Source organism: Panthera leo, chromosome C2 (genome assembly GCF_018350215.1).
Source record: "Panthera leo isolate Ple1 chromosome C2, P.leo_Ple1_pat1.1, whole genome shotgun sequence".
NCBI lineage: Eukaryota > Metazoa > Chordata > Mammalia > Carnivora > Felidae > Panthera > Panthera leo.
The window spans coordinates 117,614,472-117,686,560 of NC_056687.1; positions in this window are offsets into that span (position 1 = coordinate 117,614,472).

Genomic DNA, 72,089 nt, shown 5'->3' on the forward strand with positions numbered 1-72,089 from the left:
CCAGGAACACAGTGCCTTAAAACCGAGTCTTAACTAGAACAAAACAGAACACCCCTCCATGTCCTCTACCACAGATCAACAAGGTCAAGTAACAAGTAATACTGAAATATGCTGAGAGGATTCAAGAATATGGAGACAGACCCACTCTAAGGCACACTATAAAGGGAAGACTTAAAGCTGATGGTGGGGAAATTAATGAAAAACCTTCTGGAAAGCCAGCTCTCACCCCCAAGCTATTTCCAGAGAAATTTAAAGCATCTGGCTCACTGAGGGTAACCATATGTACAACAAACCTTCATTTCACATTGACCTCTGACTTGATTAAAGCAACTACCCATTACAGGTGTAGTGGAAAAAAAGGAGTGTTCATTTCTAGGCACATAATCTATTTATCTCAGCCTGTGTCTTTCACAGTGGGTCTTTTTTTTAAAACAAAAATTATGCATAAAAATGGCAAGAAAAAACATATTGCCAAAGAACAAAACAATCAACATATCTATTATGACACAGATATCAAAACTGTCTGACACAGAACCTAAAATAATGTGTGTTCTATTAAAAGCTCTAATGGAAAAGTTAGTATGTAAGATCAAATGTAAATTTTAGCAGAGAGATGTTAGACAAATGGAAATGCTAGATATAAAACACTCAGTAACAGAGATGAAGAATGCCTTTGACTGGTTCATCTGTAGACTCAACACAAATGAAGAAAGAAGCAATTAAGTTGAGTTAAGCCAACAGAAATGACCCTAATGGAAACACACAAAAAGTCAGTAGTTGTAGGAGTTGAAGGTTGGGGGAAGGGTTAACCAGGAAAGGACAGCAGGAGGCAATTTTGTGAATGATGAAACTGTTCTGTGTCAATGACCGTGGATATGGAAACGTGAGTCTATATGTTTGTGAAGATCCTATAGGAAAATATATCCCAAATAGGTTTTCCCTTTGTAAATTAAAAAAAAAAAAAATTGAGAGGAAAAAATAACCTGTATCTCAGAATAATTAAATCAGCATATCTGAGAGTGAGAGCTTGGCTCAACCAGGTAATTTCAATATGGATCTAAAATAGAGAATTTCTGCTCCAGTTTCCATTTCTTGGAGGGTTTATTATAGTATAAGTATTAGTTCCTAAACTTGATTGCCCATTAAGAATCACCTGGGATCTTTAAAAATACTGATGTCTGTCTTTCTGATTTAATGTGTGAGACAAAATACGGCTATCAGGAATTTAAAAGCTTTCCTGATGATACTAAAGGGCAACAAAGTTTGGGAACCGTTGGTCTAGAGCAGTGTTGCCCAAACTTTAGCCCATATCAGAATCATCTGAAAGGCTTGCTAAAATACAGATGATTGGGCCCCAATCCCAGAGGTTTTGCTTTGGTAAATTTGGGATGGAGTCTAAGATTTTGCATTTCTGATAAATTTCTAGGTGATGCTGATGCTGCAGGTCTTTTGACAACTACTGGCCTTAGACTAATACTTCTCAGTTATTACTGTGCACAAAACCACTGAAGTCAAAATTCTAATCAGTTGATCTGGAATAAGGCATAAGATTCTGTATTTCTTTTTTTTTTAATTTTTTTTTTTTTTTACGTTTATTTATTTTTGAGACAGAGACAGAGCATGAATGGGGGAGGGGCAGAGAGAGAGGGAGACACAGAATCGGAAGCAGGCTCCAGGCTCTGAGCCATCAGCCCAAAGCCCGATGCAGGGCTGGAACTCACGGACCGGGACATCGTGACCAGAGCGGAAGTCAGACGCTCAACCGACTGAGCCACCCAGGCGCTCCCAAGATTCTATATTTCTAACAAGCTCCTATACGATGCTGCTGGACGAAACGACTACACGTTGAACAGCAGTTGTATCTAGAGTCTTGCGTGGCTTACTGAGTAGTGCTAGCAGAGGCGTCTGATGACTTCTGTGTATATTTAGAGTTTGAGAAGTACTGCTTTAGAGGTTGGTGGCTGTTAAGCATTGTTTTCTGCAACCTCACTTGTCAGGTTTGTCAGCATAGAAAGCTTTGATCTATCTCGCAAAAGGTAGGCTTGCTTACTTAGGTGCTTGACAATTTATTAATTCACAATGGAAAATTAAGAGTACAGAGGCAGAGTAGTTTATCAGGCCAGCCAATTTCATTGTCGGATAGAACCTTGTGGAAAGTCAACCTATCAGAAGATGCCTTAATGAGTGAGCGATTTGCACAATGAAAGAGTTCAAGTGATTTTATGAAATGCCTCTCAGGATTCTGACTGGGTGTTTTGTTTGCATCTAGTATAATGTGTCCCTTTTGGGTGTACCGCGTCATAGGCCAGTTAATGGCCTGTGAATAACTGACATAGAGGGTCAGCCTCCTCTCTCCCTAGTCCAATCAGTTGTTGTCAAGAGGAAGGTCACCTATGTTGGTGGTTTCCTCCAGAAAGTTGGTGTGGGTGTGGGTAAGCCAGCACCATAGGCTCCTCTTTAGGATAAAAACCCCAGATAAATATAAATAATATTTTCATAAACAGCTTGTGATAAGGTCAAGCTTCTAGAACAATTTACCAAAAGTAAATGAAAGAGTGCTTATTGTTAGCATTTAAAACATCAATTTTTAATTTTTCATGACATAGATAAGGCAAAGAAAAAAAATGACCAGCAAATCTTTCTGTATTTGCATATCCTAATGCATCTTTACTTTCCAAATGAAAAGGAGAGAAAGAGAGCTCTGTTTGATATAGAAATCAGCATTTTTTGACCAGCTTAGAGTTCTATAATTAAACATTTACAAAGTAAGCAGAACTTTTCTTTTTCTTCTTTTGTTGAGAAAATTAGTAGAAGTTTTTCCATGTTTGGGGTCATAGCGACATGGTGTGAGGGAAATGTCTAAGGTAATGAACCAGATTTAGAAAAACTGTGGTAGAGGCGTGCCTAGGTGGCTTGGTCGGTCAAGCTACCCACTCTTGATTTTGGCTCAGGTCTTGATCTCAGAGTTTTGTGAGTTCAAGCCCCATGTCGAGCTCTGCATGCTGACTGTGCCGCTGAAACTGCTTGGGATTCTCTCTCTTTCCCTCTCTCTCTGTCCCCTACTTGCGCTGTCTCTCTGAAAGAGATAAGCTTGGGGGAAAAAAAAAAAAAGAAAAATTGTGGTAGAGCCATTTTAAGAACATTAGCAGGTATTAAGTTTAGGGACATACACAGTAATCTTGGTGATTTGTAGAATTTACTTCTGCACATATATTTAATATGTGTCAGAATCAATTTACATTTTATTTTTATCCTATTCTTCTGTCAAAATAAACACCACCATGAATTGTGATGCTTGATTACCACATAATAAACATGTAAAATTCAGGGTACTGCTTTTTGAACACCCTGATAAGGCTTTTTGGGGGACAAAATAAAAGTGTATTTTAAATCTCATTGAGTCTCATTAAATCATACTATGGAAACAAACCGGAGCCTCCCGGTTTACATATTGGTCACAAATATTGACAAAGATATTCAGCCTGGCTGCACAACATAATGACCAATCTTTGCCCCTACCCCTCACCTCCATTCTCATTTTATTGGTCTGGGTAAAGCTTAGAATTTTATCAGTTGTTTTTGTTTTTGTTTCTATCTTGAAAATGTTCTTTAAATGAGAGGGGAAAAAGGCTCGGAAAATATTTAAAGAACAATTCACTAGTTTATGTGTTTTAATATGCAAAGGATACCCCTGACCTCCCACCCATTGTGATCCAGAAACAATTAGAACTTAAATGTGTCCTTGTAGTTTCATATTGGCATACTTATGAATTTGCAGACACATCCTTAGCAATGCCAAGGGGCCACCATAGTGGGGCACATGCACACATGTAGTAGCAATGTGGCTTCTAGATATTTGGACCTGGAAAGGGCAGCCTGAGGGAACACAGGAAGGAAAGGAGGTGAGATCAATTGTCCCAATCTGTCACACTCGTTGCCCTCTCTTTTTAAGTCTAAAAGTTTTCTTTTGTTTCTAAGAATTAGTGAACTCTGATAATGACTGACATACGAGTATTAATGCAAGGGAACAAATAAGTCCTTAAAATATTTCTTGGCTAATTTCTTTAGATTAAGTAGACCCATTGGAATGACTGGTTTACTGACCATAAATAACTATGGTCCATTGAGGAAAATGTATTGTCTAACTTGTGGCTACTAGGGTTAGAAAAAACTGTTTAAGAGCATTCAGTTCTACAATCGGGAAATGCTCCATAAGGATAAGGTGAGGTTTCGGGGCTCAATTCCATATCACAACATTGCCAATAGGCTAGCATTAAAGAAATGGCAGAATTGCAATTGTCAGTCAAGGAAGTTGCTTTGTTGTTTATTCAGTAGTAAAACTCTCTGCAAGGCCTGTAGAATATGAGTACATAACCAGCTGAACAGGAGCCAGCAGCTACCCACAAACAAACTTCCAATACCTTTCACAGTAATGGAATTGCTGATGTTTCCCTGGAGCACATTTTGCAGATGCAAGATTGTTTCAATGGTGTGATCGACAGTATCTGAGTTACAATAACCAGAAGAGAATAATACTTCACAATGCAATGGCAACCTCCATCTGGTTCCGAGTTCCCCAAAGCCTGGTATAAGCAAGAGAAAAACAGGTGTAGCTCCAATTGAATACATAACAGCTTGTGGACTAAGAATTCTCTTATTTTCCATTGCAAATACAAAGAATGTTTTGCGGTGGGTGTCTTTAATTTTACAGCTCAAAGACTGGTGTCAGTGTCAGAGACAGTAATAGAAATTCTTGGGTAGATGAGTATTTTTTTTCTTTATAGAGTATAAAGAATTCAAAGGATGGTGATGGAAAATGCAGTGAATTCTGAGTATATGGAAGTGTATGTCTGTACATGCTTGTAAAATATAGTTCTTGATGTCAGGGTCAGTACTGTTTTGCGAAAATCCTAGGAGGCACAGGAATGTGTCTGAGGACTCCAGAATCACCATGAAAACAAGGTAATCAAACAACAGCTGTTGTGCGCTCTGGTGGCAAGGGTGGATAAAAGAATTGCAGTGCAGTTGATCTAAAGCACTTCTTTGATTGATGCACCGAATCTATGGGCTACAGAAAAGCACTACACAAAGCTGAGGCTGTGACTGTGTCAGGGAAACTGGGACTCATTCCGAGTCTTTGAGACAAGAATTTCCTGTAAATAATAGCTATGGCTTCAAATGAAAGAATGGAAATCTGCCCAGGTACCCAGTATACACAGGACAATTGTCACGATAGTTTTTCTGCCCTGCTTATACACAGATGTGTCAGCTATATTGACACTATCGAAGGGCAAATCCAGATTTTGTGCAAAGGGAAGCTTCTATGATTTAGGGTGTCTCCTTTTAATTGAAGTATAGTTGACACACCACGTTACATTGATTTCAAGGGTACAACGTAGTAATTTGACAACTCTATAAGTTATGCTATGCTTACCTCAAGTGCAGTTACCATCTGTCACCAGACAATGCTGTTATAATACCATTGGCTATCTTCCCTACACTGTACCTTTTATCCCTGTGACTTATTCATTCCATAACTGGAAGCCTGTGTCTCCCATGCCCCTTCACCCATTTTGTTCATCCCCCACCTCCTCCCCTCTGGCACCCATCACTTCTCTGTATTTATGCATCTTTTTCTGCCTTTTGTTTTTTCATTTGTTTGGTTTTTTAGATTCCACATATAAGTGAAATCATATGGTATTTGTCTTTCTCTGTCTGACGTATCACTTAGCATAATGCCCTCTAGGTCCATCCATGTTGTTCCTTGGGTGTCTTCTTTTTGAAAAAGAACGTAAATGCATAGAACTTTTGAAAATTAAGATATTTACTCCGTGAACATATTCGTAGACCCTCCCAACGGCCTTGGAGGAGCGTATAAAACTGTTGGGCTCTGAAATTTAAGTTTTGCTAGCTTCATGGTGATTCTACTTCTGTTACTAGCACCGTAGAAAATGACTTACCACCTTACACCTTTACTTAAACCAAGTAAACTACCTGAATAAAAAATTAAGCTTCATTATAACAAAGCATGAATATGATAAGATTCATTTAAAAATTATTTAAAATAGAAGTCATTAGTTTCCAGTAGCCTATAGTACTTGGGGAAAGAGACAAAGTGTGTTGAATTTTAGCACAAGATACACAGAGGTGACTTTGAACTAATAACAAACCATTTTTTAGCAATGTTCATGTAGCTGTGTGTTTGCAATAAGTAAGACTTATACAGTGCTACTACATGCAAAGTGCTGCTCTAAGTTCTTTGTGTGTATATACATATATTGTGTGTATATATATATGGTGTATATATATAGTATATATATATAGTGTGTGTGGGTATATATATATATGTATAAATATGTGTGTGTGTGTATATATATGTGTATATATATATATATATATGTATATATATAGTCATTTTCAAGGAACTATTGGTTCAACCCTTCTAATACTTCCTATTTTATAGATGGAAATATAGGGGCACAAAGAACTTAATAAGATACCCATGGTTGGATGGTTACTAAGTGCCAATGTGTGGATTTGAACCCAAGTCATGGGCTTCAGCCTTGGTGCTTTTAACTACTGCCCTCTCTTCTGCCTTTCTCCCTGTGAGCCATGTCAGTTTGGTGTCGCAGAAGGGCAGCACTCACCTGTGTGCTATGATAGGCTAGCCATTTCCCAGTGTATAAGGATGGTCTGGTGTTTATCAGAAGGCTGCTGCTTTCTGTGTGCAGTAATGTTCAATTGCCAGCACTGGCCAAATATCAGATATGGGGGTTGGTGCAGAAGCTATGTACCGTTTAACATACATGAGCCTTTATTTCCTTGTTAGTCATTCAGGGCTTTGGAAATCCTGTTTTTTTAATCTTTATTTGTTTTTTTAGAGAGAGAGACAGCACAAGCAGGGGAGGAACAGAGGGTGGGGCGGGGGGGTGGGGGGGAGACACAGAATCTGAAGCAGGCTCCAGGCTCTGGGCTGTCAGCACAGGGCTGATGTGGGGCTCCAACTCATGAACTGTGAGATCATGACCTGAGCCGAAATCAGAGGCTTAACTGACTGAGCCACCCAGACACCCCCGGAAGTACTATTTAAAAATGTTTTTTAATTTTTATTTTGGAAATATAAGGTCTTTCCGGGCTTATATTCAGACAAAAAATATATATATTCTATTTTTGCTTGTATTTGTGAAGGCCCAACTTGGCATAAATGGCAATAGTCTCAAAGCATTTTAGGCACTGGTGTTTCTAATGGAGTGGACTCTGCCACTTGAATGGATGTGTTCCAACTTACATTTATTAAGAGCACGCTATTCCCATGTAATATTCTAAGTATGTTAAAACTACTAATTCATTTAACCTTACTCTGATCTTATGAGGTAAATACTATTCTCAACCTCATTTGCCAGATAAGGAAACGGACTCATGGAGAAACCAAATACTTTCCTGCAGTGGCCAGTTATAAATGGAGGAGCCAGGGTTCAAACCCAAGCTGTCTGGCTATGGAAGTCGCTTTCCTAATGTCTGTGCTAGGGTGCCAGAGTGTTTATTCAAACAAGTGGCACATTGACACTGAAAGGAGGTTGGAAATGGCTACCAGTTCTGAAAAAGGAGGTGCTGTGAGTGCTGCTGAAAGCTAAGGGTGTTTAAAATTGCTGTCAAGAGGAAAGCCACACCGGCCAGTGCTGTTAGAGGTGCTGCACGAAAACAGTGCTTGAAATGTTCAGTAAAGAATTCGATAATGGATGGCGGAAAACGACTAACAAAGAAATGATAACAATGACTGTTTCTGTGATAGTAATATATAGCATATCTACTTTGAACTTATTATATACTAAGTGTGGTTCTACATGCTTTACATATATGAAACTCCACTTCTTCCTCCCAAACACACTCTAAGGCAGATATGATTCTGTGTCCTTATTTTGCCAGTGAGGAAAGTGAGGTAAAGAGATTAAATAATGCACTTAAGTAGGAGTTTTTAGATTTGAAGAAAATATATTTAAATATATTTCCCATATACCAGTTGCTGTGGGAGGTGCTGTAGATATAGAAATGGAAGTGAAGACATAGAATTCTAGTTAGAAAAACAGGCAAATGTATGATTGGAAGGTATCTAATAAAAATGCACTTTTTTTTTTTTTTTTTTTTTTTTTGGTGGGTGAGCTGAAGAGTTGACAGCATGAGTAGAGGAATAGAGACAAGACTGAACTTACCTTTTTGGGGCTCAGTGAGTGTATGGGTTAGGTTGGGTGGGCTGCCTGGAGTTAAAGCTAAAGACACAAGTAGGGTGTAGCTGATGGAGAGGTTGTGAGCCAACCGTGATAACACCAATGATTTCTAAAGGCTTTGAGGAGCTGTTTAAGGTGGTTTTTTTTTTTTTTGATCAGGGAAAGGCAGTATTCAAGATGAACAATGATGATTCCTAAATAAAGGAGAGGTCTTGAGGAAGAAGATGGGAGGGGAGGGGATCAAAGGATTTTAAGGCGATAGAGCTGAATGGACTTCATGGTAACTTTGATGTGGGATAAAATAAAGGAAGATACAAAGGAGAGCCGTTATCCTGACTGGATGGGGATGCTGTTGGCAGATGTGACGGGGCTGTGGAGGAGACCAGAGGTATTTGGGGGACACCTAAGTGGGAACATCTGCTAGGAAGTTGGCTGTAGAGCTGTGCAGATCAGAATGATTGTTAAGAGCCATCATTCTGTAGGGGAACATGAGAATTGTCAAAGAATTTGCGTAGAGTAAGACATGACAGAGGATGGGGCAAAGAGGGTCCCAGTGATTAAGAGATCATTGGGGGAAAAAAAAAAAGCTGAAAGAAAGGAGTAATAACCTCAAGTGTCAGAGACGGGAGAAAAAGTTGAAACATATCCACTGATTTACTAATTAACTTTATCTGAAGGCTGGAATGTGATTTATATGAATTGTTTAAAAGTTATTATAAGCAGGGACGCCTGGGTGGCTTAGTCGGTTAAGCATCTGACTCTTGGTTTCAACTCAGGTCATGATCTCACTGATTCGTGGCTTTGAGCCCTGCATCAGGCTCTGTGCTGGTAGTGCGGGGCCTGCTTGGGATTCTCTCTCTCTCTCTCTCTCTCTCTCTCTCTCTCTCTCTCTCCCCCTCTCTCTCTCCCCCCCCCCCCGCTCCCTCTCTCTCTCTCTCTCTGTGCCCCTCTCCCACTTGTACTGTCTCTGTCAAAATAAATAAATAAACTTAAAAAATTATAAACAGTACACTAAATTCCCCCATATGATTTGAAGGTAATGGTCCAATGTAATAATTATTCATAACCCATAACCTGTATCTTCAAGGAAATATGAAATAATTTTTGATATATATATTTTTTGCAAAGATAGATAAATATATAATCTACTCCAAATTGGATGAAGGAATTTATTTTGGTCCTTATTAGGTTCACTACATTTAGTGGGTAAGCTAACTTTCCCAAATACCAAGCGTGTGTATGTATGGTTAACAATATTAGTGAGGAGATGCACGCAAACATTTCGTCTTTGGTATAAAACTAATAGGGAATAATACCTTTGGTTACTCTGTTTAAATTGTGAATAGCTAAATGTCTGTGGTTTTGTGGAGACAGTTAAAATAATATAATGCATCTATTGGGTGTTTTCTGCTGTTTCTGTTTATACTGAAGATTTGCCAGCTTTTTGGGCAAGCATAAGAGCCACGTTATTCCTTCATAAAGCCATTTTGGTTATGTCTAAACTCTGGTGTTCAACGAGAAATAGCAGATTATTCCATTCAGTATTTTTCCAGTCATTACACTAAAGCTGACCTATTTAAAATTTTCCTGGTAAGTCCTCCCCTCCCCCTGCTGTTTTTCTACTAAATTGGACTGGATTTGTTTGTGGAAGCAATGATAATGTTAGAGTTCAGTAGTCATAAATGGTTTTTATTGAGTTTGGATAGGAAATATATTAAGCTTAAAACATGCTTGAAAACATTTCTGATCTATTTGAATGAACCTGCACATTCTCCTTCACATCCTTAAATTCTTATCCTCCTCAGTGTAATATTTAAATGCTTCTAGAATTAGGGTGTTAGTCTGGCTCTTAGGAGAAGGTTGACTGAAAAGGTATTGTGGTTTTTTTTTTTTTAATCCAGGTAAATAGCATAGGATTATAATTCACTGTGCATTTAGTGTCTGAACAGGATCATTAGGAAAAAGGCTGGTTTACAGACTTAACACAGGTGGGCAAGAGACATTAAAATAAATATAATTATTTTACCCATAATGGCAGCTCTGAAGAATTCAAGGCAAAAATAGCAAAATGATTTGAAAAGTAGCACTAACAACTGTGTAAGAACGATAATTCTTCATGCTTTTGTTTTGATAGCCATGCAAAAAGAAATTCAAAATTAAAAAAAAAAAGAGGTAAACATTGCCTGGTCTTTGGCTGCCTTGATATTCATTTGGTCTTTTTAATAGCACCCTCAATTTCCCCTTGAGAGGCGACTTCTTCCTTGTTCTGTTGATCAGGACAAACCTAAGGCTCCCTTTCCCTTGCCAAAGGCTGTGCAGGAATATAAGCTGGGTTATTCTTCTTCTTCTGTAAGATTTGAGTCAAGATCCAAGAAACTGAAGCTGAAGTAGTTGGAGATCCGTTGATTCAAGAGATCTGATTTAGTGTTTTTGTATAAGATGCTTCCTGTTTTCTAGCCCCCCAAACCACCTTGTCCTTCGCATTGGTTCTTCAGATTCTCATTGATCATCTGCAAACTCAGTAAACATGCACAAATTTCTATTTTCAAAACTGAACTGCTTTTCTGTTGCTTGTGTCCAAAGATCCCTAACTGATAAAGAATAGTTTTGAATATGATTAAGAAACATGTTCCTTCTGCTTTAAGTAACTGATATATAAATACTATAGTAGTTTTGATTTCCTAAATCAAGTTAATCACTACCTAGTAAATCTTAGCAATGAAATATTCTTATTTCTGTTTAATCACTTTTTTTTGTTTATATATTTGAGAAAGAGAGAGTGAGAGAGAGAGGGAGGGAGAGAGAGGGAGAGAGAGAGAGGAAGAGAGAAAACTCCATGCAGGTTCCACGCTGAGTGTGGAATCTGACACAGGACTCTCTGTCACGACTGTGAGATTATGACCTGAGCCTGTATCATGAGTTAGATGCTTACCTGACTGAACCACCCAGGCACCCGTCTATTAATCACCTATTAGATATGTTATTATCTTCCACTAAATGGAGTAAAATATTTTCAATATTGTAAAATGTTTCAGTTTCCATTCAGTGCAGTCATCTCCTTGAGCTTGGGAGGGTGGAGATAATAGCCTTCCTTCCCCTTTCTGGTGGCACAGAACTCTCTCCTCTTTTAGAGGATTATCTGTTGAGCCCTGGCATTGGCTGGAAGTTGCCAATAACATACTCTGGGGAATTTTCTTATCTATATGAATTATTTTATTAGACTTCACCAAATAGAGGTTTTAAAGATTCTTTATAGCTCTACAGAGCTAACAAAGTTTCATTGTAAATAGGTCATACAGAGAAAGTAGTCCTGCAAAATCTGCCATGGACTTGAACATGGACTAAACCATTAGTCCAATGTTTGGGTACCTGTTATATGGTGCTCAAAGAGATATAATAAAGTATCATCCTCATTTTTTAGTAACTATATCTGAATTTTAAACATAATTTTACAAAAGGAGAAAATTTGGGAAAAAAGGATAGTTTATTAACAAGTGTCTAACAGATTTCAGGCTTATGGCATACTGACAATTGAGAAAACAGTTGTGGTTTATAGCCAGTAGCAGTGGGACTGCTGAGAAAGCGGGGAAGAAAGGATCTTACTGAACATAGAAAGCAGTAATTGTTAGGCATTAATACTTTATAGTATTGTTCTTATATATTAGTTGAAGGAAAACACACATTGAATAAATATAACTTCTGAAGTTCTGTTTTATATTGCTCGATCCTGAGAACAATCCTGAAGTAGATTATAATTGTATTCATTGCTTAGATGAGGACTTTGAGCCCCAGCACATTTAAATGAGTTTGAAAGGTGATTCAGTTAGTAAGTGAATAAGTGGTATTTGAATTCACACTAAGGCTTTTCTGCTCTCAGAACTTGCACTCTTTATTGTGCTCTGAACATACTTCAGGTATATAGTATCCAAACACGAACTTGAAGGATGACTGGGATTTAGACAGGGGTCTAGACCCACAAAAGATTTTCCACTGGCTGGCCCTTAGGAAATGCTCTATAAATAGCTGCTGAATTGAATTAATGCATACTTGTACATCCAAGTATGGCTTGTATTGGGTTCAGCTCAGTATGTCAGCCAAATGTATCAGAACTAGCTTCTGAAGTTTAGGGTCAGAGGAGGGCTCATAGGACATGGTATAGAATAACCAAATATATCTACTGGTTTTATAAAAATTTCACAATTTTATAATAATTGTCACAATTTGAACTATTTGTAATTATTACCGTTTGAACATGCCTCAAGTAATGTATAATTCCTTGCCTTCCATCTGAATATGACAGAAAATCTGCATTCACTGGTCAATGACCACGCATAGGAAACTAATAATTAGGATGTCCGGGAAGAATGTTTACTGGCAAACAGATTTATTTCCCATCAATTTTGACTTTAAACACAATCCCTGGAAAATCTGTAAAATCTTTTTCTTTTACCATCATGGCTTTCTAGAGTGAGGTAAGGAGGAGATATTTTTAAGTATAATTTTATTATCTCTGTATGAGTCAAGGGAAAGTTATATTGAGAGGCTTAACTGTTAGGAAAAGATAAACTTTATGAAGTGCACCTCATAAAAATGGAAAAATTTGTGTTATCTAAAATGAAATGTACATAAAGCTTGGGGTTTCTCCCCTTTACGTTTTCTTGAATATAAACGTGTATGAAGTTAAAGCTTGGAATTCATGAGCAAATATTATGCTTTCCAGCATTACACTTTTCTTCTAAATTTATAAAAGATATATCTCCAAAAATGTTCAGATTTTTTTTTTTTTTTGCCTTAACTAATTATACTTTGGCTATTTTCTCAGTATCCTGCAATTAGTTGTTGCTGTGGAAAACTCTTTAATGCATTAAAACATGTCTCAATCGGGGAAAATAATGATCATTCCTGTGATATCTTCAAGTGGAAAATGGGAAATATCCCCATTCCAAAACATCTCTTACACAATTCCCACAGATTTTTTCGTTCATTCTGATTTAATAAATGACCACACAGCCGTGTGGTTGACTTTTGGCTAAAGGCTTACTAGGTTGAGCAATGGTAATGAAGTACACAATTCATCATCTACTGACTTCTATTGATGCAAAATTATTCTCTTAATCTTTGAGGGAGATTTTTATTTCTGGCAAGAAATTATAAATAAATATAGAAAAGTTTGTTGATTGCATATTACAAATGTATTTTGCTGCTCTATTCCTTTCCTGTGTGCCATTTGCTGCTTGAGGAAGCATAGACATTTTTTTTTTTTTAATATATGAAATTTACTGTCAAATTGGTTTCCATACAACACCCAGTGCTCATCCCAAAAGGTGCCCTCCTCAATACCCATCACCCACCCTCCCCTCCCTCCCACCCCTCATCAACCCTCAGTTTGTTCTCAGTTTTTAAGAGTCTCTTATGCTTTGGCTCTCTCCCACTCTAACCTCTTTTTTTTTTTTTTTCCTTCCCCTCCCCCATGGGTTTCTGTTACGTTTCTCAGGATCCACATAAGAGTGAAACCATATGGTATCTGTCTTTCTCTGTATGGCTTATTTCACTTAGCATCACACTCTCCAGTTCCATCCACGTTGCTACAAAAGGCCATATTTCATTTTTTCTCATTGCCACGTAGTATTCCATTGTGTATATAAACCACAATTTCTTTATCCACTCATCAGTTGATGGACATTTAGGCTCTTTCCATAATTTGGCTATTGTTGAGAGTGCTGCTATAAACATTGGGGTACAAGTGCCCCTATGCATCAGTACTCCTGTATCCCTTGGATAAATTCCTAGCAGTGCTATTGCTGGGTCATAGGGTAGGTCTATTTTTAATTTTCTGAGGAACCTCCACACTGTTTTCCAGAGCGGCTGCACCAGTTTGCATTCCCACCAACAGTGCAAGAGGGTTCCCGTTTCTCCACATCCTCTCCAGCATCTATAGTCTCCTGATTTCTTCATTTTGGCCACTCTGACTGGCGTGAGGTGGTATGTGAGTGTGGTTTTGATTTGTATTTCCCTGGTAAGGAGCGACGTTGAACATCTTTTCATGAAGCATAGACATTTTAAAACAACTATTGAATTCAAGAAAACTTTGTGGCAAATATAATTTTTCTCCAATATAAATTTTTTCCAGTAACTAAAATTTAGTAATAGGGGTTCTGTGTAACCAAAGAGATGCTTACATATGTCATGCAAGAAAACTCAGGTACTATACTCAAAAGAAAAGTCACTTTTTCTCATTAAATACTTTATTTATTCTTATTTATTCATCAGATAAACTTGGTTCTGTAGTTTCTCTTACATAATAAGAATCTGGAAGATTATGATCTGGAGGATCATGATCTAAGGTTTAAAGTGAATCTAGAGTGTTAGTGACCCTGGCACTGGCAGAAAAAAAATTCTTCTGTTTTACAGAGGAGGAAACCAAGACACATGGAATCAATTAACTTAACCAAGATCATACACGAAAATTCTAAACTTGTCTGACCCTAATAATATAGGCTCAAAATATATCAAGCAAAATTGACAAAATTAGAAGATAAAATGCTCAATTCACCTTCGTATCTGACACCTTTTATGTATGATTCAAACTTATCCATAGAATAAAACTTGTTAAGGATGTGATATATTCTGTATAATATGTTTTAATAAGGGTATAATATAATTAATATAAATTATATTATCAATAACATAAATCATTAAACAATAGCCAGCTTAATCTAATGTCAATATTTAGAACAGATATTTACAAATAGCAGTTATAAAAATTGATATCATCATTGTGGGTCTTAACATAAGTCTCAATAAAGTTCAAAGAACAGGTATACAGTTTATCTTTGGGGATTATTATTATTCAGGGGTTTGATGAGAAAATTAGATGAAACACCAAATGTAGGTGCCAGGTAGATATATAATGTTAATTTTCTGTCCTTCCATTTCTGTTTCTGCATTAGAAATATTTAAGGTATATTTTGATAAATTCTTTTTTCTTCTGCTTTATTGAGATATAACTTACCTATAACGTTGTGTAGGTTTAAGGTGTACAACCTGTTGATTTGATACACTTACATATTGTAAAAATGATTCCCTCCATAGAAAAATTAACATCTCTATCATATCACATAATTACCATTTCTCTTTTGTGGTGAGAACATTTAGTATGCACCCTCTTAGCAACTTTGAAGTCTATAATACAGTATTATTATTTTTTTTCAATATATGAAATTTATTGTCAAATTGGTTTCCATACAACACCCAGTGATCATCCCAAAAGATGCCCTCCTCAGTACCCATCACCCACCCTCCCCTCCCTCCCACCGCCCATCAACCCTCAGTTTGTTCTCAGTTTTTAAGAGTCTCTTATGCTTTGGCTCTTTCCAACTCTAACTTCTTTTTTTTTTTTCTTCCTTCCCCTCCCCCATGGGTTTCTGTTAAGTTTCTCAGGAGCCACATAAGAGTGAAAACATACGGTATCTGTCTTTCTCTGTATGGCTTATTTCACTTAGCATCACACTCTCCAGTTCCATCCATGTTGCTACAAACGGCCATATTTCATTCTTTCTTTTCTCATTGCCACGTAGTACTCCATTGTGTATATAAACCACAATTTCTTTATCCATTCATCAGTTGATGGACATTTAGGCTCTTTCCATAATTTGGCTATTGTTGAGAGTGCTGCTATAAACATTGGGGTACAAGTGCCCCTATGCATCAGTACTCCTGTAATACAGTATTATTAACTATAATCACCATGCTGCACATTAGATCCCCAGAACTTACTCAACTTATAACTAGAAGTTCGTACCCTTTGACCAACATCTCTGCAGAACCCCCGTCTTTGACTACTCCCCAGCTCCTGGTAACCACCACCCTACTCTTTGTTTCTATGAGTTCTGCTTTTTTTAGATTCCACATATATGTTCTATCATACATATGTCTGTCTGATTTATTTGTCTTTCTCTGATTTATTTCAGTTGGCGTAATATTCTCCAGGTGCATCCATGTTGTTGCAATGGCCAGATTCCCTTTTTCTCATGGCTGAATAATATTCCATTCTATAGCAATAGCTATGTCTATATATCACATTTTCTTTATATCTGTTGACAGCCATGTGGGTTGTTTCTGTATCTTGACTATTGTGAATAATGCTGCAACAAACATGGGAGTACAGATACCTTTTTGAGACAGTGATTTTATTTCCTTTGGATAAATACTCAGAAATCGAATTGCTGGATCATATGGTAATTCTATTTTTAATTTTTTGAGGAAACTGCGTCAGTGGCTGTACCAATCTACATTCTCACCAACAGTGCACAAAATTTCCCTTTTCTCCACATTCTCACCAACACTTGTCAGCTCTTGTCTTTTTGAGGACAGTCACTAAACAGGTCTGAAGTGGTATCTCATTGTGGTCTTGATTTGCATTTCCCTGATGATTAGTAATGCCAAGCATCTTTTCATGTGCCTATTGGCCATTTATACATCTTCTTTGGCAAAAATGTCTTTGGATTTTTGCCCATTTTTAAAATGGACCTTTTTTTTCCCCCATCAAGTCGTCTGAATTCTTTATACATTTTGGATATATGATTTGCAAATATTTTCTCTCATTTCATAGATTGCCTTTTCATTTTGTTAATTGTTTCTTTTGCTATGCATGATAAATTCTTCTTTGTTGTCTTATCTGGAAATCACATTTTGTAGCATAATTAGAAATTAAAAACTGAAAGCATTTCAAAATGGGGACAAATAATATAGACATCTTGATATGGTTACCTCTTTAGCAGTTGTTTCCTAGAATAGAATATAAAAGCACAAGGATTTTTCCTACTGTACTTCCAGCGCTTGGAACAGTGCCTGGAATGCATAGCTACCCTAGATCAGAAGGGTATTGCTGAACTGAAAAAGAGTGCTTCCTCCCTGTATATGGTTATGTGACTTTTAGGCTTCCATCTTTATTCATATCTCCGTCGACTCCCATATTTTTCGTAGTTCTTGGGCTGAGAGTTGAAAATTTCTTTCCAATCCATTGATACATAATTTCTCCCCCCACCCCTTTATTTCACATATTCCCATCAAAAATTACAAGCATGTTTCTGTAGAATCTTTCCTGAAATATAGGAAGGATAATTGGCAAAATGTAGCCTTTTAAGTCCAAACTCCCTTTAGAGTTGGGTCTCTTTCTTTAGCTTTAGATTTTCAGGAAAACTGAAAGAGGCATCGGATATATTTAGTCACGAAAGCAGTGCAATTGGTCAGAGTGCACCAAATATGACCTATCATCATTTTCCTTCTGGAAATCACTCCTTCTCTTTATGTTACCTGGTTTGTCTGCTAAGACAGAGAAATGAAACTTCTATACCCAAAGGAAAATGGAAAGAATGCTGAGGCATTCATAGGAAGTAAATGAGACCTTAGACAAAATTGGAAAGGAGGAAATAAAAAAAATGCAAAACTATTGGCATGAGGTAGACGAAAAGTTAAAATACGCTCATCATAAGTTGCTCTGCTTTGACAAGAGCACAAGTACAAATGTGACCATATAATTAGAAAACAGACTTTGTAGTCAGTCTTTATATTTAGTTTCAAGCAGCACCAATCCCACCTGGGAAGGTACAGCTTTCCATTTGTCATCTGTTTGCACAGACAGCAGCTTTAGGAGTTAGGATCAGCAAAAGTTGATTACTAAGGAAGAGAATGTCGGGGTGAGAGAAAAGGGATAGTACGTAATGGGTCCCAGGTGTTTGGCAGGGAGAAAGGTCAATATCTGAGATGTGTGGAGGAGGTCCAGAAAATGGAGGGGATGATGTATTAATGTGGGAAATGTACCTTCCTTGCTAAGTACTGAGCTCTGTGTCAGCAGGAACCATTTTCTGCTTTGTTGAAAGAATATTGCCAGAAGCATTTTAGGTATTCAATAAATATTTATTGAAAGAATAAATGGTTATAAGTTTCTGTTGGATATTTTGTCCTAAGGTATTAAGTGATTTAACTGAGGTTAAATGATGGTGATGAATTTCAAATATCGACTAGTTTTCCTATTAAGATTTCTCAGTATTTTTTAAAAATTTTATTTCACACATATTACACTCCATGTCCTTTAGAAGATTCTTCAGCTAAGGGCACATGTCTTTCCCCAAGCCTTCTGGTTTGAGAAAATAATTAGGATGACGGATTTTTCTCTACATAGCATTGAGGATGGGGGAGATAATGTTCACATTCTAGCCTGGATCCATTTTGTTGGGAATGAGTTCTCTGAGGGCTGAAGCTGCACAGAGCCATTCTAATCAATTTGTAGAAGGAAAAGTGGGTGAGGGGTTGGAAAGAGGGTTTGGTCGATTGTGTTTGAGCCTTATGGAGGCTGTTAGCACCTCTCTGGGAGTTTCACATTCTCTGATATCCCAATGCTTGTATTTTTATCTTTGTGCCATGGTAATACCAAGGCATACTTTACTATTTGTAGGAATGAGGAAGGATCTCAAAATTTGGATGCTACAGTGCAAGTTGCACCACCAACTGTTTTTGTAAGCAAAGAAAAATAAAGCCCTTCATGAAAAACTAATGAAGAAATTTCCTTTCCAAGTTATGAGAAAATGAATGCATATATTCCTTCCCTAAGGAAAGAAAGAAGATGACTTTATTTATATCATACCTTGTTCCATAAAGGATTAAGACAGCATTATAATGACTTTAAAAGGATCTTTCTATCAAGCCTTTAGTATTAGCTGTTGGAAGCCATTTTTGTCAATATTACCAGTGTTCCTTCGCTGCAGCCAGATGCAGGTCTGCAGTGATGAATTAACTAAAGGAGCTTCTAAGAATGGAAACCTGAAATTCCAAGTGACTGAGGTGAGGGGAGGCAAAACTGAATTGGGATGTAAACTATAGTGATTTGAGTGTGAAACTCTCACTTTCCAGTATACCTTATTTGGTTCATACTATTTAGACCCTTGTAATGTATCTGGTAATTTATATCTGAATTAAAAGAAGTGAAAGAAATATCAAATAGATTAAAAAATATCTGAGTTTTTTTAGAGTAGAAATGGGGACATATAAGTGGAATGAAATATTCAAAGGCATTACATGTGTCTATGATCGTAAAAAGTATTTTGTGTGGTGTATTTGCCAAAACCTATTCATTCTGATGGTCTTTCTGCTCTGCACAATTAAAGAAATTATACATGGGATATGGGCAATAGGTTGTTTAATGATGGCAAGGAAACAAACACCTGATATTCGTCTTGTTTAAAAAGGTATATTATACATGTGTATTCTGGAAATTATTGAAAACAAAATTTTCACACTGACTGGGATTCAAATTGTGACACTTATCTTGAAAACTTTATATTCTTCTCCCCACTAGCTTAATACAGAGATTAAAAGATCATCTAGGGAGTGCCTGGGTGGCTCAGTGGGTTAAGCATCCGACTTCAGCTCAGGTCATAATCTTGTGGTCTGTGAGTTCGAGCCCTGCATTGGGCTTTGTGCTGACAGCTCAGAGCCTGGAGATTGCTTCGGATCCTGTGTCTCCCTCTCTCTCTCTGCCCCTCCCTGTGCGCGCTCTCTCTCTCCCTCTCTCTCTCTCTCAAAAATAAATACAACATTAAAAAATAAAAAAAGATCATCTGTTTATGTTCATCTTTTCAATAATTAAATATATTTATTAAAGAAAACTAGTGATGGTATCATGGGAATTACAATGAATTATTCAAAATCTTACCACACAATGTGTTACATTTATACAAATGTTTATAAAATATAAAAATGCCTGTAATGAAAAAGTAATGGCCAATAAGAGCTGGAAAGTGAGATTAAGTGTCTTATAGAAGATTAGTACTTTTTATAAACTCTGAAGGGTAGATAGGTGTGTAATCTGTGGATAGCATTTGAGTGGCAGAAGGAGAGAATGAGGAAGGGCAAAACACTGGAAAAGGAGAAGTATCTTTTAGAAATGAAAAATGGACATGTTTCAGCTGGAGTCTTCAAATAAGGAGCCGGGGAAGAATTTTGAAAACATTGTTCTAGGCTTTGTAAATCAGTTATGATTTGTATTTTAGAAATATAGCATATGGTGGCAGAAGCTTACTCAATTAAGACAGTATTTTGGGGAGATGAATCCAACTCAGTATTCAGGATAGATTTGGACCAAGTTGGAAAAAGATGCAGGAGGAGTGAGGAGGATGGTAGTGGCAGTAATGACAGTGAGATGGAAAAGGTCTGACAGCCTATGTATGGGGTGGCTATTAAATTAGGGGGCAAAAAAGGGAGGCCAACCGCTTGAAATTATTTTTTTAAAACAACTTTTTTTATGAAAGTTTTATCATAGTGCTTATGAGGAACGATTGTGGAGTATTTTGCTTTGTTTTTGTTTTTCACATGAAGACAAGTACTTCTGGAAGTTTGTTTTCAGAAATGAAGGATTTGTGTAAATACATATCTATTATATCCAGGGAACATCTGTTCCCCTTTAGAAAATTAAAGATGGCAATGTCAAAAAACTCATCTCATTTCCAGAGAAACCAAGCATCTGACAAAGGCTGACTTTTGATTCCCAAAATGAATAATTTCACAGAATGTCAGTTTTTAATTAAAAAAAAGTTAAGTCTACTTAGAAGAGCAGTGAGAAGAAACAGTGACACCAAGCAAATGATGTTGCAAGGGCCTGGGTGAATTATAACTACATTCCTGTAGATTTTGGCTTTTTTTTTTTTAATTGAAGTTGCTTCTCCATTTTAAACACATTGGAATATTTGTATTAATATATCTATTCAGTTCAACTAATTCAGTCCTTTTTCAACATAATAAATAAATTGAGAATGATGCTGAATATTATAAATCTGTGCCACCAGATGTGTTAAATACATAGATATCTTTTGGACAAAAATTGAGAGAAAATAAATGAAATCAAGTCATACTAAATTAACACTAAAAACCCCATAATTATTTCACTGAAATATGTATTGGCCTCAGAAACACAGGTAGCCATTTTATTTACATTCGTGCTGTAATTTTGTTAGCTTCCTGTTCTTCCTATTGCCTGTAGCTTGATTTCTAACCCATGGAATCCTGATGTCAGGAAGAGTAATGGTTTTATTAAAAGAAGGCCACAAATCTGCAAGCTCATCAAGCATTGTCTATATATTAAAGAAATAATATGCCTGATACATATTTGCAAGATTTCATCACAAATATAGGCAGAGTCGACTATGTAATGGCCAGATTTAGGCTTAACCCTTAGCTTTAGGTCCCTCTCTTGCCTTCTTTGAGCTCTGCTTTTCTTTGTTCATTGGCTTCCCTCTTTTTTAGTGCAGACTTTCTTCATACAGCTGGGAAGATGGCTGCAACGGGCTCCAGCTTGCATTGTCCTTATGGCTTCTAATTGCAAAGAATTAGTTTTTTTTCTCCCAGTTGCTCCAGCAAGAAAAGGGGGTGGGGGGAGGCTCAGAGAGGCTTCTGATTGGCTTCCCTGCTTATTCATGGAATTATTGTGAGGGAGTTTGGGTTGGGGTATGTGGCTGGGAAGAATGTCAGTCTCATCTTTCCAATGGAAAGCAGGGAGCTGAGTTTCCCAAAGGAGCAGAAGCTGTGCAATAATATAAGGACACAGCTTACAGTGATTTCTGATATTAAAAAAGATTCCCTAGTTGTGGAAATTTTGAGAACCGAAGTTTATAGGAAAAAGTCCAAACTTCTTCGTATGGTAGCCATATGAACCTGATTAATGTTTGTACTCTTCTGTTTTTTCCTTCCTTTTCTGTTTCTTCTCACCCCTTTGTGGTCTTATGAACCATTCATACTGCTGTTTTTTGCTGATGTCTGGATTTATGCTCACTAATTTCATTTTCCTGTAATACCTTTCCCTCTTTTATAGATGCTCAATCCACCTCACTGTCCTGAGATATCTTTCCACCTCCTCAAGCAAAATCCGTTGTTCTATTCTGCAGAGGATCTTGTATACAGATATCTCAAGGAAAAGTCTGTGGGGAGGACAAAGCTGGCACCTTACTTTCATGGTATAAAGAAGTTCAAAATCATTTGTAGTTAGAAAAAAACCCCAATCTGACATCTTTATGCCCAATTGATATGAAGAAAATCCATGTTTCCTACATTGTTTACATGTGACTCTGGGATGTAGGGTCTTGTAGCAGGAAAAAGCATGGGTTGAGGGTTCACATCCCAGTTCTGGCACTCATTAGCTGAGCAATCTGGTGCAGTAGATTCTATAAGCCACAATTTTTTCCCCATCTAATTAATAGGGATGTAAATAATAGAATCTCCTTCAGATTATGATGTGGAACAATGATCATTAGATTAAACTGTCTCATCATGTTATTCAAATCTTCTATATCCTTACTGATTTTTATATCTGTTGGCTTTATGAGCAAATGAAAGAGGTGTATTAAAATATCCTGCTGTTTTAGCTCTGTAAGTTCTTGCTTCATAAGGGATTATATGATTATGTTCATACAACGTTAGCAGTGTTGTATGTTTTGTTCTCTTTTTTGTCTGACTCTAAAATTGTCTGTCATTTTTTTAGTCCTATTCTACAAAATGTGTCTACTGTGCATCTGTGATATTTCTAGTTTATTGTATTTTCTAAATCTTTAGCTTGATAACGGTGTTGACCATTCCATACCTTAAATTCTGTCTGTAATTCTTGATTCTAACATTGGAAAATCTAGAAAAACAATAGAAATAGAAACAAATGAACAGGATATCCAGATAATCAAAGATTTTTAAATAACTATATTAATATGTGTGTAAAAATCTATGACAAGACTGGGGCGTTTGAGAAGGAAATGAACCTTATTTTAAAATATTGGGATTTTAGGGGGTGGGGGAGAGGGGAAAGTGGGTGATTGGCACTGAGGAGGGCACCTGTTAGGGTGAACACTGGGTGTTGTGTGGAAACCAATTTGACAATAAATTATATATATAAAAATAAAACAAAATATTGGGATTTCAAGAACTGACAACACAATAACTGATATGAAGGATGGATTGATTAATAGCAGATTAGAAACAAATGTAAGATGAAATACTGAGAGATCAAAGATTGGCAAGTACGGGAAAAAATGAAAGAAGCAATGAATAAACAGGGATAACATACATATAATCCAACTTCCAGAAGTAGTGGACAAAGCTCACTTACTTGATTTTCTCCTCCCAAAGGCAGCCAGACTTCCCACATGTCATTAATTAAGTTACACAGTGGTGTAAAGAGTAGTCTTCAGTCCTTCCCAGAATCCGTTTCTTCCTTTTACTCCTTGTTCCTAAGGGAGATCTAGTTTTACCTGGCTTTCTCTTACTCAAGCCTGACCTCAAGTCCAGTTCTCATTTTCCCAGGCAGGTGACCTGCTGAAACTCCTCAGTTTTTCAGCCTCTCTACTAGAATGCCAGATGCCATAATAGAGGAGCTGGTCCCAGATCTGGGTTCATTGCTGTAGGTTATCCTTTTCTCTTGGTCTTAATTCTGCAGTTCTTCCTCTTGTTAACAATTCAGTACAAATATTTCTTTTCATTTTTTCATCTTTTCTGTTATTCAACATGTCTAGCCCATTTTTTTTGGAAATGGAACTATTTCTGATTGATTTTCAAGTTAGTTAGAACAAACTGTCCAAAATAATTTTTAGAGGGATGTATGGATACTATATCGGTTTCTGGCACATAAAGACTCTCTGTTAAAAACTACAGCCTCTTCTCTTACTCTGGCCTGGCTTCTAAGAGATATCTTTGCTCTTCTTCTGTGACTTATTTCTCCTTTCTTAGACCATGTTGGTTGCCTGATCTTCTTTGTAGTTTTGATGAAAGTAAAAATAAAATAGCACCTATATTTTAATTCCTTCATATAAGCCGTTTTACTGGTTTTAACCCAAATTACTTCAAATTGTAACACAAATACCTTCTTGCTTAAAGATAAGGTAATCCTGTATCTCTGACATCTGGACTAAAATTAGGACAGGGAAATTAGAGGCTAGGGCTCTAATAGTTAAGGGGCATAAAGATATCCCATACTCCTTTTCCCCAGTGACCCAGTCCAGCTTCTTTTATCAGTCAGTTTTATCAGTACAGACAAAATAGTTTGGAAGCTCACAGGGCTCCTGACTGCTAACTCTAGTTTTTATCTGCACTTCTGGACAGACTTGATAACGCAACAATCTTCTTGGACCATTGCCTTTGGGAGAAGGAGATAGTCAAATGCATGGGCTTAGGTTTCCATTTTAATCCTAGAACTTTATTTCCTGGTTTAATCCAAGTTTCTCAAGAAATGATTCACACTGCCAATTGTTTCACAAGCCCAATAGATTTGGAGGCTTGACTTTAACTATGAAACATGGAAAAGAGATTTACTTGGAAGATGAATATATTGAAAGATACAAGAAAGATACTAAAAAACTCAAGGCATGTCTGAGTTGGCATTTTATTTTTGCTCACATTTGTATTTCTGTCTGTGATAGAACTATCTGCAGAAGGTATATTGTTGATGGTTAAGAGAGTGTCACCACTTTTTAATAAAACCAAAATTTTTCCAAGTGAAATATTGTCAAAAAAGTAAAATTTCTATCTACCAAAGAAAGACTAAAATAATTGATAAGTAACATGTTTAGTCCTATTAATATATAACTTATTACTAAAATAGATGCCTTTTCCCCCAGGAAATTCTAGTTGTTAATTGGCTGTTCAAATGTGTGTGTAAAATGTCTGATTCCATCACTGATTTTCTCTGTCTACGAAAACTGCGTCTACACATTTGATTGTGATTTGTTAACTCAAGGCTAATAATTTTCTTTTCTTTTCTTTTTTTTTTTTTTTTTGAGAATTTCCCTGGGACTCACTGGCTGTGGACAATCCTACTGATATCCACATTTTGCTGTTATGCTGTCCACTTCTGCATCCCTGTAGGGTCCCCACGAAAGGCCTGGACAATTATTTCTGGGAGACTACTGTGCCTGGATGTGATCATTTAGAGTTCCCTTCATGCTTACACTGAGGTTGCCTTTTCTGCTGTCTAGAAATTATTTTGGGTGGAAGGTGTGTCCCATCTCGATCATTGGAGCTTCTTTTCCCTCTAAGAATGTTGTCTCTCTCTCTTAAAAACTGAGAACAAACTGAGGGTTGATGGGGGTTGGGAGGGAGGGGGGGTAGGTGACGGGTATTGAAGAGGGCATCTTTTGGGGTGAGCACTGGGTGTTGTATGGAAACCAATTTGACAATAAATTTCATATATTAAAAAAAAAAGAATGTTCTCTCTCTATGTAGGTTTCAGGGTTTTTGTTTTTGAGGTTTTTATTTTTTGAAATTCTATAGCACAGGAACTGTGAGGTCACATTTAGAAGTGTGTTCTTTTATATCATCACTATTTTGAAGCCAGGTTATATTCCTTGCAAAAACTGGAAAAAAACACTCCACTAATCTGCAGGTGACTCGGTCCACAGCAGCTCCACTTGCCTCTCAGCCTGTCTCATAATGTCCCAAATGTATACAGCTTTCTCAAATTTTAAAACACTGATATCAACCTAGTGCTTAAACCGAATCCATGGGATTAGGCTAGGGAAGTCTCTCCTTTCATTATCTCTTTCCTCTCATCCCTGACCCATTGCCTCATTTGGCAGGTACAAAACAAAAACAAAGGCCCCATAATAAGCTTACGCCTGATGAGCCCCTTTATTCCTATAAACTCATATTCCATATAAACTCATACAAAGAGGCACTTCAGATGGTGAAGTGGGGCTCCAACCCGCCAGTTCATCAGACAGACATAGTGAAACTTTGAATTTAGATTCAAACATGTACAGAATCTTGACAACTTCCCAATATATTTAATCTTCATAGAAGGAAAAAAGTTACAAATTATACTTTTATCAATAATCACCATCTACTTGTTGGAAACTAAACATTTGGCCAGCTGTTTGGAGTATGAAATGTGGCTATGGTAAGAACATATAGCTTTGTTGATGCTCTAATTTTCTATGATTCTAGATTGTTCCTCTTAAGGAAATGAAGACTAAATTGTTGAGGGTATTTGAGGGGGAAGGAGAAAAAGAAAGCAGAATGTGGTGTTAATTTCCTATCATGTTGGCCCAACTATAATCTTTATATAAAAGCATAACCATTAAATGAAATGTTTCTTATACATTATTTAAGATTACTTAATGATACAATTGGAGAAATATCTCCAAGAATCATTTTATTGGATCATTTTCAATATTAATATTGAAATATCAATATGAATGTTTAAAGGTCACTCAAGGGCAATTGTATTACTTCTTTGGATGGCCTGTCCATGATTGTTGTCATTCTACCTTATGTCTGAAACATCACCCAACAATCCAAATCTTCTTTTTCTTTTCTATCATGAAACTAGGGCATGGGAAGAAGGTAGCTAGCAACTCATATTATGTGTGCAAATATTGTGTGTGTGTGTGTGTGTGTATAATACATATGTGTTTACATATGCATATGATCAAAAAAGAATTGCAATCATTTGTACGGAAAGAAAGGAAATAAGGAAATATAATATGAAAAACTTTGAGTAAAGAAAAACACCTGCTCTAGAACATAGGAATTTGAGAATGAACGATCACATGCCATCTAACTTTAAGTTACCACTGAGTATTAATGTTAGGATTTTGTTGGGCTCTAAGGGGAGCTAAGCTTCTTTAAAGAAATGAACCATTTCTTTATATGCTTTTATACGAGGCCTTTGAAATGGGTTCTATGGAAGACAATGAGAAAATTTCATTTAGCAAATTATAATTCTACTATGCTTAATGAAAGAGACGTGTCCTGAAAGTATCCTGAAGGATAGTGTCCTTAATAGAACCTAGCTCACTCACCTCACTCGGAGGTTTTCCAAGTGAACAAACATATTTGGGTTTTTAAACCCAGGGTTACAGTTCCCTCCTTCCCTCCCTCCCGCTCTCGCACTCTCCCACACACTCTCTCTTCCTCTCTTCCTTTCCTCCCTCCTTATTAAATTAAGCCAGATGCAAATATTTTTGGTCCAATTTTGACACTGGACCAAATTATTTAGGAACTCAGTGGTATTTATATTTTTATCTTGCCATTCGTTTGCTTTTTCTTAGTTATCTCTTTGCTTTTTAGAGCATTAAGCTTTTTTCCTTTGTCAAATTAGGTTGTTCTTAACTACTTTATTAGATTCATGTTAGACAAAACAGTTTTGAGCAGCACGTGGAGGGTACTTTGTTAAACTATTATATTCAAATTCTGCATGGAACTTGTTTAGTGGATAGTAGTAGTTTTTTTTTTTTTTTTTCCCAAAGTTCTCTTGGAAATAACATTACAATTTAAATTTATTATTTAAAGTTTTCTTTTAAAGGCTGGGTTACAGTGAATCCTATGTACTTGGTTTATGGTACGGATAGCAGAAATATTTGATTTAAAAAACGAGTTTTACAGATTTAATCAGTTCCTGTGAAGCCATTTCATCCACTTTCATGCTCTGAACCATACATTTCATGCTTCTTTTTTGTGTGCTAAAACTACATTGCCTCCCAAACACTTCGATTTTTTTTCCAAGATGTTTCTTTGGTCTCTTTTAGATTCTAATGATACTTGTTACATTCAAAAACTATATTCTTAACAGTAAACTATATGTTTCCACCATAAGTTTATGGCTGACCACTTTCCCTGGATGATAGCTCAGGACCCATCTTTAGCTGTAGTTTTATGAGGTCAGCTGTTTTTCTCTCCAGTGCTGTCTGTTAAACTAATTCCCTATTCCATGGTTTTCCTGCTCCACCCAACATTCTCTCTAAGGAAAGTGCCACACTGGGGAAGTGTTTTCCTTTCTCAGTGGTAAATCTATCTGTCTATGTCTATGTCTGTGTCTGTGTCTATATCTATATATCTATACACATATATGTATATATACATATGTACACTTACGTGTGTGTGTGTGTGTGTGTGTGTATATATATATATATATATATCCATTTTATATATTTATCCATTCATCAGTTGACGAACATTGGGCTCTCTCCATAGTTTGGCTATTGTTGATAATGTTGCTGTAAATATTGAGGTACAGATACCCCTTCAAATCTGTATTTTTGTATCTTTTGGGTAAATACCTAATAGTGTAATTGCTAGACCATAGGGTAGTTCTATTTTTAGTTGTTTGAAGGACCTCCATATTGTTCTCCAGAGTTGCTGCACCAGCTTGCATTCTCACCAACAGTGCAAGATGGTTCCTCTTTCTTTGCATCCTTGCCAACACTTGTTTTTCTTGTGTTGTTAATTTTAGCCATTCTGACTGGTGTGAAGTGGTATCTCATTGTGGTTTTGATTTGTGTTTCCTTAATGATGAGTGACGTTGAGCATCTTTTCATGTGTCTGTTAGCCATCTGGATGTCTTCTTTGGAAAAGTGTCTATTCATGTCTTCTGCTCATTTCTTAACTGGGTTGTTTGTTTTTTGGGTGTTAAGTTTGATAAGTTCTTTACAGATTTTGGACACTAACCCTTTATCAGATGTGTCATTTGCAAATATCTTCTCCCATTTCATAGTCTGCCTTTTAATTTTGTTGATTGTTTCCTTTGCTGTGCAGAAGCCTTTTATCTTGATGAGGTCCCAATAATTCATGTTTGTTTTCATTTCCCTTGCCTTTTATGACATGTCTAGTAAGAAGTTGCTGCACCCAAGGTCAAAGGAGTTGGTGTCTGTTTTCTTATGTAGGATTTTGATGGTTTCCTGTTTCACGTTTATGTCTTTCATCCATTTTGAGTTTGTTTATGTGTATGGTGTAAAAAAGTGGTCCAGTTTTCCCAACAGCATTTGTTGACGAGTTTGTGTTTTTTCCATTGGATATTCTTTCCTGTTTTGTTGAAGATGAGTTGACCATATAGTTAAGGGCCTATTTCTGGGTTTTCTGTTCTGTTCCATTGATCTATGTGTCTGTTTTTGTTCCAGTACCATACTGTCTTGATACTACAGCTTTGTAATATAGATTGAAATCTGGAATCGTGTCTCCAGTTTTGTTCTTCTGTTTCAGGACTGTTTGGGCTCTTCAGGGTCTTTTGTGATTCCATACAAATTTTAGTATTGTTTGATCTACCTCTGCAAAGAATGCTTGTGGTATTTTGATAGGGATTGCATTAAATGTGTAGATTGTTTTGGGTAATATGGACATTTTAACAATGTTTGTTCTTCCAATCCATGAGCATGCAATACTTTTCCACTTCTTTGTTTCGTCTTTAATATCTTTCATAAGTCTTCTATAGTTTTCAGAGTACAGTTCTTTTACCACTTATTTAGGTTTATTCCTAGGTATCAACTGTAAATAGGATTGATTCCTTGCTTTATTTTTCTGCTGCTTCATTATTGGTGTATAGATATGCAACAGATTTCTGCACATTGATTTTATATCTGTAACTTTGCTGAATTCATGTGTTAGTTCTAGCAATTTTTTGGTGGAGTCTTTAAGGGTTTCTACAGGGTATCATGTTATCTGCAAATAGTGAAAGTTTGACTTCTTCCTTACTGATTTGTATTCCCTTTACTTCTGTTGGTTGTCTGATTGCTGAGTCTAAGGCTTCTATACTTAAATACTATTGAATTAAATACTATTTAATATAACTATATTAAATAGTAATGGTGAGAGTGGGCATCCTTGTCTTGTTCCTGACTGTAGGAGAGAGGATATCAGTTTTTCCCCGTTGAGCATGATATTAGCTGTGGGTTTTTCATATATGGCCTTTATGATGTTGAGGTATGTTCCATGTATCCCTACTTTCTTGAGGGTTTTTATAAAAATGGATGCTGTGTTTTGTCAAATGATTTTTCTACGTCTATTGAGAGGATCATATTACCCTTTCTTTTATTAATGTGCTATATCACATTGATTGACTTGCAAATATTGAACCAGCCCAGGAATAAATCCCACTTTATCTTGATGAATAATTCTCTTAATGTACTGTTGAATTCAACTTGCAGTATCTTGTTGAGAATTTTTGCCTCCAGGATCATCAGGGATATAGGCCTATAATTCTCCTTTTTAGTGGGTTTTTTGTCTGGTTTTGGAATCAAGGTAATGTTGGCTTCATAGAATGAGTTTAGAAGCTTTCCTTCCATTTCTATTTTTTGGAATAGTTTGAGAAGAATAGATATTAACTTTCCTTTAAATGTCTGGTAGAATTCTCTTGGGAACCCATCTAGCCCAGGACTCTTGTTTTTTGGGGAGATTTTTGGTAACTGATTCAATTTCTTTGCTGGTTATGGGTATGTTCAAATTTTCTATTTCTTCCTAGTTCATTGTTGGTAGTTTGTATGTTTCTAGGAATTTGTCTATTTCTTCCAGATTGCCCAGTTTGCTGGCATGTAATTTTTCATATATTCTCTTATAATTGTCTTCCTGTGTTGTTGGTTCTGATCTTTCCTCTTTCATTCATGATTTTATTTATTTGAGTCTTTTCTCTTTTCTTTTTGATAAGTCTGGCTGGGAGGCTATCAATTATGTTTTTTTTTCCCCCTGAAAAGCTAGCTCTTACTTCTGTTGGCTATTCTATTGTTTTATTATTTCTATATCATTTATTTCTTCTCTAATCTTTATTATTTCCCTTATTCTGCTAGATTTAGGTTTTATTTGCTGTTCCTTTTCTAGCTCCTTTAGGTGTAAGGTTAGATTGTGTATTGGGGACCTTTCCTCCTTCTTGAGATAGGCCTGAATTGCAATATAATTTCTTCTTAGGACTATCTTTGATACATTCCAAAGTGTTTGGACTGTGGTGTTTTCATTTTCATTGGCTCCCATGTATTTTATTATTTCTTCTTTAATTTCTTGGTTACCCATTCATTCTTTAGTAGGATTTTTTTTAACTTCCATGTATTTGGGGGCTTTCCAAATTTTTTTGTGGTTGACTTCAAGTTTCATAGCATTGTGATCTGAAAATATCATGGTATTATCTCTTTTTATACCTATTGAGGGATTATTTGTGACCCAGTTTTATTTTGGAGAATATTCTATGTGTACTTGAGACGAATGTATATTCTCCTGCTTTAGGATGAAATTTTGCAAATATATCTGTTAAAGTCCATCTGGTCCAGTGTGTCATTCATAGCCATTGTTTCCTTGATTTTTTGCTTAGATGATCTGTACATTGCTGTATTTAGGGTATTAAAATCCCCTACTATTATTGTATTATTATCAATGATTTTCTTTATGTTTGTTATTAATTGGTTTATATATTTGGGTATTTTCAAGTTGGGGGGATAAATATTTATAATTATTGACTCTTCTTGATGGATAGACCCATTAATTATGATATAATGCCCTTCTTTATCTCTTATTGGAGTCTTTGTTTTAATGTTTATTTATTTTTGGGAGAGAGAGAGAGAGAGAGCGAGCACAAGTGGGTGAGGAGCAGAGAGAGAGGGATACATAGAATTTGAGCTGTCAGCACAGAGCCTGATACAGGGCTCAACCTCACAATCTGTGAGATCATGACCTGACCTGAAGTCAGATGCTTAACTGACTGAGCCACCTAGGCACCCCTAGAGTATTTGTTTTAAATCCAGTTTGTCTGATATAAGTATGGCTACTCCGACTTTCTTTTGACATCCATTAGCATGACAGATGGTTCTCTATCCCCTCACTTTCAATCTTCAGGTGACTTTATGCCTAAAATGAGTCTCTCATAGGCAGCATATTGATGGATCTTGTTTTTTATCCATTCTGATACTCTATGTCTTTTGATTGGAGTGTTTCATCCATTTATATACAGAGTGATTATTGAAAGATATGAATTTAGAGCCATTGTGTTACTTGCAAAGTTGGTGTTTCTGGTGATATTCTCTACTCCTTTGTAGTCTTTGTTGCTTTAGTATTTTAAAAATTTTTTAAAAAAAAATTTCCTCCACTCAAAGAGTCCCCCTTAAAATTCTTTGCAGGCTGTTTTAGTGGTTATGAACTTTAGTTTTTGTTTGGGAAACTTTTTATCTCTCTTTCTATTCTGAATGACAGCCTTGCTGAATGAAGAATATACTTGGCTGCATATTTTTCCCATTCAGCATATTGAATATTTCCTACCACAACCTTCTGGCCTACTAAGTTTCAGTGGACATGTCTCCTGATAACCTTATGTGTCTACCCTTGGTTAAGGGTAGGTTAAGGACCTTTTGTCCCTAGCTGCTTCCATAGTTTTCTCTATATCTTTGTATTTTGCAAGCTTCACTATGATATGTTGTGGTGTTGATCTGTCTTTCTTGATTTTGAGGGGAGTTTTCTGGGCCTCTTGTACTTGAATGTGTGTTTTCTTCCCCAGATCCAGGGAAGTTCTCAGCTATTATTTGTTCAAATAAACCTTCTGCCCTTTTCCCCCCTCTCTTCTTCTTTTGGGACTCCTATGATATGGATATTGTTTCATTTTATGGGGTCACTAAATTCCCTAAGTCTCCCCTTGTGATCTAACAGTGTCCTTTCTGTCTTATTTTCAGATTCATTATTTTCCATAGTTTTATCTGCTATATCACCTATTCTGTCCTCTGCTTCTTCAATCCTAGTTGTGACTATATCCAGTCTGTTTTGCATCTCATTTATAATAACATTTTTTATTTCAGCCTGAATAGTTTTCAGTATGACTAGCTTTTAGGTCTTTGGTCTCTGTAGCAAGGGTTTCTTTGGTGTATTCTATGTTTTTTTTTTCCAAGCCCAGTTAGTAGTCTTATGAGTGATGTTCTAAATTCTTGTTCAGATATATTACTTATATCTGTTTTGAGCAAGTCCCTGGTGGTGATTTCTTCTTGACCTTTCTTTTGGGGAGAATTTCTCCATCTTGCTATGTTGGCTGTTTCTGTTTTTATGTGTTTCAAAAGCTTGTTTGTTAGGTTTCCTGTAGCTGAGAGACCTGCTATATTAACAAAGGGTTATACACTGTCCCAGGCCTGGTACTTCAGGAAGTGTTTCTGGTGTGTGCTGCGTGCAGTCTGCTCTTGCATTTTGGCTGCTCTTTCCCACTGGTTAGTCCTCTGCAGAGCCCCTCCTTGTTTGCAGTGGGGAGTGTTTGGACCTTTAGCTAGGTGTGCTTTGACTTGTTTGTTAAAAGAAGCCTGGGGGAAAAAAAGGGGAGGGAGGAAGCCTGATTCCAAAAAAAAGAGAAAAAGGGAATGAAAAAGACCCAGAGAATAAAAAAAAACTATAAGGCTGATCTGGAGAAAAAGACAGGAAAAAGAAAAAGAAAAAGAAATGAAAAATTGAAGCCTCATCCCTCCCCCCCAAAAAAGAAAAAAAGAAAAAAAAAAAAGGAAATGAAACAAACACATGGGAAATGATGAGCCTGATTCCAAAAGAAAAAAAAAAAAGAAAGAAAAGAGAAAGAAGAAAAAAAAAATTAAACCTGGTCCTATCTTCACCAGAACTGTGGTTTTGTTTTGAAGCACTCAATTTTTAGTATACGTTATACATGCAGGGTACTGCCTGTTCTGGCCTTGTGGAGGAGAGGGCCAATAGGGTAGCTCAGAGTCAGTCTTGCCCCAATTTTAAGCAGTTGCCAGTCACAGGGGGGCTGGGTTTGGTGTAAACAGGTCCTGCCTCCACTGGGGCTGCTGTGCTGCTCTCTGAAGTCACACCGTGTTGGTGTTGGGGGGGAAAATGGCGCCACCCCAATCTCTCATCCCCGGACAGGGGATCTCACCAACCTCACTGTTCTAGCAGCCCTCACAGAATAGTGAGGGCAGTCAGCTCACTCTGTGCCACAACTCTTGCGTTTTTTTCTTTGTCATGTGGCTGGGTATCAAAACTCAAAGTCTTAAAGGATCTGGCACCGGGCAGGCCTACTCCACTTGCTCTGGAGCAGAGCCTCTCTGCACTGTGTCTGAAGTCGTCTGTCTTGGAAAAACAGTCCCACGCCTGTGCAGTGCATGGAATCTATGGTGTAACACCACTAAAATCAGCAAAGGTTGTATTCCCTCTGAGCGTGCCTCTGTCCCCTGCTGACAAAAGGCCTCTTATTGGTGCCTGCAGCATCTTTTGTTCTTGGGGAGGCAGTATACCTCTTCCAGAAATACTCCAGGAAGGGGAATGTTCTCTCCCAGTGTGCCCTGGAGATCTCTATACCATGCTATGCCCTCTGGGGCCAGCTCTCTCCTCCCTAGGAGCGCATGCCATAGCTCTGCTCCAGAGAAAGTTGCACACTTCCAAAACCTCAGAATCTGAGCTCCAAAGACTCTTTGCAAAAAACCCTGCAACACTCAGTACTTCTAGCTTCCCAGTCCATGATCTAGAGAGGTTCTACTCTGTGTGAACCCAGTGTTGCACTCTCTCAACACCCCCCTGTATGTTGTCCCTCCACAGAAAGGGTTCCTGCCCCTCTGTGGAACTGCCATTTTTCTCTACCCCAGTTCACTTCCATGCACCTAGTCCTGCCACGCTGTCTCCCTCCAACCATGGAGATTCTTCTGCCAGTCCTCAGATTGATTTCCTGGGTGTTCCATGTGATCTGATCTCAATAGATACCTGTGTTTGAGGGATGAAGGAAGCCTGGTCCCCCTACTTCTCTGCCACCTTAACTTCTCTCCGCAAACTACTACTTTTTATTAGTTGTATTTTGAGAAACACTTGTTTGAAAAAAAAATCACAAAAGCATTCAATAATGGATTCAAATGTGATTGCATATTGTTAACTTTAAGGGGGAGGGTCTATGCTCAAAAAGCATTTTGTACATATGTATGCATGACTTTCTTTTTTGGAGGGTTGTGTATATGACTTAAAGCATTTCCATCCATAGTGCCCCAGACTTAGTGTTTGTTAAAGTTGGGTACTGTTTGCCTATGCTGGTTTTTCATCTTCCTTGAGATATCTACTCCCATAATACTAACTAGATATTTATGTTGATATTCTGGAACCTTACATCAGTATGTTTTTTTGTCTTTAAATTCTATGACTCTTTTGTATGACCAGATAAAAATATTGGTTGATTAATTAGAAATTTTTCTTTTCTGGTTTATTAAAATTTTTCTTTTCTGGTTTAATATCTTTATTCCTAACTCTCTTTTACTATTCTTAGCAAATCCTAAGCTTATGACTTTTACTTTATCATGGGTGGTATAAATCAGCACTGATATTTTGAAGCTTGGAACTTGGGAGAAAATAAAATGAGCTTATTGTCTGCTAACATTTTACTTTGCAAAAGAGATAATATTGTGGACTAAAATTTATCTCCCCCCAAATTTATATATTGAAGCCCTAACCCTCCATATGACTATTCAGAGAAAGGGCTTTAAAGAGGTAATTATTGAGGTCATGAGGACTGATGTCCTTAGGGACAGCAGGACCGGTGTTCTAGAGACGCCAGGAGTGCATGTTCATAGAGGAGAGGCTACGTGAGAACAAAGAAGATGGTCATCTGTATGCCCCATAGAACAGTCTCAGGAGAAACCAAATCTGTCAACACCTTGATGTTGGACTTACAGCCTCCAGAGGTATAAAAAGTTAAATTTCTGTTTAAGCCTGGGGCTTAAGTCTGTGTTTTTTTGTTAAGACAGCCCTAGTGGTTTATTAATTATATAATCAGCATTAGGTATAGTAAAGCACTGGTCTGACTTGGTGTTTAAAATTTTATTAATTTAGCCTTATTTTTTAACTTCAGTAGGAGTATTTGAGTTGAATCCAAAGATATAGTTGATTTCAAGTGTAGCCACACTATCGTCATTTATCACTGAACATGAGGTTTTAAGGTAAAAGGTCCATAAACTCATCCACTGTTTCATATTTCCAAGCTTTGAAACTTGCAAATGGTGATGAAGTACCTGTTAAAGCTAGTTCTAGATTTCTAAGAATGAATTTGGAAACTGGAATAGTGCTGTAGATGTTGGCTCTGTTGTATAATATACACTATCTTGTTGGGTGAAGTTGTGTTGGGAAAATCTGCACATTAGGTATATTCACCATAAATTGTAATAAAACAATATTCTTAGGAGTTTGATAGAGGCTGTCTCTCTCTCTGCTGTATAATGCTTATAAGTTGGCAGAAGTCTTTTACTATTCATCAGTATGCTAATGTGATTACTTTTAGACAAGACAGATGCTTGGATCTTCTAGGATTTCAGAAATGCTTATTTGGCATCAAAGGGATCATAAATCTATTGTATGTGATTAAAATAAAGTCTCAAGTGGACTGATATATAGACTTGTGACTTGGCCATTCAAAGCAGAATCTAAGGATTTGCCTATAAGCTGTCAATTTAGTCATGTAAGTTTCAAAATGACAATTTAACGAAAAACGTCAGGTGTGCTACTTGGTGATATAAAAAGCAAGATAATATTTGGTTAGATAAATTGTTGGTTTTCATTTTCTTTTTAATTTTGGTCATATTTTCTGAGCTATTATATGTATTTTTTTTTCATTGCCTGATTAGGACTTAAGCTGAGATTTGCCAGAAATGTTCAAGGAAGGAAGACTGCAGCAAAATTATCAAGACATTAGCATTTTAAGCATATTTATAACATTTTGGAATAAATGAAAAGCAACATTAACAAAAAACAAGATAACAAACACTTCTTTAGTAATAATAAGAGGAGTGCTATCTGCTAGGTACTGTATTAAATTGTTAATATATACGTATCAAATTTAGTCCTTCAAACAACCCTATGAGGTAGATATTATTTTATATGTGAGTAAACTGAGTCACAGGGGGTTAAGGAAAGCAGTCAAGCTGCAGAACTAATAAGGGATTTGAGCTAGGGCTGTCCAGCTCTAGGGCCTGTGTTCTGACCTCATTAACTTCACGGTGCCTTCATGCGCTAGTAAATACATATTAGGTATTAGGTGATTTGTTGAGTAATGGGTTAAAAGCGTTTGCAGATGCTACCACAACTTTGATGAGAATATAACTTTTGTTAATAGCATGTAATTTTTGAGATAAGTTTATTAAATCGCATTCTAATTTGTCAATGGTTGATAAGATCACAAACAGCTGGGAAGAAGAGTCTGGTTTTTATTCTAAGCTCTTGTTTATTTTTAATGAAAGTAAATACAACAACAATCACATGGTCTTTTGAATTTCACATAAGGATTTGATTCTTTTCAATTTATTTAAACCCTGAAATAATTGTTTTTGATAGGGCATCTGTTAATATTATTTCTTTTTACAGATCAGGCAAAGGAAACTGATTTCAAGTGACATGCTACAGATTTTATGGTGAATAAATTAGAGTTATTTGTTTATTTGTTTTCTCTTTGCTTTTTTCACTAAAATTCTTATGTTCTTGAAAAATGCTATAAATTCACTGAGGATTCCTAGAGTTTGTGAGAAAATATTTTCAAAGTAAAGAATCTTACATTTGAATAATTCATAAGCCTAATTGATAAACTGGTTTAATGTATATATACACACATGTATATATATATGTATTATACTCATATAGTTTATATATATGGTATATGTGATATATGTGCATATGTATATTATGTGTACATAATACACATATATTTATGAACTGCTTTGAGAGTGCTCTCCTTCAGTCTGTCTGTTTCTCTCTATATACATACACACACATGCACACATTTATGTGTATACATACGGATCTTTCAAAGCAAATCTTAGTGGTATAGACACTTGAACTTGAAAACATTTTAGTGATGGGGACATTGGAATCATATTATTTGCTAGTTTCACTTAATTACTTTTAGCAATGTTTTGGGGGTCCTAACATGATTATTCACTTTTTCATCTTTCTTTCTTCATTGTTACAAATTGAAAAATTGACCCAAGCAGCAAAATGAGGCAAGTTAATGTATCAGATTTTATTGCTGGTAAAGTTGGATGGTAGAATGTGGTGGGTGACCCAAGGCTCTCTTTTAAGACAATAAGCCTATAGAGTGGGGCTCACCCTGTTCTTCGTGGAGTGTCAGACACAGAAGACGAAACAGAGTGAGACCCGGTTGGGCCTACTGGGAGAGATGCATTTTGTTTGCCCAGTATCTGGGAACTTGTGTGAACAAGTTCAACTATGCTGGGGCTCAGAGGGCCATAAGCAAGAGATAGGCTGAGTAGAGTTGACGTCACTTCCGCAGAATTCACTGGTCACAGGAGCCAGTCATTATTCACTGTCTTGGGGAGGAGTGACTTATAGGATGAAGAAGAATATAGACACTTTTCTCTAGAATGTGGAATTGTTGAGTAAAAATTTCCTGTTCGGCATCACAGTGGAAATGTAGCAAGAAGATCTGGGTCCTCCTGTATCCCCATTGCTGTGTCCTCTTAACCCATTGCAGCATAGAATCTGAGCCCCAAATTCTTTCTCTATTCTATTTTTCACGTTAAATTATGCTCAGCTATACGCTCCAAAATAGCTTACGAGAGACTGTGCAGGTGACCCATGATGACATAAGTACCACAAATACAACGCCAGCAACATAAAAATCAGTATGAATCCCTTCTTGTTATTAAATTTCTGGGTATAAATTAAAGCCCACAAATAAATAGTCTAAATATTAAATAGTCAATCCTTTTTGGCACTCCTTCCCCAATATTCTTATATAATAAAGTTATTCTCAATAACAGAAGCCTGAGATCTTGAGGCTGTTTTTTCTGTGTCTGCTTTATGACAGACAAGAGAGTACAGCCTCAGTAGGGCATCTCCTCTCCAAGTATGGATAATGCTTTCAGGAATAGCCAATTGTGACAGGTTTGCAAGCAAGTACCTGTGTCAGTCCTTTTATAGTCTGTTCCTCCCCAGATGGCCGGTGGTTTACAACTTGAAGAAAGCATCTCTGAAACATTTGTACCAAAGAAGTCACTCCCTTCACTACTTGCAGGAATTTCTATAACTCTTCTTCCCTATTTAAGTGAGGAATCAATCCATACTAGGAACTTCTCAGCAATTTTAAAAACCTACATGTCTGTGTCTTACTTCAGATTAATTAAGTCAGAATCTCTAGGGGGGGACACAGGCATAAGTATATTTTAAAGTACCTTGAGTTAAAATCCACTAAGAGAATGGAAGATGAGCATTTCATAATAGAATCTCTGTTCCTCACCTCAGGGAGGTGGCCTATGTTTTCATTCATTCTTGGTTGATTTATAGTCAGTCTCCATGTTGCTCAACAATGACCTTATATTCAGGATCAGAGGACCTGCAGAACTTGACAGTCCCAGATATATTGTTGGCACAGGCTTCAGAATCTTCCTCATATCTTGGTCATGCTTTGCACAACTGATAATTTTATTTTTAATCTCATTATTTCCCAAACCGGCAGATTGTATATGTTTGGATCGATTTTCTCATTTGAACATCAGTATCCTTAGGAAGCATTCTCCAGAGCATTAATCATTACATTCTTGACAAGATCCCCAGGCACCCCAATCCAAGCCTACTGTGTCCCAAGGGTTTTTGTATAAGGCCCGTTCCATATCATTTGGCATACTTCTGTCTCGACATTCTGGGAATCTTAATGCTATCCCTGCTGGAATCTGATAGAAAGGTAAATGTGTGTGGCCCCAGATTATTGTGTGAAGTATGTATGATGCTGATGAATATCTCTGCTTAGGCTTCTAGCAGTTCAGCATATACAGCATCATAGGCCATCTCTTTTCTGCAACTACTGAAGCTACCTTATCATCTGAGTTCAAGAATTTGTGTTTGAAAACTAGGTAAACATCTATATAATTTTTTAGGCCGCTGATGGGTAGGATCAAGCAAATAGATAGTAATAAGTGGAATTTCTCTTCCTAAACCCTCTATGTCAACAGAAGCATCCGTAGAGTAGGGCACGTGATGGAGAGTGAGGGAACATGGGTCTGAACAGACAAGTTTATGTCTCAGTTTAAACAGATTTGCTAAAGATTAGCCTTGTCCTCTTAGTAATAAAACCTTCCTGGTTTGTAATCACAGGGGAAGGTAAAAGATAAATATTATGCAGGACAGAGCACAGACTGAAGCAGACAGAGAAATAATGAGGGCTCAGAATTAGTTTCTTACTCTTCACTTAGAATGAATAGAAAAAATCCAAGAGAATAATACTAAAACATGATCTAAATTTGTATTTTATTTGCATCAGTCATAAAATAATTGATATTTTAGTCCCATCTAGATGGGTGAATAGCAATAGCCACTTGCAAGTTTTTCCTAATTCCTCTTTTGATTTCATATTTTTAAAATTCTTCCTTTCTTCTGCATGCCGCATGTACATATTTTAAAATATGTATGTGTCTTTTTGCAGTAATTGTGATTTGATATTTAATGACTATAATAAATTAAACAGCATCTATCTAATAATAAAAACTACATTACATTCATAGTCTACAAACCTTTATAATCGGGTTTGAAATTTCTAGGAAAAGTGAAAAGAAACCGAGTTGGAGCTCTGATCATGTTGCATTAGGTTATCACTGTACTCTCTCTCTTTTTTTTAATGTTTATTTATTTTTGAAGTAGAGAGAGACAGAGTGTGAGTGGGGGGCGGGGGGGTGGGCAGAGAGAGAGGGAGACCCAGAATCCGAAGAGGCTCCAGGCTCTGGGCTGTCAGCACAGAGCCCGACGTGGGGCTCAAACCCACAAACCGCGAGATCATGACCCCAGCCGAAGTCGGACGCTCAACCGACTGAGCCACCCAGGCGCCCCACTGTGCTCTTCATATTCAAAACAGGGTCTGCATATGTGACAAGAAGCTAGAATGTCTCCTGTAGATCACATCAGAGAAGTGTTACATCCTCTGCTCACTTAAAACTAATAAAATTTCTCTTTATGTAACGTTCTTTGTATTAGCGCCTACTGCATCTATTTTCAGGTATAGCCTCATTACTGAAAAAAACCCAGGGAGGAAAAATCCTTGGTGAAATACCACAATGAAATGAGTTCATTTTTAGAAAATTTTTAAGGATGACTGAAAATGTAGGACAATTAATCACATTGTCTTATGTGGACAGTAAAGGTGAAATATGGGGTATTGTAATAAATCTCTCATGGATTTGTGATAGTCCAATTAGGGTAGGCTAATCAGATATTTGGAAAGTAATGTACTACCCATTGATTTTCTTTGCTAGAGGAATGGGATCTCACCATTCATATCTCCCAAACCTTGACACCTAATTACTATCAATTTTGTTTATTTGATCCATATTTTTCTATTCCTTTTACTACAGCAAAGTCTGCTGAAATATTGAATACCGGTGATGGCCTTTAAGCTTGAATTTGAGACATCTCCTTGTTTCCTGGAGCGGCTCAATGCAGTGGTCTGAAGGGTGAATGTGAATCATAGATCAAGGGGGATTATGTGAGTCTGGCTGGAACTTTATCAGCTGTCAGATTTTTTTTTTTTTAATATATGAATTTTATTGTCAAACTGGTTTCCATACAACACCCAGTGCTCATCCCAAAAGGTGCCCTCCTCAATACCCATTCAGCTGTCAGATTTAAAGTGCATGCATGAAGTTGTAGGTAGAAGACAAGGTCAGAAATATGGGGCATGGAATTCCAAACAGATTGGGAAAGGGAAAATGAAGATGGTTCAGGAAGAAGCTTAAATGTTAACTTCTTGGCCTAACTAGATAGGGTGGGCTTAATGGGTAAGGCCAGGCAGGACTCACACAAATTACAGCAGAGTGGATTAACTATAGTAGTGAATCTCAGGAAATGTTCTTGTCCCCTCTCTCCATTTTGGCTACAGCAGCCCCGATGAGTGACACTTGGCTTCCTCTTTCTTTTCTGTTTAAAAAGAATAGTCTCTCTACTCTCATCTTTCTTCAACCCCTGCCCAATTCCCAATCCCCACCGAGGGAGGACAAGTCTGTTTAGTATGCCTGCTGTAGTCATAGCGCCACTGTCCCTAAATTGTCAAGTACATCAGAATAGTAGGTGATAAAATGTGAATGACTACAAAACATTTGTAATACTGTTCAGTGGTCAGAAGGAATGATATAGATCTGCATATTATAATGTAAACAGAGGGGCACGTGGGCGGCTCAGTCAGTTGAGCATCCAACTTCGGCTCAGGTCATGATCTCACCGTGTGTGAGTTCGAGCCCCACATCGAATTGCACTTTCAGGACAGAGCCTGCTTGGAATTCTCTCTCTCTCTCCCTCTCTCTCTGCCCCACCCCTACTCATGCTCTCTCACTCTCAAAATAAATAAATAAACTTTAAAAAATTAAAATAAATAAAGATCTAAATATTATGTTGAAAAAGGCAGAGCAATCATTTTGTGTAAATTATAAGCATTTAAATTATAAGTATTACAGGCATACATACAGGTAAGTTAATTTACAGAAGATAGCTTAGAGGGACATACATTAAATGTGTCAGTGTGGGGGGCGCCTGGGTGGCTCGTTTAGTTAAACGTTGGACTCTTGATTTCGGCTCAGGTCATGATTTCACGGTTTGTGGAGTGAAGCCTTGTGTTGGGCTCTGTGCTGCGTCAGCACGGAGCCTGCTTGGAATTCTCTCTCCCTTTCTCTCCGCCTCTCCCCTGTTCATGTGTACACGCGCTCTCTCTCTCAAAATAAATAAACTTAAAAAAAGACGTGTCAGTTTGGGTGCCTGTGAGGGAAGAGGAGTGATATTTAGGATGGAGGATGAAGGGAAAATGAGGAAACAGGAACAGGTGGCTGGGTACAGACCAATCATAATAAAGTGCCATAGAATAAGAAGTGAAAATCAAATCACTTTGTTACGCCTCCTGTCCAAACTGAACACATGAATAAATGAATGAATGAATAACATTAAAATCAATTAATGAATGTCTGAAATCTCATCCTATTTTTCTCACCCTATAATTTGACTAATCACTGAATTTTATGAAGAGAAACCATTTTTGTTTGCTAAGTTTAAAATTGTTGCTCAAATTTATCCAGTAGGATATCAAGGAGAATTCAGATAACACTTTGGATTTGGAATGTCTTTAGAACTGTTTTGAGAGATTCCTCCCTAACATATCCATGGGAGGACACTGAGGCTAGAAACTGGGATTTGCACAAGCTAAAGCCATTGGCACAGAAAGGGACTTCCCAACATGTTGTTCACACTACTGGGTAAATAGCTGGTCATGGGATGCCTGGGTGGCTCAGTTGGTTAAGCATCTTACTCTTGATTTCAGTTCAGGTCATGATCTCAGGGTTTGCGAGTTTGAGCCCTGCCTTGGGCTCCATGCTGACAGCTCTGTCTCAAAAATAAATAGATTAATTAAAAAAACAAAACAAAACAAAACAAAAAAACTAGTCATAGCATGCACAGTTGCTCGCTTTCTGGCTTGCTGTTTGGCATAGAGAGAGAAACATAGTTCCAAGAAGTGAGAAAATATGGATCAGGCATCTGTGGAGTGAGACTTCTCGATATCTTAAACCACTGGCAAAAAATTGACAGTGTTTTATTAGCCTCTGTTAAGAACTAAAGACTACTTATCCATTTATTTATGTGGCAATGAAGGTGAAATTTTGGCAAGTTAATTGATGACCGTAAATAATGTAATTACAAGTGTAAAACTAAAGGGGAGAGAAGCAGTGGATCTGAGAGGTTCTGAGGAGCTGTTGAAAGCAGTTGAATTAGAAACTTGAGGGATTTGGTACTAATCCCCACTCTCTATGACTGAGTCCCTTCCTCAGTAAGGTGGATGTGATAATATCTTCAGAAGAAGACCCTGAAGGACTATAAGGTCCTAGTTGTTAGGATCAAGTTTCCACATGGACACCATGTTCTCTTAGTAGGAAATTGTTTGTGATCTTAGTTTACAGTAAGGGATAAAGGCATATCTCTGAGCGCACGTGAAAAAACATGACTTGCAAATTAACATCTATCAGGTGGGCAAACCTTTCATAAAACATAATTTCAGGGCTGCCTGGGTGGCTCAGTTGCTTAAGCAGTCGACTCTTGATTTAGGCTCAGGTCGTGATCTCATGGTTGTGCAACAGAGCATGGTTGAGGCTCCTTACTGGGTAGGGAGCCTGCTTGGGATTCTCTCTCTCCCTCTGCCCTTCCCCCACTCATGCACACATATGCACTCTCTCAAAAAAAAATTAGAAACAAAAGTTTCATAAATTATAATGGCTATATTATTTAGATACCATGCTTGATCTTAGCCAAAAGGCCGAGAAGTGATTATACTATTTAGATAATTATGGCTTTAAAGATTCTTTAATGAAGCTGGAGAAAAAAAAACATTCATGGAAATATCAGATAGCTATTTTATTACTAGAGCCAGCAATAATGTTACTATTATAAATCTCCATTTAATTTATCTGATGTTTCTTTATGTCCCATTATTTTAACCTTACAAGAATTTTCTGAGGGAAGAGGTTTGATATGATTCCATTTAGAATGGAAGAGACTGAGGTTCTGTGTGATTCCTTTTAACAGGCCATACCATTTGAAGTGTTTGAAGAACACTGAGAGGGATTTTTTTTCTAGCTCTGACATGGGTCTGAATTTCTTGCATTATAGAATAATAGGTAACAGCTCAGCTCCACCCTAGTATAAAACTCTGTCATATCCACTCTTGTTCTGAAATGTAAAAATATTGGGTCCTATGACACCTAGTACAAACCATAGATAGGGTGTGATTTAGGATACGGTGGTCAATATCTGATTTTGACTGTGAGTACTAGAATAATAAGATTTTAAGTCTTCTCTTACAGTATCATACAAATGTGTACCTCCAGAGAATGGGCACTGAAGTATAAAATTGCAAGGACTGTTAATGCACATATACGAATGGAGATGACATTATCATATCATATAAAGCTGGAATGAGAATCTCTTGTTTAAATATGTAAACAAGTCAAGCCACTCACTGTGTATGATGTAGGCAATTTGCGAAATTATGCAAAGTGTTTAAGGTTACCAAGACATGTTAATACACTGAGGCACAATTTAATGCTTGGTGTGTTTTCCAAATGTGCATAATTTACTCCTTGGTACTGTTTTTTATGATGTGTGACAAATATCCCCAATGCCAAGTGATTAATTTTCAAGTAATAGGGAGCTTTTTTCCCCATCTTGCTTTGGTAAACTTTTGGACGAACCCAGACTGACAGGCTTTTGCCATGGCTCTGAGCAGGCCACCTTGGTCTTGGCCTTGGCCATCTGGACAGAGGCGATGGTATCAGACATCCCTCAGCTACTATGTGCATCTGAACTTTGAGAGAATGTAGTACATTTGGCTGTTTAATGTCCTGTATCGATATTATGCTCCACTGTCTGTTTGCATAGACTCAAGACTTTCTCTGTTCAAGAATGTCTGGGGCGCCTGGGTGGCTCAGTCAGTTGAGGGCCTGACTTCAACTAAGGTCACAATCTCATGGTTCATGGGTTTGAGCCCTGTATCAAGCTCTGTGCTAACAGCTTGGAGCCTGGAACCTGCTTCCGATTCTGTGTCTTTCTCTCTGCCCCCTGCTCGCACTCTGTCTCTGTCTGTCTCAAAAATAAATAAATATTAAAAAAAAAAAAAGAAGGGAATTTCTGGATGGCCTCTAGAACTTGACCAGGTCCTCTGTGAATATCCCTATCTTTGTCTCCATGGGAATTTTGATTACGGTTCTCAAATTTCAAAATAAAGCTAACTAATCATTTCTGTACATGATGATCAATTCACATTCTCTTTTAAAATTTTCTTAGCCATCTTTAAAAGATGTACCTCTCAGAGGTGAATTGGAATAGCATGTGTTGACAGAAACAGAAAAAGGAAGAAAATAAATGGCGTAAGCAAAATATACTGCAGCACAGAGATAAGAAGAGATGTATACAAAACAGTCTGTCATTCATTAAAAAAAAAATCCCATAGCCTTTAGGCTGAGATCTACAGGGAAAAAAATGGCAGCAGAAAAAAGGAGTCTACCTGCCAAATATATGGTAGTGTTCATTACTAAATTGAAAGCCCTTGTAGGGTTATGATATAAATGTTACTGTGTCAGCTGAGTCAAAGTTCTGTTGAGTGTGTACTGTTGAGAGCCTGCAACCTCACCACTGTATCCACTGCAAGGTCCCCCCTACATTCTGACCCTGGGGGAGGCTCCAGACCATGTAGCAAACTCCATGTGCTACGCCAGACCTAGAACTTGTCTTAATTACTACAGTATCGACTTGGGAGTGGAGCAGAATTGCTGGAGTGCTGTTCGAAGACAACAAAATAAGTGGGCAGTAATAGTGGCAGATCAGAAGAATTGGTTCAGACCAAGTATTTGAGGCTCACCTTCAACGGCGAAGGTAAAAGAAACTTGGCGGTAGGTTTTCTGTTTGCCAGCCCTGTGACAGGATCGTGATGTGCCTAGTTCTGATGAGCAAACAATGACCTTTTAGATTTGGGGAGAGTTGGCACATATGAGATATGATTACATCCTTACCACTAAGTGAATATACACCTGACAAAGGGGAACATACTCTCTTGTCATGCACAAAATAACAATGATAATAACTAAAATTTATTGAGTGTTTTACTATGTGGCAGGCATTATTCTGAGACTCCTTTCTATGCTACTTAATTTTGACACAAACCTAACATGCCAGATGCAAATTCTCAACCCTTAATCATTCATGCTACTGATCACTGTAAACTTACTTAAGTATTTAAATACTCTGATCCATGAGATAAAAAGCAATGAACTAATTAAAAATGAAAGTAGGAAACAAGCATTTGGATTAGGCTTTCTAGGAGCATTCCAGAGTTTTGAGAATAGTTAGACATGCATTTGGACATAAATTTTCAAGAAAAATATTTTTTCATTTATGAAAATAGGAGGCCACGTGATTCTCTGTGGAAATTTTAGGTAAAGAAAAAATTCAAAGCTATGAAATTTTAAATGGAATAGAGGAGTGTTCTCAACCTTAGCCGCACATTGGACTCACTTGGGGAACTTTAAAAACTTAAAAATGTCTGAGTTCCACTCCAGATATTCTTACTGAATTGGTGCCATTTGTGGGTTTCTGGAAGCTGGCCAGGTGGCATCCACTGAAAAATCTCAAGACTTGACTTGAGGGTAGCTTCTGGTAAAGCCTAAGCACTCAGGAGGGAATCAGGGTGACCTGGGTTGGAAATCACAAATCCTCATGTATGAATTGTTTGATTTTGGAAGATGAACTTTTACCTTCTGAGATTCAGTCTTCCCATGTATACTATGGGGATAATAATAGCACTTTGAATTTGCAGAATGCGCACGAATCTCTTGGCAATGCATACATGTCTTTTAGCGTAGTGCTTGGCATTTCATCACTCAAAAACACTGCAGGCGGATAATAGGTGAGAGTTTCCCCCCAAATTATGAGACAGTGACATGGAAAATCAGTAAGGCAGAGCTATTCCTTACTGAGTTTAATGCTTGAATTGATGATCTCTATGCATGTTAAATGATATATATTTACCTATTTATCTATAAGCTATCTTTCCATTCGTCTATCAATTATTAGCTAACTAGCAAACTAATAGCTTTTGTAGAGCAGGGATTCCTCCTCATTTGCTTGGTACTAACTTAGATTCCAAGGCACATTAGAGAGTCAGACGACATGAAAATGTAAATAAGGCAGCTTTACAGAATTATTTTCCTATCTTCCCTCCCACCCCAAGAATCTTCGCAATCCCCAATGTCTCAGTCTTCTGGGATCTCTCTCTGCCTTACCTCAGTCTTGCTTACTGAAATGTCCATTAGGAAATCCAAGACCTCTTTTTGACTACCCTGGAGAAGGCAATTAATTTGTTAACATGTTAGTCACATTGGCCATTGTTCTAAGAGGCCCAGAACCATGAGTCATTCCATCTTTCTGTGAGGTCTTGTACTGACTCCTGACTAAGAGTCAACATCTGCTTTTCTGATTCTGCTTAATTCCCTATTTCCTGGTTCATAACCATGACCATGTGGAAGTTTCAGGTTTTTGACTGCCATAAGCTACTGTTCCCAAGTAATGGCAGATGAGCAAGTGCTTTAGGACGTGACATCACTCAAGAATACATGCTTATGAGTTACTGCCAATGTCTTGGCTATTAACCTTCTTCATTGGGCCAGATATATTTTAAAATGTCTCACTTTTCCATTGTATCAGAGTTAAGGGAGTCTGATTAAAGTGGGCATATGTCCTTTTTTAATTAATTAATATGAAAACACAGCAGTAAAGACACTTGCTAATAATAAAGGAACCATTTTTTAAAAGTCTAACATATACTTATTTAAACAATTCATAATTGTTCTTTAAAGAAATATTTTTTTAATGTTGTTTTATCTGGCCACATTCCATTCATTCTACATGTGTTAGTTTAAGCATCATAACAAACTTGTGAAATTGATGCTATTACTATGTCTAGTTTACAGCTAAAAAACCAAGGACATCTAATTAGAAACTGATGGAGAAAAAAATTAAATGTAAGCAATCTGGTTCCCAAAAATGGATTCTTTAACATTATGCCCTCTTATCAACAGCAAAGGTTTACCAACACAGTAATGCCCTAACAGCATGCAAAAAATTCCTTTTTATTTTTTCTGGCATTTAATCATGGTCAAGTGATAATACTGGGTTCATTGTTCCTTTCTTTATTTAACTCTGTTAAGCGATGCCTTGTAGGGAGGTCCCTGATCATGAAGTTATCAATAATGAAAGTTTTCTTTCTAGTGTTCAAAATACGCAACCTGAAGCAATGGTCCTCTGATACAACATTTTTCTTTTGCAGCTCCACTTTCCTTCTGAAAGTCATTTCCCTTGGGCAGATTTTTCCAATTAGATCATTGTCTCTCAGGTAAAACTCGGCTTCTAGCTTTTTCAGCGGTTACTCAAAATCTGACATTTTTTTTTCTGATTGCCTTTTAAAAGCTAAAATCCTGAGTTTTTATAAATTTTTCTTGCATAAACTGTTTAAATTGGACCTAGTGATAACTTCATTTATGAGAAGTTTTTAAAGGCTCCAACTAATTTTCATACAGAAATATCCTAGATAGAGTAACTCCTCCTCAACTTGGAACCCTCTTTGTCGGTAGGTAATTATTACCTAAATATCACCAGTCCTAAACTATATATGGACACAAAGGAAATCACATTAATCTTCATAGCTCAAATGTCTAGTCTTACCAACTGCATATGCAGAAATTCCACACAGTTCCCTCTGGTGTTTCTCCTGGACCACAGGGGTGCCCTTGTGGGAATTCACACACCTGTCTTTCGCATTACCAGATGGCGTCCATCAACTCCATTCCTTCCTGTTCTGACTTCTCTGTGAAGCTCCTAGAAGTGTAGCACCAATATGGTTGGTGGCAAAGTGCATAATGGGAATATTATAAGAACACCAATGAGCACATGAAGGACACTGTCCAAGTCTGTGTCTCACGCCGCCCATCCCGTAGGGCTGGAGATGTGCTAAATTCTGCGCAGATGAGGAGGAATTACACTCTCCAAGTCTGCATTGCCCTGTGTCACCTCAGTCCAGGAACAGCAATATTTCTACCCAGCATCTCTTAAAAAATAGCAACCTATTTTCTGGCCCTGAACCATTTTTCATAAAGGGCTTAAAACTTGTCCAAGTGATTGGGCAGGGAACAGCTGCCCTAAAATAATAACCATTTCTTTCCATCGGTTTTCTCTCCCCTGGGCCCCTTTATGAAAACTAATGTCAAAGTTCCTTTCTCAACCTTCTGTGTAATGTGTACCTCTTGTCCCTGTGCAGAGACTGGAGTGTAAGTTACATAATTCCACTCAGCAGACACACTTATTCCAGGATTTACTTCTATTTACTTTTCTGTGGCTAAGACCATTTTGATTCAACCAAATCATGACTCATTTCTGTTGGGGAACAATTAGAAAAAGAGGAAGAAAAACCTGGAAATAGCAATGAGAAATGAAGGAGACAACAGAGTTTAAGAATAGAGGATCTGCAATTAAGTCTCGGGGCTATAAAGGTCAGCCAGAGTGTTAGACCTGCACTCGTGAGATTATTAGAAAAATGGAATTTAGGTGTGTTCTGTGGAAAAACAAATACAAACCTTTTAGTGTGATGTCATCTTCACCTGAGCTAAGATTCTATAACCCCAAATGTTGGGGAAGCCTGTTGAAAAATACCTTTTTAGCATAAATGAGTGCATTACATAAAGATACCTTCCATTCTTCCGTCTCCAACAAAGTATTCATTTTCAGGACTGTAGGGAGATTACAGAGGATATTAATAACTCTAAACCGTGTATCAAACACCCATTAACATTTGTGTGGAATCTCAGATCCTAGAAAATGAAAACACTTCTAGGCATGTGTTTTTTCTGCAACCAAGACAAAAAATTTAAAAAAATCTGGATGAAGGTGTTGGTAAGAGAAAATCTAAGGCTGTTATCTAGTGAACAAAGGGACAGTAAATGGAAATGAATTTTAATGTCTCATTATTAGTAATTTGGGATGTGCAAAACACCTTTTATGTTTTACTCTAGTAAAATCTTTTCATTTTAGTGATTGTAAAAGTCCCTTTTGCATGTAACTTTGATCTTCTGAATCCTGTTTTCCCCAGAGGATCTTATGCTTCTCGATGAGTAAGACAGGGTCTGCTTTTTTCTCTTTACAACTCATCTTCATAAGGTGAATGGCCGGCTAGGAGGTGTCATAGAATTTCAAATAATTCATCCTTTTGGATTACGAAGAATTATATTTTTGTGAGTTTAATGAAAATTCCATTATCATCAAGGACATGCTTTATTCTTTTAGCAGGACCTATGTTTGTTTTTGAAAAATCTGTAATATTGGTCTCCACCATGTTTGTGTGTGTCATCAGAGAGCAGTAATAAAGGAGGCACTGTGTATCAGGGTCACGTACCACAGGATCAGCTGAAAACCTCACCATCTGCTTGTTAGAGAGTGTGTGATTTGAGAGTGACAGAGCATCCTCTCAGATCTCTCCACTCATTCCTGATGGCTGAGAGGATGAGATCCTTTCACCTAGGGTACTGGTTTAGATGTTAACAGGAGCATATCTCTTTTTCATGTGAACTTCATTAGCTCAAAGAAAGAGTGGGAAGCTTGAATTTGTAAGACAAAAGAGAAGGGGGAAATTTTCTAAGGAAGGGGTTTGGGAAAGGAGATTAGTAGGTAGAAGAGGGAAGAAGAGGAGGGAGAATTATAAAGGGGAGAGAAATTGAGTGGGAAGAGGAAGGAAGGAGGAAAGGAAAAAGATCTTTATGAGCCAATTGCCAAGATCTATAGCCAACCTTTCTGTGGTACATGACGAAAAATTAAGTTAAGGTTAAAATTCCTGCCCTTTGTTCTACTGCTCTGTGAAGATCCACCAGATTCTTCCTATTCTCCTATTGTATTTCAGGCGTGTGTTTGATATGGAGAAACTAGCAGGTAAAATGCCCTTAGGAAAAGGGATGGTAACTGTTCAACTTCCAAGGATTCCATGGAGATAGGGTTGTGTGCCATCCCCAGTCCCTCTTAGAAAACAAATTAGTCATCCCTCGTTTCCTACCTGGCAAGCACGGGAAGCTGTGAACTAGAACTCCTGAATAGCAAGGACTATTTCTACAAGATTAAAGGGAAGGGGACCGATTACTGATGGCAGTCAAGGTAGGAAACAGGAACACTAACAATGAATGCTCACAGGTGACTAAAATCAGTCAAAGTGATGGCTGAAAACTCACCAAAAGTAGCTGTTTTCAGAGAGAATTTACTAGATGTTGAAAGGACTAAAGTTTAGAGGCTGGTGAAGTAATTCCATATTTTATGAGGTCAAAGGTGGACATAGACCCCTTGGAGATCACAAGGAGATCCAGGTACCATCTGAAGACATCTATGGGCATTTTCTCAGATTTCCGGTAACAGGCAGAATGAAACTTACCTCATCGTTATTAAAAGGCAGTGAGAACAGAGCTGGTCTGAGGAAGGTCTCCCATCATGCCTTCTGTGGCCCATGGCCACCCACAACTATTTGAAAGAAGGGTGTTAGTCCTGAAAGAGTGAGTGTAGTTATTTGGCATATTTAGGATTTAAAGCAGCATTCCTGACATTCAACCCCTCCCTCCTTTGTCCCTAGGCAGTTCCCTCCTGTGAAAATAAAAAACCCTTAGGCTTTCCTGCTGGGACAGTAAAGAGAAGAATGTCAACTTATAGACAGAGTATAGCAAACCCTGAAAGGGATCTTAATGGATTTCTAATCCAACTGTCTTAGAGAAAATGTTAACCCAGAAAAGTTTTTTATACATCGTTACAGTTAAGGAGTCAGGGTGAGAACTCATTTCTTATTCCATTTGCAGGATAATATCCTCTACCCCTTGTTGTAAAAGTTACAAAGTGGAGTGGAAAAACCCTGAACAAAAATGTTTTTAGATTCCTTGTTATTTGAATTATTTCTTCTTGTTAAAATCCCCATGGGGTATACGTATTGTGTAACTTTTGCACTAAATCCACACTGTATACTGAGAAACAAATATTGTTCCATTAAAAAAAAAAAAAGGAAATGAATGTACTAGAAGTATGTTGATTCTCTAATCAGCTGACCAGAAACTCAATATATCAGAGGGTTTAGTTGTGAAAATTGATTTTCTAGGTCTAAATATTTTATAGGTGATTTTACCTGATACTATTTCCAGAGATACCTATTAGAGATATGTAGGCAGTTTGCTAAAAAGTTACTAGTTGAGAATGGAAGTCTGTGTGGTCCCCTGACCACTTACATGAACTGATGTATGTGATTGCATGGTCCTGAATGAGGCAGTGTATTGTGTAATTTTATGTTACTACATATGCTATTCTTAGACCTCCTATTACACTGAGGTTCTCTATAATAATGACAGATGTATGATTCATCAGGTTGTCATAAAAAAGATGAAAGACTTTAGGAAGCAAAAAGAATGTGGTAAACACTAAAGAATACATGTGAATGCAATAAGGAGGCCTCAGGATTTTGTTTAAAAATTTAAGAATTTAAGAAAACATTGAGCCTTTTAACCTTTTATTCCACAAATAGTTTTAAGTGCTTATTATGTGAATATGCATTTAATTTATATTTAAACTTAGAGTTGACTAATGTCGCATTTTATTGAATGGTGACTGCACCAGTCAGTGTTCCAGCCTGAAACAATTCCAGTCAGATGGCTCAACTGAAGACTTTACTGAAAGGACTGATTTACAGAGGTGTGGGCAAAGACAAGAAAGTCAGAAAGTGAGATGCAGGAGACCAAGATAATCAGCAGTGGGAAGCTGTTACTACCCCTTAGGGAGTAATGAACTTTTAAAGCCTAATAAGGAGAGCCATGGGTAAAGCGCCAACTCTTAGGGGCCATAGTCATGAAGGCATACAAGCAATGCCAGAAAACATGGACTTAGCATGTGTGTGTGTTGGGGGAGGTCAGAGGCTAGGAATGTGGTTGTAGGGAAAGGAGAAAATTACCCCAATATCCCTTTTCTCCTCCCAGTCTTTGATCTCTTGCCCATGCCTTCCTTTAGCCAAACCCACTGGAAATGAGAAAACAAGAAATGTGGGTAATACATCCTCTAAGGGTCTACTGCATAGGGCACACAGCAAGGCAGAAAGAGGTGGAGAATGGGTCTGAAAACAGAGAGACAAAGAGAATGACCACTGTGATCTCAGATGTTAAGAATCACATTGCTCTTTCTATGGATCCAGGCCAGCAGGGAGATGATGGGTGAAAACATGCTGATCTAATGTAGAAGGAGGGCAGTGAAGGAGTCCACCACTGATAGAGTCAGAAATGTGTTCACAACACAGCATGACAATATGAGTATGGAATAATTGCTTCTGGTGTCCTCTTTATTACCTGGGAGTAGATGGGAAAGACTGATGTGAAGGAAGTCCCTTAATAACACAAAAGTCAAAGATGTGTTCCTGGGGAGAAAGCATGTTTATTAAGAAGACCATTGGACAGACAGTCTAGATGCTTTATACTCGGCGCTAGCTGGATTGTATAGTCTTACAATAGGAAAAGATAGGATAAAATAGAGAGGGAAAGGATAGGACCTTAGGTCCCTAGGTGGGGAAAAACACATATTTTGGAACAATGCTGGGAGCTTCTGACCACAGGAAATTCCTGGGGTGTAAGGTTCCTCCTAAGAATGTAACAGACACCACCTACCCCCCTTAGGTTCCCCTTAGGAATTTGACAAAAGACGTAACTAAAAATAAGTCGTAGACCATAAAACGTATGACCCACAAGGAATGATGTGGCCATAGCCACCCCTCATACAATGGAATAGAGCCAGTCGGGAATGGACAGCCCAGCACCTAGAGCTATCCAGCCAATAAGGGTAGGACCTGAGAAGGAACAAGGGGAAGAGAAATGAATGCTGACCAGAACCTTATAAAACAGAGTCCCTTGCCTATGGTTGGGGGTATTCACCTTCCAATGCCCCCTCTCTGTACTTCATACTACTCTTACTTTCTAATCTTCTACTCTAGTAAACTTGTGCCTGCTGCTCACTTGTGTTCACCTCTTCATTCTTGGAAGTGGCAAGACAAAGAACCCTGGGTACTGAGGTAAAAAAAATCCTGCAACAATCGGGCTACCTAATTTCTCTGAAAATCAGTTAACATGCTGTGAAATGAAGAGGCTGGATCCTGAGAACCTCTGGATTTAGATGTTGACTTCTTTTATTAGTCTCCCTAAAAATGTTGTCTTCTTTCATTATTGGAAGATTAACCTCCCAGAACATTAAAGTGATGTCACATTAGTTTTGCTTGAATTTTCCTAGGCCTTGATGTCATGTTAGATTCTTCCATCACATTTTCTAGTGTTTATCACCAAATTCTCAATTTTCTTTCTCTGACGTTTTACTCAGATTTGCTCTTTCTCCTCCATTCTGATTTGATCCAGGCCCTGCCACTTTGCAGCTGGAGCTCTATAGCAACCTTCTTAGGACCTGAATAATCCAGCCTTCTTATGCTGTTGTTATAAAAAAGGGAAAATGGTTAATGGACTCTTCATAGTAAGATCTCGAAAGTAGACACATAGAAATGAACTAAAATACCCATATTTTGATTTAAATCCAGCAAATCTTTATCAAGTACCTTCTATTGTAATCAGTTTTCTATCACTTACAGGGTTGTAAAACAGCTCAAAGATGAAAGGGTGCAGATCACCATAGACTGGGGTACCCCCAAAGGGTACGGTGGACACTACAAGATGCTCAGTTAACCCCCACCCTGATTTCTTTAGTCATTTCAACATCTTTCACGATTTAATCAAAGTCAGAAAAATTGTTTAATAAATCACTCATAAGTTATTCATTTGAAATAAATTCCCATGTTGAAATATTTGTCCTTTTTTGGTTTCTAGTCCTCAGCATTTCTATTGTAACAGTTTTCTTGCTGCAAGGTTTTAGCAAGAAAATGAATTTGCCAGGGTGCCTGCCAAGGTGGCTCAGTCGGTTACGCGACCGACTTCAGCTCAGGTCCTGATCTCGCGGTTTGTGGCTTCAAGCCGCCCGTTGGCCTCTGTGCTGTCCGCTCAGAGCCTGGAGCCTGCTTCAGATTCTGTGTCTCCCTCTCTCTCTGCCCCTCCCCGGCTCACGCTCTGTCTCTATCTCAAAAATAAATAAATATTTAAAAAGAAAAGAAAATGCATTTGCTTATCTCTTTGCCCTGATATGCAGTGGCACCCTATACCCCAACCACATACTGTCCATGTTTCTTTGCAATCTTCTTTATGTTTGTGTCTTACCCTCCAACTTTATCTCTTGCTTATCCTCAACAATCTTCAATCTTCTAAGGAATGATGGCCCTTAAGGAAAACTCAATCATTCCATGCTGGATGCTGGGTTCTCAGAATTTGCTCCCTCTTCCTCCCATCTATCTAGGTATGATTCAGTCTTCAGGGTAACTGGCTAGTCCTCTCTTTTCCATTTGACTACTAAATGCTCCAGTTTATTCTCGGGTCTTGAATTTTAGTCTGCTACTGAATTGGGCCTTTCACTGTTTTCTGATCAGTCCATATGTTTTCATTTTATATATTTAACCATATGTGGGCTACTCTCTGACAGGCCACAACTATGAGTTTGCCAGCACAACCAATTTAAAATGGAATTTGAACACCTCTAAAGGAACATACCCTCTCCTCCCTTTCCCTGAACTTCCTCTGTATACTACCATTATACATCCAGGCATACATACTGTTGTGCTCTCTTTCTAGACCCAAAGGCACTTGACTTTGGTTCCTTGTTACAGAGAGTGACGAATAAAAGCTACTTGTTGTCAGGAGTTTTGTTTTATATTGCACTTATTTCCTTTTCGCAGTCCTTGGCTTAGCTGTGTGAGTATGTGTGTGTTTACATACGGATTGATTCTTTTTATAAGTCAATCAGGAATACGCCTTTGGTAAAGATCTAATAAAATAGTGTTAGATTGAAGTGTTTGGGTATTTTAAGATTAAGAAATAGCCTGTTCAATTATGGGGAAAAAAAAAAAAAGAAAAAAGGAATATGCCCTTTGGCTGTGTGAAAAGCCACTGATAATAACATGAATTCACATTTGCGTATTCTGGAGCTTGCAAGTATTAGTAAATACATTTCCCATTAAATTCTCATAATTATCTGGTTGTCTCTATTTTACAGATGGGCACACTGAGTCCTAGGTAAATTAAAGGCCTTGCTAAAACTCGCAACTAATCAGCAACAGGTCTCCTTGTTTTTACATCATGCATGCAAAGAAATTCAAGTAAAGGAAATTCATGCACATGCTTTTGTTTCTAATGGAAAGGAAAATCGCATTTAAAAAGTGCTGCAGGCATTTTAGTTGGGTGTTTTGCTAAGGAGCACTGAGAAAATGAAAGTAGGAAAATCTTTAGTTTTGCAGATGACCTGAAAGCATTTTATCTGTAAACATACTATTTGGTCTGTGAAATGAGCATCACCTCTACCCACATTTATTAATTCTATCCTATTTCCCGATTTCTTTCACCCCTCTTCCACTGTTCTTTTCTCACAAGGTTAAAAAGAACACACGCAGCTATCTACCCAGAGCAGACTCACACACAAACAGGAATTTAATTTTAAAAAGGCCAAGAAATGATAAATAAGAGAAGCAGCTAAATATGTTAGATTTTTCATTAGCTCCACTCTTAGAATTCATTAGATACATGAGGGATTACTTTTAAGACCATCCTTATTTCTGTAAGATACCAAAGTCGACACAGAGTACTTATTTTTCATAACTGATTTAATCTAAACTTGAAGTAGTTCCTAATGATATTGACATAGATTACATTAAAACTTTGTGCACCCTTTCCAAAGATTAGGAACAAATAAACAAGTTGACTGCTGAATTTATTAGAAATGTAAATGAATTGAGGAAATGGAGGTTCTGAAAAGCATGGAAATACATGAAGCTTTCTGTGGGTATGAGTCGATTCATGCACAAAAGGTTTCTTATTTAGAAATACACTCAGTTTAGTCAGCATCACAGGGAAGAAACTGTTTCACCAAAACTGAATTTTCTTAATAACTGAAACTTTCTATTTAGAGGACCAACACTTTAGTTTTTATTCTGCATAACAGGATTTCCCAAATATGTCATACTCTTTTATGAATTCTTAACTAGGGAGCACTTTATACATCATTATAAAATGGTTCATGATTATGAAATTGATGAGAATACTCTGTTATAAACACAGCTTCAGAAACTATTAAAATGTGAAGGGTTATTTACTCTCCCACCCACCCTCAAACTGCTAAGATGTTTGAATGTTTCCATTTGCTTTTTTAAAATTCCTTCCCTGCCCCCTAAATTTTTAAGGAAAAAAAATATTATTTATTTATTTATTTTTGGTAACTCTTAACAAAAAAAAAAAATTTTAATGTTTATTTATTTTCGAGAGAGAGATGGAGAGAGAGGGAGAGAGCCTGAGTGAGGGAGGGGCAGAGAGAGAGGGCGACACAGAATCTGAAGCAGACTCCAGGCTCTGAGCTGTCAGCACAGAGCCCGATGTGCGGCTAGAACTCACAAACCGTGAGATCATGACCTGAGCTGAAGTAGGACATGTAACCAACTGAGCCACCCAGGCGCCCCAGAAAAAATTTTAAGCATACAAAAATGTTGAAAGAATTTTGCAGTGAACATCCATACACTCAAAGCCTAGATTTTATTATTGACATTGTACTATACAATGTGCTCACTTTATCACATATCTGTACATCTATGCATCCCTCTCTTCATTCATCCATCCACCTGATTTTTTAAATTCATTTCACAGTAATTGCAACTGTTAGTATGCTTCTCTCTGAATAATTAAGCATGCAATTCATTCATTAGAGTTCAGTATTTGATAATGTTTCTTCTGAGATAAAATTTGTGTAACGATGATATACAAATCTTAGGTGTACAATTGCTGAGTTTCGACAGGTATGTATACCCACACAACCTAAACCTTATCAAAAGTTCATTTTGTATTTTTTTATTTTGGTTTTTAAAAAAATTGCAGTAAAATACACACAATATAAAATATACCATCTTAACCATTTTTTAAGTGTACAGTTCTGTGGTATTAAATGCATTCATAATATTGTACAGCTATAAGCACCACCCATCTCCAGAACTTTTATATCTTGTAAAACTGAAAATCTGTACCCATTAAACAATAACTCCCCATTCACCTTCCTCTCATCCCCTGGAGGCCACTGTTCTACTTTCTGTCTCTATGATTTTGACTTTCATTACCTCCTTTAAGTGGAATCACACAGTACTTATCTTTTTGTGACTTATTTACTTTTATTTCACTTAGTGGAATGTCCTAAAGGTTCATCCATGTTGTGCTTATCTTAGAATGTCCTTCCTTTCTGGAGCACCTGGGTGGCTCAGTGGGTTGTCTGATTTCAGCTCAGGTCATGATCTCAAGGTTTGTGAGTTCCAGCCCTGTGTCAGGCTCTGTGCTGACAGCTCAGAGACTAGAGAATGCTTCAGATTCTGTGTCTCTCTCTCTCTCTGTTCCTCCCCTGCTCGCACTCTGTCTCTCTCTCAAAACTTAACATTAAAAAAAAAAAAAAAAAAAGAATGTCCTTCCCTTTTAAGTCTGAATAAATTCTATCATATTCTTTCAAAGCATATTTTGTTTATTCATCTGTCAATGGCTATTTGGTTGCTTCTATATTTTAGTTACTAGGAATAATGGTGCTGTGAACATGAATGTATGAATATCTCTTTGAGATTCTGCTTTCAATTCTTTTGGGTATATATTCAGAAGTGGAATTGCTAGATCATATGGAAATTTTATTCTTAATTTTTTGAGAAATTACCATATTGTTTTCCACTCCTCTGAACCATTTTATATTCCCATCAGTAGAGCACAATAGATTCAGTTATTCTACATCCTCACCTAGACTTGTTATTTTCTGATTTCTTGATAGTAGTATTATAGTATAGTAGTAGTAACTAGTCGTAGTATAGATAGTATTTTTTATTGGTCATTTGTATATCTTCTTTGGAGAATATCTATTGGAGTCTTTTGCTCATTTTTGATCGGGGTTTTGGTTGTTTGAGTTTTAGGAATTCTCTATATATTTTGGATATGAATCTCTTATCAGATATATGGTTTGCAAGTATTTTATCCCATTCTATGGATTGCCTTTTTTCTGTTGATAGTGGCTTTTGATGCACAAAGTTTTAAATTTTTCTGGAAATCCAGTTTATCTATTTTTCTTTTGTTGCCTGTGTCATTGGTGCCATATCCAAGAAATCGATGCCAAAATCCAATGCCATAAGATTTTTCCCTATATTTTCTTTTAAAAATTTTAGGGTCTTGAGTCTTACATTTGGGTCTTTGATGTGTTTTGAGTAAATTTTTGTATATGTGTTAGGTAAGTGTTCAAATTCATTCTTTTGCATATGGATATCCAGTTTTCCCACCATCATGTATTGAAAAGACTGTCCTTCCCCCATTGGATGATCTTGACACTCGTGTCAAAAATCACTTGACCATATGTGAAGATCTTTTCTGTACTCTCTTTTCTATTCCATTGATCTATATGTCTGGTTTTATTCTAGTATGACACAATCTTGATTACGGTAGCTTTGTGGTAAGCAAAGTTTGTTCTACTTTGAAATCAGGAAGTGTGTGTCCTTTAAATTGACCTTAAATTTTAAGATTATTTGTGCTTTCCAGGGTTTCTTGAGAATCTATATGAATTTTGGATTTCTATACAAATTGTCATTGGGGTTTGATAGAAACTGCACTGAATCTGTACATCACTTTGTGTATTACCGAATATTAGCAATATTACATCTTCTAATCCATGGACATAGGATGCGTTTCCATTTATTATGTCTTCTTTAATTTCTTTCAACAATATTTTGTAGTTTTCATTGTGTAAGATTTTCATCTTCTTGGTTAATTCCTAAGTGTTTTGCTCATTATTTGTCTATTCAGATTTTCCATTTCTTCGTGATTTAATCTTGTTGGTTTTGTGTTTCTAGGAATTTGTCTATTTCATGTAGGTTATCCAGTTTGTTGACAAACTATTGGTCATAGTACTTTCTTATAATTATTTTCATTGCTGTAGAATCAATAGTAATGTCCCCACTTTCATTTCTGTTTTAGTAATTTGAGTTTTTATTTTTTCTTAGTTAACCTAGCTAAAGTTTTGTCTATTTTGTTGATCATTTCAAAAAACAACTTTTGGTTTTATTGATTTTTCTCTATTGTTTTTCTATTTTGTATTTTATTTATTTATGCTCTAATCTTTATTGTTTCCTTCCTTCTGTTAGTTTTGGGTTTAGTTTGTTCTTTTTCTAGTTCCTAAGTTGTGAAGTTAGTTTGATGTAAGATCTTTCTTGTTTTTTAACATAAGCAGTAAATAAATAGCTATCAATTTCCCTCTTAGTACTGCTTTTGCTGCATTCCATATGTTGTGTTTTTGTTTTAATTTGTTGGTAAGTATGTTTTAATTTCCTTAGGGATTTCTTCTTTGATCAATTGGTTATTTGCATGTGTTACTTAATTTCTAGAAACTTGTGAATATTCTGCTTTTCCTAACTTGATCTAAGTGTAGATCTAAGTGTCTACAGAGATGATACTTTGTATGATATCTATCTTTTATAATATATTGAGTCTTAGTTTGTGGCCTAACATATTGCTTAACCTGGAAAATGTTTCCCATGTGCATTTAAGAAGAATGTGAATGATGTTATCAGGTAGAATGTTCTATGTATGTTTGTTAGATAAAGTTGGCTTATTGTGTTAAGTTCTTTACTTCCTTATCTTCAATTTCATTGTTCTATCCATTAGTGGGAATGTGGAATTGAAGTTACCAACTATTATTATAGAATTATCTACTTTTCTGTTCAATTCTAACAGTTTTTGCTTCATATATTTTAATGGTCTATTCTTAGGTGTTTAAATGTTTACAATATTTTTTCTGTATTGAATCTTTTATTAATATATAATGTCCTTCTTTGTCTCATAATATTTTTTTATTTAAAGTGTATCTTATCTAATATTAATATAACCACCCTTGCTTTCTTTTGGTTACTATTTGCCTGAAATATTTATTTTTATCTTTTCATTTTCAATCTGTTTGTGACATTGCACCTAAAGTGAGTCTCTTATAGGCAGCATATATTTGGATCATTCTTTTTACCCATTCTACCAATCTTCCTGTTTTCATTGAGGAGTTTAATCCATTTACATTTAAAGTAATTACTGATAAGGAGGGACTTCTGTCCTTTTACAGTTTTATATATGCCTTAGAGCTTTTTTTGTCTCATTGTCTACATTTCTGTCCTGTCTAATGTTTAATTTATTTTAGTAAAACATTCAAATTCCTTTCTCATTTCCTTTTGTGTATATCCTTTAGGTATTTTCTTTGTGACTGCCCTGGGGATTACATTTAACAATCTAAAGTTATAACTCTTGAATTTGAATTTATAACAGATTGAGTTAAAAAACCAGGACGCCTGTGTGGCTCAGTCGGTTAAGCCACTGACTTTGGCTCAGGTTATGATCTTGCTTGTGGTTTGAGTTGGAGCTCCACGTTGGGCTCTGTCCTAACAGCTCAGAGCCTGGAGCCTGTTTAAAGTTTTGTGTCACCTCCTCTCTCTATCCCTCCCATACTCATACTCTTTCTCTCTGTCTCTCAATAATAAATAAATGTTAAAAAAAAATTTTTTTTATGTTTATTATTTTTGAAAGACAGAGAGAGACAGAGCACAAGCAGGGGTGGGGGTGGAGAGAGAAGGGGGACACAGAATCCGAAGCAGGCTCCAGGCTCTGAGCTATCAGCACATAGCCCAATGCGGGGCTGGAACTCACGAGCTGGGAGATCGTGACCTGGGCCGAAGTTGGACGCTCAACCGACTGAGCCACCAAGGTGCCCCTAAATAAACGTTAAAAAAAAAAACAACCCTACAAAAATTCTGCTCCTTTACAGCTTTGTCCCCATTCCTTTCAGTTGCTGATGACACAAAATTACATCTTTATATATTGTATGTCCCCAAACATATACTATTAATTCTTTAAAATGCCTTAGTATCTCATGTTAGGTAGAAGCAAAGAATAGAGTTACAAATTGTTACAATAAGACTAGCTTTTATAATTGCCCATGAATTTACTTTTATTGATATCTTTATTTCTTCATATAGCTTCAAGTTACTGTCTAATGTCCTTTCATTTCACCCTGTAAGATTCCCTTGGGGATTATTTATAGGGAAGGCATAGTGGTAGCAAATCCCTCAGATTTTATCTGATAATACCTTCGTTTTTCTCACAATTAGGAAGGACAATTTTGCCAGATACAGGATTCTTGATTGAGAGCTTTTCTTTTAGCATGTTGAACATATTTGGTCCTTGACTTTTAGCCTCCAAAGTTTCTGATGAGAAATCTGCTGATAATCTTATTGAGGATCCGTTGTACATGATAAGCTGCTTTTCTCCCTGCTTCAAGATTCTCTGTTTTTTGAAAGTCTTGGTGTGGGTCTCTGAGTTCATCTTACTTTGAATTCTTTGATTATCTTAGATGTTTATATTTATGCCTTTCACAAATGTGGAAAGTTTCAGTCATTTTTCCTATATTCTCTCATCATCCTCCTTCACTTCCTCTCATTCTTGCTCTTGTTCTTTCTCTTTCCTTCTTCAAGGAATCCCACAATGCATATGTTGGTCTTCATTCTTCTTTCTATTCTTCTGACTTGCTACATTTCCATTGTCCTATCTTCAAGTTTACTGATTATTCCTCCTGCTTGTTCAAACTGCCTCTGAACCCCTCTTGTGAATTTTTCATTTCAGTTAATGTACTTTTTAGGGCTGGAATTAATTTTGGTTTCTTTTTAAACTTTTCTATCTTTATTGGTTTTCCATTTTTTTCCCACATGAATTTTTTTTTAAACTTTCTCTACATATTTCTTTAGTTCTTTGAGCATCTTTAAGATATTTGTTTAAAAGTCTTTAGTAGATCTGTCATCAGGTCTTTTTCAGGAAGTTTTTTTTTTCCTTTGAAAGGGCCATACTTTCCTATTTCTTTGCATAGCTTGTGATTTTTTTTTTTTTTTGTTGCTGAAACTGAGCATGTGAATATAATAATGTGATGCTCACAATCAGATTCTCCCCCTCCCAAGGTTTTTTTATTTTTGTTTTTAAACTGTTTTTGCTCTGGTCCTTGCTGATTTCTTTAGTTTTTAATTGAAGTATAATTAACATACAGTATATTAGTTTCAGGTGTACATCTTGATTCAACAATTCTATACATTACTGAATGCTTACCATGATAAGTGTAGTTACCATCTGTTAGCATATGTCACTACCATATTATTGACTATATTCCCTATGCTACATTTTTCATTACTGTATTTTATAACTGGAAGTTTGTATCCTTTAATCCTCTTGATCTATTTTGTCCGTTACCCCATACACCTCACCTCTGGCAATCGTTAGTTTGCTCTCTATATTTAAAAGTATGTCTTTTCTCTTTTTAAAAAAGATTTTTTTTAACATTTATTTAATTTTGAGACAGAGAGAGACAGAGCATGAATGGGGAAGGGTTAGAGAGAGGGAGACACAGAATCTGAAAGAGACTCCAAGCTCTGAGCTGTCAGCACAGAGCCCAACGCGGGGCTCGAACTCACGTACCGAGATCATGACCTGAGCCAGTCAGCCACTTAACCGACTGAGCCACCCAGGCTCCCCTGTTTTTTCTCTTTTTTCAAAAAGATTTTATATATGTGGAATCATATGGTAATTGCCTTTTGTTATCTGAATTATTTAACTTATTTAACTTATTATTTAACTTTTTTAAATAAATAAAACAGCACAAAGCCCTCTAAATCCACCATGTTGTTGGTGAAAAATGGCAACATCTCATTCTTTTTTTTACAGCTGACTAATATTCTGTTGTGTATATACATATGCCACGTCCTCTTTATCCATTTATTTATCAAAGGACACTTGGGTTACTTTCATATCTTGGCGATTGTAAATAATGCTGCAGTAAACATAGAAGTGCATGTATCTTTTTCAATTCAGTGTTTTTGTTTTCCTTGGGTAAGTATCCAATAGTTGGAATTACTGGATCATATGCTATTTCTATTTTTAATTTGTTGAGAAACTCCAAACTGTTTTCCACAGTGGTCATACTAATTTGCATTCTCACCAACAGTACATGAGGGTTCTCCTCTCCAAATCCTCATCAACACTTGCTATTTCTGGCCCTTTTTTCAACTAGCTATTCTGACTGGTGTGAAGTGACATCACACTGTGGTTTTGATTTTCATTTTCCTGGTGGTAAGTGATGTTCAGCATCTTTTCATGTGTCTGTTGTCCATCTATATGTTTTCTTTGGAAAGATGTCAAGGATTTGCTGTTTTTTTTGACATCATTTTTGTAAGCATACAGGTTGCCTCTGTACCAAGGGTCAGCTGAGGCATAAACTTAAGGTTTCTCAAGTCTTTTCTGAACCTGAGCCTTTCTCTGGACATGCACAGTCTCATTTTCTCCATATTTGCAGTTGCTTTTGAATGTCCTAGTTTTGAATGTCTCATTTCCAAAAGGAAAAAAGAAAAACAAAGTGAGGAAAGAAGGATGCCAACTCTTTAAATTTCCAGAAATCACTTCAACTCAAGAGTGAGGAGTGCGTGTGCAACAATGACTGCCCATCTTTTTGCACCTTTGTAATCAGGAATAGCAATCAGCAATTAGAGACCACATCCCTGATATTTGGAAGACTGGGTGCTTTTTGTCCACCTTGGTTCTCTCAAGTTGTGTGCAAGCTGTTCCAGGAATAAGTGTGTGCTGTCTGCCATAGGGCCAGAGAAAAAGGGGCTGGGAAGCTGCTACTGTGCTGAGATTATATTCACTAAAGTTTACTGTTTAACCCTTCCCTTGGCAGTTTCAAGCCTTCAGTAAACTCCAGATTTCTAAAATAGTTCTATCAGATTTGCCAGTGAAATTTTTGTCTAAGTGGGGAGATAGATTCCTGGTGCTTTCTACTTTGTCACCTTCCATTTACTTTTGATAGTATTTCTGACTCTTTCCTCTTTTCTCTCTCTCTCTCTCTCTTTTTTTTTTTTTTTTTGGAAGGCAGTCTTAAATAGATCCTAGATGGAGCTCAGTGCCCCAGGCAATGATTTGATATTCCTTCCTGGGGGTGGGGGGGGGAACTTTTTAAATTTTCTATTTGGCAAATGTGAATATAAGAGTTTCGACTGGGGTTACCTGGGTGGTTCAGTCAGTTAAGCATCCAACTCTTGATTTCAACTCAGGTCACTATCTCATGGTTCATGAGTTCGATCCCTAAATAGGGCTCTGTGCTGACAGTGTGGAGCCTGCTTGATATTCTCTGTCGCTCTCTGTCTCTCTCTCATTCTCTCTCTCTCTTTGTCTTCCTCTCCCCAGGTTTTGTTCTCTTTTTCTCTCAAAATAAATAAATAAACTTAAAAAAAAGATTTTAGACTGAAAAAAGAAATCAAGCTACATAAATAACCTGGAAAAACCAGAAATGAATATAAATTATTTGCATAATAGAAAGACCTTCTAAAAATCTAATATAATATTAAAATTTCACAGGTATTTAACAGGTAATTCAATCTTCACAAGAAAGTATAAAATGATAAATAAAAACACAACCGTCCCTTTCCCATTTCTATCCCTCTCAAGCTTCTTTCCTCAGAGGTAACTATCACTACTATTCTTTTTTTGAAGTCCTTGAAAAAAAATGTACATGTAACAGTATATGTATAAAATATAATTATACATTATGTAAATAATAGTTATATGTAATTTGTGATCTTTACATTCATGCAATCATAGTATGCATGCTGTCTGTGCTTCCAATATGATAGTGATATTTCCATAACAGTAAATAACGATGCTTATATTTTGTTCAGTACCATAGTAGCTTTTTGTCACATACAACCTAATCTATTTAAGTACTGATTTAAAAATGGACATTTAGATTGTTTCCAGATTACTTTAGCCAATGCATGCAATCACCAAATTACCAGCAACAGTATTACTGGGCCAAAAGTTATTTTAAAAGTTAAGAATTTACTTTTCTGTGAAGACTGAATAATGCTATCTATTAACAGAGGACCTTCTAAGCTTCAAGATGTGGGGGGAAAATACTCAGAGGGAATTGATTAAAATATTGATCTCCCCCCAACAATGTAAGTATAAACCACATTAAAATATTAAGCTGATGAAAATATTTGCCAAAAAATAAAAATCAATACCTTAAGATATACAATATCCCTGGGCTTATACTGCTCAATTCCCTTGCCTGGCAGGGGATGGGGCCTCACAGGATGAGGGGGGAGTCTGAAAAGTAGCTTGGCCAAATGGCTTTGTGGGGCCACAGGAGTAGGCAGCAAGTGTGTTCCTTACTGGAAGATATAGATTTCTTATTGGGAGATAAAATCAAGGTAGCATAGAAAGGGATCAGACTTGTAGAAGAAGGGAAGGTCATTAAGGTATAAAACATTGCCCCCAAAAGGTTACGTACATGGGAGAAAAGCCAGAGGAAGATAGCTCTAGAGTGTGGTGCCAAGGTAGTAGCTTTGCATACTCAGTCTGCTTTAGTGAGATTCTCAAGAGAACTACTGAAGTTTCTATAAATGGGGAAGGGCACACTCGTGTAACCAATAAACAAGCAAAACAAAAACAACATGAAAGGACACAAAGGAACACATCACCAGTAGGCATTGGAATTACGTTTGGAGGAAGATTCAGCCTGCGCAGAAATTTAATAAAACACATTGAGATAATGACATGCTTTTATTGGTTTCTTTGCCTATCAGTTTGTGTCATCGTTTCTTTCATTTACCTATTGCCTTAATAATTTGTGCAACAAACTACCCAAAGCTAAGTGGTTTAAGAAAGCAACCATTTATAAATTCTCCCATATTAGTTCTACCGATTGGATAGTGGGGCAATCCTGATTCTCAGTATTAAGTGAGCTGGGTAGTTCTGGTCATGGTTGGGATTCACTGACAAGTCTAGCAGTATCCATGATGTTGGCTCATTTAGGATGTCCTTGGCTTTCTCCACATGTTTCATCCTCTAGCAGGATAGCCCAGTGATCACAGGGATTCAAGAGAGGAAGCAAAAATGTGCACTTGCTTTTTTTTTGCTTTCATCAAGTTTGTTGGTATCCCATTGGCCAAAGCAAGTCACATGGCCAAGTTCAGGGTCAGTGTCGAAGGGCATTATCAAAGGGGGTGGTTACAGAGAGGTCTGAAAAATTGGGATTATGAATGCAATTACCTACCATCCATTCTCTCTTGCTTCTGGGCCTTTCCCTATGCCTATATAATTTAATTTTTTTTTTTTTAAGGTAGGTTCCATGACCAAGTGGGGCTTGAACTCAGAACCCTGAGATCAAGAGTTGTATGCTCTACTGACTGAGTGATCCAGGTGCCCCATGCTTATATAGTTTTATATCATTCTCTACTTTCTCATCCCCATACCAGTAGCTAGTCTTCAGACCTCAGCTTCAATGTCATTTCTTAATAGTCTTTCTTGGCCACCCTAGGTTGGGTTAAGTGCCAGTACTGTGGGCTGTTGCAACATGCTGCTCATCCCTTACCATATCACTTACTGGATTGAATACTCCATCAGGATGGGACCCATGGCTTGGTTTTATAATTGCCCAAGTAATTTTACATGCATTCTCAGGAAGACTTCAGCTTAGAAAAATTTCTGTAGTATTTCCGAAATACATGTAAATAACATTTTAATTTAAAAATTAGATAACTAAAAGTAACTTTAAACGTTCCCTTTTATTAATTAAAAGGAATATAAAAATTAAAATTCTCAAAATGGACAAGTGAAATATTACATATCACAGGGATGCTCAAAGCACAGTTTATAGGTTAAATATGATTTTCCTTGGGTGGATAAATCTGTCCTGATCCTTGTAAATTTTTCTTTCTCTTCATCTTTAATTTGAATTGTGTTACAGCTTTATTACAAGTAAAGACGTGAGTGAGGCTCCTATTGACATGGGTCTGATGTATTTAGGTGGTAGGAATGGAGAACAGTTGTTCCCTGTCTTGGTTTCCAGGTGGACTGGCATATACACAAGCCATGCTGGCCATCATGGGATTAAAGTGAAGGAAGGTCTCTAGGATGATTTGTTGGAAAGAGTAGCTGGATTGTTTTAGCAACATCTAGGAACGTGGTCTCCCTAAAACACAAACCTCAAACCAGCTCCTCAGGAGAACAAAAGAAAGGCGGGGGGGGGGGGGGGAGAACTGGCTTCTTTCTCTTCTTTTTCTCTTTTTTCCCCCTTTCTATCAGAGAACGCATGGTGAAAGCAAACTCCTTCTGACCATGAAGGAGACAATTAAACTTGAATAGAAGACTGAGGGATTTAGGTTAACATAAAAGTACGCTGAGACACACCTAAAGACAATAGAAGCAGAACAGCAAAGGCAGCCTAAACCCAGCAGAAGAAGAGAAATCATAAAGATCAGAGCAGAAATAAACAATATAGAATCTAAAAAAACTGTAGAGCAGATCAACGAAACCAAGAGTTGGTTTTTTGAAAAAATTAACAAAATTGACAAACCTCTAGCCAGGCTTCTCAAAAAGAAAAGGGAGATGACCCAAATAGATAAAATCATGAATGAAAATGGAATTATTACAACCAATCCCTCAGAGATACAAACAATTATCAGGGAATACTATGAAAAATTATATGCCAACAAATTGGACAACCTGGAAGAAATGGACAAATTCCTAAACACCCACACTCTTCCGAAACTCAATCAGGAGGAAATAGAAAGCTTGAACAGACCCATAACCAGCGAAGAAATTGAATCGGTTATCAAAAATCTCCCAACAAATAAGAGTCCAGGACCAGATGGCTTCCCAGGGGAGTTCTACCAGACGTTTAAAGCAGAGATAATACCTATCCTTCTCAAGCTATTCCAAGAAATAGAAAGGGAAGGAAAACTTCCAGACTCATTCTGTGAAGCCAGTATTACTTTGATTCCTAAACCAGACAGAGACCCAGTAAAAAAAGAGAACTACAGGCCAATATCTCTGATGAATATGGATGCAAAAATTCTCAATAAGATACTAGCAAATCGAATTCAACAGCATATAAAAAGAATTATTCACCATGATCAAGTGGGATTCATTCCTGGGATGCAGGGCTGGTTCAACATTCGCAAATCGATCAACGTGATACATCACATTAACAAAAAAAAAGAGAAGAACCATATGATCCTGTCAATCGATGCAGAAAAGGTCTTTGACAAAATCCAGCACCCTTTCTTAATAAAAACCCTTGAGAAAGTCGGGATAGAAGGAACATACTTAAAGATCATAAAGGCCATTTATGAAAAGCCCACAGCTAACATCATCCTCAATGGGGAAAAACTGAGAGCTTTTTCCCTGAGATCAGGAACACGACAGGGATGCCCACTCTCACCGCTGCTCTTTAATATAGTGCTGGAAGTTCTAGCATCAGCAATCAGACAACAAAAGGAAATCAAAGGCATCAAAATTGGCAAAGATGAAGTCAAGCTTTCGCTTTTTGCAGATGACATGATATTATACATGGAAAATCCGATAGACTCCACCAAAAGTCTGCTAGAACTGATACATGAATTCAGCAAAGTTGCAGGATACAAAATCAATGTGCAGAAATCAGTTGCATTCTTATACACTAACAATGAAGCAGCAGAAAGACAAATGAAGAAACTGATCCCATTCACAATTGCACCAAGAAGCATAAAATACCTAGGAATAAATCTAACCAAAGATGTAAAAGATCTGTATGCTGAAAACTATAGAAAGCTTATGCAGGTAATTGAAGAAGATATAAAGAAATGGAAAGACATTCCCTGCTCATGGATTGGAAGAATAAATATTGTCAAAATGTCAATACTACTCAAAGCTATCTACACATTCAATGCAATCCCAATCAAAATTGCACCAGCATTCTTCTCAAAACTAGAACAAGCAATCCTAAAATTCATATGGAACCACAAAAGGCCCCGAATAGCCAAAGTAATTTTGAAGAAGAAGACCAAAGCAGGAGGCATCACAATCCCAGACTTTAGCCTCTACTACAAAGCTGTAATCATCAAGACAGCATGGTATTGGCATAAAAACAGACACATAGACCAATGGAATAGAATAGAAACCCCAGAACTAGACCCACAAACGTATGGCCAACTCATCTTTGACAAAGCAGGAAAGAACATCCAATGGAAAAAAGACAGTCTCTTTAACAAATGGTGCTGGGAGAACTGGACAGCAACATGCAGAAGGATGAAACTAGACCACTTTCTCACACCATTCACAAAAATAAACTCAAAATGGATAAAGGACCTGAATGTGAGACAGGAAACCATCAAAACCTTAGAGGAGAAAGCAGGAAAAGACCTCTCTGACCTCAGCCGTAGCAATCTCTTACTCGGCACATCCCCAAAGGCAAGGGAATTAAAAGCAAAAGTGAATTACTGGGACCTTATGAAGATAAAAAGCTTCTGCACAGGAAAGGAAACAACCAACAAAACTAAAAGGCAACCAACGGAATGGGAAAAGATATTTGCAAATGACACATCGGACAAAGGGCTAGTATCCAAAATCTATAAAGAGTTCATCAAACTCCACACCCGAAAAACAAATAACCCAGTGAAGAAATGGGCAGAAAACATGAATAGACACTTCTCTAAAGAAGACATCCGGATGGCCAACAGGCACATGAAAAGATGTTCAACGTCGCTCCTTATCAGGGAAATACAAATCAAAACCACACTCAGATACCACCTCACGCCAGTCAGAGTGGCCAAAATGAAGAAATCAGGAGACTATAGATGCTGGAGAGGATGTGGAGAAACGGGAACCCTCTTGCACTGTTGGTGGGAATGCAAATTGGTGCAGCCGCTCTGGAAAGCAGTGTGGAGGTTCCTCAGAAAATTAAAAATAGACCTACCCTATGACCCAGCAATAGCACTGCTAGAAATTTATCCAAGGGATACAGGAGTACTGATGCATAGGGGCACTTGTACCCCAATGTTTATAGCAGCACTCTCAACAATAGCCAAATTATGGAAAGAGCCTAAATGTCCATCAACTGATGAATGGATAAAGAAATTGTGGTTTATATACACAATGGAATACTACGTGGCAATGAGAAAGAACGAAATATGGCCCTTTGTAGCAACGTGGATGGAACTGGAGAGTGTGATGCTAAGTGAAATAAGCCATACAGAGAAAGACAGATACCATATGGTTTCACTCTTATGTGGATCCTGAGAAACATAACAGAAACCCATGGGGGAGGGGAAGGAAAAAAAAAAAAAAAAAAAAAAAAAAGAGGTTAGAGTGGGAGAGAGCCAAAGCATAAGAGACTGTTAAAAACTGAGAACAAACTGAGGGTTGATGGGGGGTGGGAGGGAGGGGAGTGTGGGTGATGGGTATTGAGGAGGGCACCTTTTGGGATGAGCACTGGGTGTTGTATGGAAACCAATTTGACAGTAAATTTCATATATTAAAAAAAAAAAAAAGTACGCTGAGAGAGAGGTCAATA